The 72089-nt window shown below is 38.6% G+C and overlaps 2 protein-coding genes and 1 long non-coding RNA gene across 3 annotated transcripts; all 3 read left to right on the top strand.

Moving 5' to 3' along the window:
• Positions 1-7945: 7945 nt before the first annotated feature.
• LOC132107032 (potassium channel subfamily K member 5-like) lies at positions 7946-14708 on the top strand. The gene is made up of 5 exons (XM_059513163.1): positions 7946-8271; positions 11429-11540; positions 12063-12229; positions 12321-12489; positions 13518-14708. Exons 1-5 carry the CDS (start codon positions 8086-8088, stop codon positions 14210-14212), a joined length of 1329 nt encoding a protein of 442 aa, XP_059369146.1. The 5' UTR covers positions 7946-8085; the 3' UTR covers positions 14213-14708.
• A 28874-nt stretch (positions 14709-43582) lies between these two features.
• LOC132107324 (uncharacterized) lies at positions 43583-47254 on the top strand. The gene is made up of 5 exons (XR_009424274.1): positions 43583-43616; positions 44644-44802; positions 44996-45073; positions 46833-46884; positions 46964-47254. It is a non-coding gene; the product is annotated as an uncharacterized LOC132107324 (long non-coding RNA).
• A 9972-nt stretch (positions 47255-57226) lies between these two features.
• On the top strand, positions 57227-62015 carry LOC132107029 (cytosolic 5'-nucleotidase 1A-like). The gene is made up of 6 exons (XM_059513159.1): positions 57227-57467; positions 57559-57726; positions 58491-58620; positions 58817-58939; positions 59118-59302; positions 61455-62015. The coding sequence occupies exons 1-6, from the start codon at positions 57345-57347 to the stop codon at positions 61818-61820; spliced, it is 1095 nt and encodes a 364-aa protein (XP_059369142.1). The 5' UTR covers positions 57227-57344; the 3' UTR covers positions 61821-62015.
• Positions 62016-72089: the final 10074 nt, after the last annotated feature.

Genomic DNA, 72089 nt, shown 5'->3' with positions numbered 1-72089 from the left:
TGGCAATACTACTATCCTAGTCATCATCGACAGGTTTTATAAGGCGGCCAGGTTTGTCCCCTTGACCAAGCTGCCTTCTGCTAAGGAAACAGCTGAGCTGGTTATTAACCACGTGTTCCGAGTCTTCGGCATTCCTCAAGATATGGTTTCCGATAGAGGCCCTCAGTTTGCTTCAAGGTTTTGGAGGGCCTTCTGCCAGCTCATAGGGGCCACTGCCAGTCTATCTTCAGGGTACCACCCGGAGTCCAACGGCCAAACCGAGAGGATGAATCAAGAGCTTGAAACTGCCCTCAGGTGTATGGCTTCCAACAATCCATCCACATGGTCGTCCTTCATTGTTTGGGCTGAGTATGCGCACAACACCTTGCGCTCCTCCTCCACGGGTATGTCTCCGCACGAGAGTCAGTTTGGCTATGCCCCTCCATTGTTTCCTGACCAAGAAACAGAAGTCGGAGTGCCTTCAGCCCGGAAGTTCATCAGACGCTGTCGGCTTGCGTGGAGGAAGACCCGTCTCAATCTGCTGCGTGCCTCACAGCGGTATCAACAACAAGCCAACAGACGTCGCCGTCCTGGCCCCAACTTGCGCCCCGGCCAGACAGTCTGGCTCTCCACAAGAAACTTACCTCTACGGGTGGAGTCACGCAAGCTGTCCCAGAAATACATCGGTCCCTTTAAGGTTGCCAGGAGAGTAAACCCAGTTACATATCGTCTGCACTTACCTAGATCCCTTAAGATTAATCCCACGTTTCACATCTCCTTATTAAAACCTGTTGTTTTTTCTCCCCTTGTCCCGGCAGGCAGACCTCCCCCTCCGCCCTGTGTCATCGGAGGCCAGCCGGCTTATACCGTCCACCGGATACTGGACTCCCGCCGGGTGCAGCGGTCCTGGCAGTATCTGGTGGACTGGGAAGGCTACGGTCCTGAGGAGCGCTCCTGGGTTCCTGCCAAAGACATACTGGACCCTGAGCTCATTCGACAGTTCAGGGCCCTCCACCCAGAGAAAGCTGGTAGGAACGTCAGGAGCCGTTCCTAGAGGGGGGATTCTGTCAGCATTTGGTCCGGATATTCCAGTTTTTTGCCACTAGAGGCCCCCATTGTGTTTTTTTTTTGTCAGACCCTTTTGTTTTTTTCTCTGTCTCTCGTTATCATTTGCACCTGTGCCTTGTTTCCTTTGCATATATATAAACCCTTAGTTCTTTGCTCTGTGTTTGAATGTTAACACCCAGCCTAAGCGAAGCTGTAAACCTTTGATGCTCCAGTTGGATTCTCTGTTTTGGTACGCTATTTTTTTTACTTGTTTTTTGGATTATCTTTTGAGACCTTTTGCTGTACCTACTACTTTGTGAATATACCTTTTTTCTGAGTGGATTACCTTTTTTTTTGGAATTACTTTTGACCATTGTGGATTTATATTTTTGCCTGAAGGACTTTTTATTGTTATTAAAACACCAGCTCAAGTACTGCTGTGTCTGCCTCATCTTCTGGGTTCTGCCAACAATTAGTGGCTCAGTTTGCTAAGAGACAGTTTCTCACACCGGAGACCCGAGTTCGAGACCGGGTCCTGACATTAAAGGCTGAAGAAAAGCATTTAAAAGCATAAGACCAAGAGTCTGGTGATGTCTATGGGTGGCAGACTCACTCCTGTGATTGCATGCAATGGATTTGCAACTAAATATTAGATTTTAATCTTTTACATCTGCCTTAAATTCAACTGTTCCAATACTTTTGCTCACATCAAATAGTGGGATGAACTCTAAAAGTGCTGTCCTTTTTATTTGTTAAAACATGTTTGTGTATAAAAACCTAATAATAAAATGTGACATTCTGTAGGTTTGTCGCATATTCATCTTTTAATCATATTTGCAAATGTCTTGACACCACAGTGGAGAAATCAATTTTATCTTTACTGTTCCAATACTTATGGAGGGCACTGTATATGGTAATGTATAATGTAATATATCGCATTATATTTTTCAGTATATTCACATAGATTTTTTGTTGCGCTATGTAAGAGACTACAAAAACAAAACCAGTCCAAAGCACTGCAACTTTTTTGAAATGGTAATAATGCAATCTGTACACTGGGATAAAAAAATATCATGACAGCATCAAAATAATACATATACAAATATATAATACAAAATAATACATTTCCTGACCAAAATTCCTGTGTACATGTGACAGACCTAAAACAAGTGAGTAGTATTTCCATTAAGGAACTGACAGAAAGAGTAATTTACTTCATAATGAGAATCAAAACAAGGCTATGATGCATTGATAGAAACCACAATACATTATGTTTCCTTTTCCACCTGTATGTCTTACTGTCCTCTTGTAAAGGACACTCTGTATAGCCGAAGTCCTTCTCAGGGTACAATCTGAGGTATACCACAGGAGATAAATCCTGACATTGCAACAGCCTTGAAAAGTACTTTGAAATTAGTCCAATGCAAGCTTCTTGTCTCAGAATGGAGGCATAGGTATTAGACAAAAAGTCAAAACTCAAAAGAATGCAAACTGAGAGGCAGGCTCCACTGATAAGATGGCTCATCAAAAAAGCTGAATCAGTTTTCTGAATGTCTAAGTGGTCTAAGGTGCCAGACTCAAGTAATTTCCAAATTTTCAGGACATGAGGTTTATGGAATTGATGGAGATGTGGGTTCAAATCCCAGTCTTGACAGTTAGCTTTTAGAGTGACTAGATAAGAATGTACATGTATGCAAATGTAAAACTTGCATGCGACACAGTACCACAGGGTAAGCTGATAGGACAGATCATCAAATAACCTGCATCAGGTGTCAGGATGGCCAAGTGGTTTACCTCTGAAGGTGCCAGACCCAAGGGATTTCAGGCTTTCAGGACATGAGGTTCCTGGTTTCTGAATGGAGAACTTAGGTGAAATCCCACTACTGGCAATTTAGAGTGACTAGACAAGAATTGAAAGCTCAAAGAATGTAAATGCATTAAGTGCTCTCATTGCCATTCCATACTGAAGGCTTCACTGATTGGACTCATCAACATGTTAGGCACCAGACTCAATGTGTTGCAGCCTTCTCAGGTAATAGGCATTCTGGTCTCCGAATGGAGGCATGAGTCAAATCCCACTTGTGATAAAAAGGTTTTCAAGTAATCAAACAAAATGCTAAACTTTTAAAAAAGTAAATTCATTAAGTGCTATAATTTTCATTCTACTAAAAGCACGTTCTGTCATATAAACAAAATAAAAAATAATTAAGTTGCATCATTGCTTTACAAATTGCATGAAATGTTGACTTCATCATTTAATTTACAGACTAAGAAAAAACATTTACTTTTTTTCTTTTACTTTTTTACATTTAAATACTTAGATAATAAAATTAAATGTGGCTCATGTTTCAAATAAATCAAGTAAATTTGCCAATGTACAGTACTTTGACTTTAATTAAGAAAAAAGAAACATAGTGCCCATACTTTAACTTCATTTCATTGTACTTTTTACACTCATTTTACCAACTGAAGCTGTTTCCAATCAATGCAAACACTTTGCTATTCAAAGGCGTATATACAGTATAAATTACATGTGACAGTCAAGTGCTTTGCCCAAAGAGGGGAAAAAATCCAGTGACTCAGTTATAAGATCAAGTTAATAAATCACCCTCTCTGAGGAAGCAATCAGCCACTTTTAAATTATTAGCCCAAATATTTAACCACTGAGTTAACTCATTAACCATAAAATTGAATCCAAATGTGCAGGGTTTTGTTTATGAGCTAGATCCATACTGATATCATGACTGTGCATTTCTTTTATGTTGCTTAAACAGAAGAACACAGTGCTAGTTATGCCAAGGTCATGAGTTTGATTCCCAGGAATTGCATGAAGTGCAAAAGATATACTTTGAATTCAATGCATGTTGCATTGGATAAAGTTTCTGTAAAATGCATAAATATAAGTTTCACTCTCATTGTTTGCAGCTGCTTACCTATATTATTCAACTGCATCAAACGCAGCCAAGCTATATGGACAGAGACTGCAGTTCCTTTATGTAACTGAGCTGGTGGTGTTGCCAAGCGACAAGTTGAATGCAGGTTTTGCTAATGGTTGCATTAGTGTTTAATTATTTTATTCATGCTAAGAATCAAATGAGCTAGCATGAAGAAAACACATTTCCCTTTCCTCTACATCTTGCTTTTCCTTTATCTTCAACCTTCCTTTTTATCTTATTCAAGTTTTTTTTATCTACTTGGGCCTGCTCTTATGCCCACTCACATATCCGGCCTCTTGTGCTCTTTGTGGGTTAATTAGTTCTCTTTCACATATAATATGTCCTTCAATAAGACATAAATTAATGCAGAACAGCATATATGGATGGCTGTATAAACCATTAACACGTTCACAAAAATGTTGCAAGATGTGCATAATTCTTTTGGCTCATAGTTTTATATTTTACAAAAACTCCCTGTCTTACGTGTAATGCATCTCAGTCTGAAGCTAAGGTAGTCTAAATCTCTAACAGGCTATTGAGCAAGAAAATGTCATCTGAGCTGATAATGCTGAGCCTTGGAGAATATCCTTGAGTGACATTCACTCCTACACAACTGCGTTAGTGTGGTCGAGCAGATGCTGTTCCCTGTTAAACACACACGTAAAAACATACACACACATACATAAACACGCCCAAGTGCTCACAGATGCAGGCCGAGGTCTCTGTGTTTAGTCTAAGAATGCTCTGTGCTTTTGCTCATAAGCTCCAGCATGGCTTTAATATGGAACATAAACCCAAGCATGACTACATGCTAATTATGGTTAAAAAGTATATATGTTTGTCAGATTCAGTTAGTCATAACATTGCATTGCATGATTTAGGTCAATCCATTAGCATGTTTTAACCATATAGGCTATGTAGAAATGCAATATTTACCTTATTTTTTCTAGTTTCATTTACTGCATCTTTTATTTTTCCCTCTCCTCTTTTCAGCCAGGTCGAGATGCAGATTTCCAAAAGCCCTTTTATCGCCACTGTCAATGCAGTCACATTGAACTGCATTGGATAATCGAGCAAGTGATGCCCAGTGAGAGTCTGGAGCAGACCAGTGAACCTACAACAGCTCACAGAGAAAGCCTCAAAAGAAATATACAGGTAAAATGCAACATATTATTATTTTTTAATAGAATTACACATGAAAAAACTCAAAAGTAAAGTGTAAATGTTTTGGTTAATAAATAATGGCATTAATCAATAACAAATTATTACAGCATACAGAAAATACTTGTCCTGAAAAACAAAATCAAAATCTTCATTAGATGGTTTCTGCCTGAAGGCGTGTTATACAGCTATATAGCAAACTATAATGATATTGATATGTATTGCATTCATATTGCATATTTTTGTGTGAATTCAATATAAGACTATGTTTGTGTTCAACTTGCACTGAGATACAGCGCTTGTGACAACTTCCAAGTGTGACAACTAGCCCTCTCCATTCTCTCTCTCTCTCTCTCTCTTATTATATTGTTTCATTTTTAGCTCACTCCAGATGAAGAAGAGAAGATAAGACAGAGGAGAGAGCGCAACAAAATGGCTTAGTTCATGCTTACCATTATCACTTATTGACCTTCTTCAGGAGGTGAATAATAGGGCTGCACTGCCAGTTTTATTTTCATATTGTGTTTAGGGTGGTGCACCTTTCTGATACATCTAGTTTGTCCAGTTTTAACTTGAGACTTCCGTAATTGTACATAAAGTCTGTTAAGATTGACATATGATGAATGAAGTACTAACAACACATAAATTAAGATTTACATATAGTTTAAATTGGGAAATCGAAACAAAAATTCCACTGGACAGTCACACTCTAAAAAAAACTAAAGTTGTTTTTTGGCATCAGTGTTTCCATGAGCCTTCAAAGGAATAATTCATCCAAAAATGAAAATGAGCATTTACTCACCAGCAGGTCATCCAAGATGTAGATGAGTTTGTTTTTTCATCAGCACAGATTTGGGGAAATTTAGCATAGCATCACTTGCTCACTGATGGATCCTGTGTAGTGAATGGGTGCCGTCAGAATGAAAGTTCTTTAAGGAACCTAAAATGGATCTTCCATGTTATTGCTATGAAAACCTCCTTTTGCTCCCTTTCTTTTAAAGAATGCAGTACACTCTGCTTCGGGGAATCTGTTACGTAATTACCAGCAGCACATGCTAATGGCATCCAGCTGTGAATTTGTTTTCAGGAGACTGAGCGTCTGCACATGGAGCGGGTCGCGCTGCAGAGGCAGGTGAGCTGCCTGCAACAGGAGAAAGAGCAGCTGAAAATACTTCTGGCATCCCATGCATCCATCTGCACACTGGCACAGGACAAACCTGTCCTTTATGTCAGGAAAGGCCCTGCCATCCAAAGTTTCCCTCACAATAAAACAGGAACCTCTGGATGACGTAAGTGTGTCTGGACATTTGGTGCTCCAGCAGACAGAGAATAATTCTGAATTAAATTCAATGAAGACGATGAAGCATCCTATGAAAAATATTATTAACAAAATAATGCTTCTGTGGCACTCCTGTGAAAGTGTGTAACTAAGTGAACTTGTGGGGATAAATAATAAATAAATAAATACAAAGCAATTCATTTATTCATTTAAATAAATAAATAAACACACTGAAATATTTTTTTGCACACTGAAATAAAAGGAGGATATTTTGATATCTGCAGTGCTCAGGAATGCACGAAGAGCCCCCCTTCCCCATCCCGTTACAACAGGAGAAGGATTTCCACTCCGCTGTTGGCACGAGTTCCTGTTTGGGATTTGGAAATCCGACTTTCATATCACAGAGGCCTTTGCATTTGCTATTTAAAGGTCACAGGATATTGTAAAATAGCTTTCTTCAGGTGTGAAATAGGAAAATATTGTGTTAGGTGTCCGGCGTTCACACAGAAGAAACCTTGACACACATTTCCTTTTAAAAACAGATATCTTGTTCAATCAGTAAGATGGATATCTACCTCTATAGTATTTCACTTGGTAAGAAGGAAGAAGAGAACTTCAGTATGAAATGTGTCTTGTAAAGTTTATTGCAATTAGATTTGTAAGATTATTAAATTGAATTTAGAAGCAATATAACAGAAATTATAAAGAAAAAAAGCCCTGACTGAAACTACCACACATCTCTCATCCTTTATCAAGACAAAAGTTAAAGAAATGTAAAAAATGTAAACACACCGATTCCAAAGAAATTGGAGCTTTGCCAAAGTTAGAAATGCAGGAAAGGCATTTCATTAGATAACAAAACAAAAAGTTACATTAATGTATACACACACACACACACACACACACACACACACACACGCACGCACACACACACTCACACACACACACACACACACACACACACACACACACATAGGTCTGGGGGTGGGACCAGTGCGTTAAATAAATTTTTAAACAATATAATATATATATAAATTCAATGATTATATATATATATATATATATATATTAATTGATTAATTGGATACAAGATAAAAGTTTTTGTTTGCATAATATATGTGTGTTCTGTGTATATTTATTATATACACACATATACATCCTATTTGAAAACAATATATATATATATATATATATATATATATATATATATATATATATATATATATATATATATATATATTAATTAATTTTAGGTGTGTACTCTGCAAGTGCACATGTGTGAACTTGTGGGGAACCAACGTAATACTTCCATTAAAAACACCTTAAAAGTAAACACAGAAAAATGACTAAGAAGAGTGGGTATAAGTTATGAGAAAAGATCTCTGTCTTCTAATGTAATAAAAGTGTGTTGCTTCACTGAGTTGTTCCTTCAAAACTAAAATGCAGTTTAAAATCTATTAAACCAAAGAAAAGTAGACAAAAATCGTAGCCTCTAGCAAAACCACTCAGTTTAGAGCCAGACACGGCATTCCTCGCGTTCACACCTAAGCCAGGCGTGGCTCCGGATTCCACTTCCTTCTCACCCGCATCATTGAGTTTAACACATCACCAGAAACTTGGTACACTTTAGCAGTGGTTGTTACTTGATGTAACTGAACACAGAGAAGGATCTACTTCAGTATTATGGCAGATAAAGGATCTTTTCTGACCTCAATCATCATTTTCTACTTGTCCATCGGAGCCGCGATATTTCAGATCCTCGAGGAGCCGCATTTAAAAGCAGCTCTGGACGATTATAAAAACCACACTGACCATTTATTACAGAAATATCCCTGCTTAAAAAAGGATGATTTGGACCTGATAATTGAGGTAGGCTTCATTGATTCCTTATTTGGTGTTTAGAAAATAAGGTACAGCAGCTCTTGGGAAAAGTTTTCAAGTGTTTTCCAAGTGTTTCGCCTAACTATCAGTTATTAAATAGCCTACATATACCGCTGCTATAGTGTTTCTCACACACAGGTGACTAATAAGAAGTTTTCGTCTGAATTGAATGTAAGTTTAGAACATTTTAAACAAGTATACCTAGTTTGTTACAGTTTCACGCATTTGCGCGTGAACCAAACAAAGCGAAACATTGTCCTAAACGAGTCAGATCTCTTGAGGTGACGGGAGTTGGCCAACCTAAAACAGGACTGAGGCTCGATTGTAACCAGTTTGTGGACTTTTCCCCCGTGGGCAATAAAAGTTGCAAAGTCATTCTTAGGACTGTGCTTTTGATAGTCATAAACTACATCGTGGACTCGTTCAAACGCGACTGTACCACGAGAAAACGCGCTCACACGTGCTTAATGCGTCGAACATGAAAACAAAGCAACTGGCTGTTTGGTAGGCTACTGTTTTCAAAGATTAAAGTTCTAGATCTAATCTTAGCACTTCCCCATACAGAAATCACCCGAAAAGTTTTAAAACCACACAAAACATGCATTTAAACTATCTGATTCATTTGACTCTATTCAATGCAGATAATTTTAAAGATTAATCAACAAACCAGTTCTTTTACACATTTAACTGCTTCATGATGTATCATCATCTTAATTGAAATAGGTTTTAAGTTTGAAATATTATCTCGTATTGTAACCACAGATGTTTACTATATACACACAAAGATGTGTGAGCATTTGTAATTTGTCACTATGAACATATTGCAAATACTGTAACTCATCTGTCTGAAAATATCAACTATAGCATTAATTCAGTCATTATTGAAGAACATTTTACAATCAGCACCAGTAATGCAGGATACAGTAAATGGCATTGTGCTCATTAGTGCCTTTACTTGTTTTAAAACTCTTGCAATGTCATTTCCAGTAGGCTATTGATACTGACAGTAGCTATGCCATGAATGGTGTCACAGCCTTTAAACAGTAACACTTGGGATTCATGTTATTGTGTAAATCAGCTTTTTTTTTTGGTATTCCATGTGTTTTCTTTGACACTGTATGGTATACTAACATGACAACTGTACTACTGCAACTTTCAAAATCTATTGTTTCAAACTAAGTTCAAACTATTGATTTTTTTTAACATATTAAAAATTAAATATTTTTCCCCATATTGTTAATTATGCCACATTTAACCTGACTGACATGAATTGTAAAAAAAAAAAAAAAAAAAGGACCTGTAAAAGCCCCCATACTTATGTTTACTAAGCATGATGTAAAATCATGTGGCAAAGAAAACCTGTTTCTCTGGTTTTCAAGCAACAACTTAGTGTTGGTGTACGCTAAATACTGATATTTACAGGTGCATCTCAATACATTAGAATGTTGTGGAAAAGTTCATTTATTTCAGTAGGAATTCAACTCAAACTGTGAAGCTTGTGTATTAAATAAATTCAGTGCACACAGACTGAAGTAGTTTAAGTCTTTGGTTCTTTAAACTGTGATTATTTTGGCTCATATTTAACAAAAACCCACAAATTCACTCTCAACAAATTAGAATATGGTGAAATGCCATTCAGCTAATCAAATAAAAACACCTGCAAATGTTTCCTGAGCCTTCAAAATGGTCTCTCAGTTTGGTTCACTAGGCTACACAATTATGGGGAAGACTGCTGATCTGACAGTTGTCCAGAAGACAATCATTGACACCCTTCACAAGGAGAGTAAGACACAAACATTCATTGCCAAAGAAGCTGGCTGTTCACAGAGTGCTGTATACAAGCATGTTAACAGAGAGTTGAGTAGAAAGAAAAGTGTGGAAGAAAAAGATGCACAACCAACCAAGAGAACCACAGCCTTATGAGGATTGTCAAGTAAAATCAATTCAAGTATTTGAGTGAACTTTACAAAGAATGGACTGAGGCTGGGGTCAAGGCATCAAGCGCCAACACACACACACGGATGTGTCAAGGAATTAACGTCAGAGGCGTATTACCTGGGATAAGGTGAAGAAGAACTGGACTGTTGCCCAGTGATCCAAAGTCCTCTTTTCAGATGAGAGCAAGTTTTGTATTTCATTTGGAAACCAAGGTCCTAGAGTCTGGAGGAAGGGTGGAGAAGCTCATAGCCCAAGTTGCTTGAAGTCCAGTGTTAAGTGTCCACAATCTGTGATGATTTGGGGTGCAATGTCATCTGCTGGTGTTGGTTCATTGTGTTTTTTTGAAAACCAAAGTCACTGGACACGTTTACCAAGAAATTTTGGAGCACTTCATTCTTCCTTCTGCTGACCAGCTTTTTTAAAATGCTGATTTCATTTTCCAGCAGGATTTGCCAAAATATACTGCCAAAAGCTCCAAAAGTTGGTTGAATGACCATGGTGTTGGTGTGCTTGAAACTCACCAGACCTGAAGCCCATAGAGTATCTATGAAGTATTGTCAAGTGGAAAATACAAAACAATGCAGATGAGCTGAAGGTCACTTTCAAAGAAACCTGGGCTTCCAGACCACCTCAGCAGTGCCACAAACTGATCACCTCCATGCCATGCCGAACTGAGGCAGTAATTAAAGCAAAAGGAGCCCATACCAAGTATTGAGTACATGTACAGTAAATGAACATACTTTCCAGAAGCCCAAAAATTCACTAAAAATGCTCTCATGAAGTATTCTAATTTGTTGAGATTGGTGGGTTTTTGTTAAATGTGAGCAAAAATCATCACAATTAAAAGAACCAAAGACTTAAACTACTTCAGTCTGTGTGCATTGAATTTATTTAATACACAAGTTTCACAATTTGAGTTGAATTACTGAAATATAATATTCCACAACATTCTAATTTATTAAGATGCACCTATACATGAACAAGCAGAAAGATAGTGTTTCTGTTGTTATTTAAAGACATGTAACTTCATATATATTTGCTTATTTTAAAGTCTTTCTCAAAGATGTAATTATTTCATCCTTTGTTTACATGCATTGTTTACGTCTCTTTTCACTGCATGCTTTGTTTAAATATGCACATTTGGCATTTGTATATATTGTTAAATAACATTTAATAGTTCATATTTTGTTTTATGTTTCAACATCAGATTGTGGCTGCGGCGGCTGGAAAAGGTGTGACTGTAACGGGAGAAAAAAAAATCAACAATTGGAGTTGGGAGAACGCAGTTATTTTTGCTGCCACAGTCATCACTACTATAGGTAGATGGAATGTTTTGCTTAGAAATATTTAAAGTTTCTATGTCTTTATTATAAAAATAAGCCAGCTGACACATATAATCATAATATTTGATCTTCAGTGCTGAAATGTGCGCAAAATCGAAATCAACCTTCCATCATGTTTATTATTTTGTGACAATGTTAAGAGTACAATAATTCTCAAAAATAACAACTTTAAAGAGCAAATATTTATTTTATTTTATTTTTACTCTTTTATTTTACTTTATATATATATATATATCATAACATTTATCAATAGAAGACTCGATGGAATGCCTCCTGTATTTAGAAATAACAGTGGTTCACAGAGCAGTTGGTGTCCTATTTATAGAAGCACGTTTTATTATTATTGAAAAGGTTATTCTCCCTTTTTAGACCTGTTTACATGCAATTCTTAGAAAAACTAAACAAAAAAAACAATTGCAATGGGTTTATGGCTATATATCACCATTTGGACTTTTTGAAATTGAGACTTTACACATCCTTGTCTACTCGATGGTTCAGGTTATGGCAATGTTGCACCGAAGACATCTGGAGGCCGATTATTCTGTATCCTGTATGGGCTCTGTGGCATTCCTCTTTGCCTCACCTGGATAAGTGAATTGGGTACATTTTTTGGTGGCAGGGCAAAGCGCCTGAGTCAGGTGCTCCTCCACAGAAGGTTCACTGTGGTAAGAACATCATTAAAAAAAAACCCTTCACTTTTCAAAGAGACAAACAATGTTAATAACACCCATATTCATGTTTTCTCTTTCACTACAGAAAAAAGTACAGTTCACCTGCACAGTTGTGTTCCTTTTATGGGGTTTCCTGGTTCACTTGATCTTCCCAGCCTTTGTATTCAGTCACTTTGAGGACTGGACTTACTTAGAAGGCCTGTACTTCTCTTTTACCACCTTGACGACTGTTGGTTTTGGTGACTATGTAGCAGGTAACTAAACAATAGCAAATCGATTTTAACATTTTTGTGCAGAAGAATATGTGAGTAATGGAGTGCAGGGTTTATACTAAACTGTGGTCCGGGAACCGCAAAGAGATTGTAAAAATAAAAAGTGCTTTGTGTTCTGAGGAAAATTTGGCAAATAAAAAAAAAATTGCTAAATGTATTTTAATGCATTTAACAAAGACATATGTTTTATCACCACTGCCTAACTAGTACGACACATTTTTTTTATCTATAAAGTTGCATAGGAACAACATTTTAAAATTATTTTAATTATTATTAATTTGTTTATTCTCTTTATTATTAATGTTATATTACATTACCTTGAATTATATGCATGTCTGTACTTTCTGCACTAAAAGCTCTTGTCACCGAGACAAATTACTTGTGTTTGTAAACACACTTGGCAATAAAGCGCTTTCTGATTCTAATTAATTTTTTTATGTAAATACATTTTAAAAATGATTCTTGAATATTTTGATATTGGCTTGAAAAGGGTACACTGCTACATCTTTATTTCAGTTATAGTTATTTTAGTACTTCAAGTTCAATGACAACAATAATCTTGCTTTGGAAACGATCTGAAATCTTAATTTATTTTATTTTATTTCAGTTAACAATTTTTGTAATGGTTTTAGTTAACTATAATACTGCACTTACTATTTTACATAGTACAACATTCTGTGTACTAGAAAATAGCTGAGTGAGTATTCTTTAAATTTGGTGGTCCTTGGTATTATATAGTCAAAAGAAAAAAAACCTACACCTTGAGCACACTGGAGAGAAGGCATACATTGCAAATAGAGAGTTTATCTTGTTGCTAAATCTAGCTTGATGCATCTTTCTGTCCGCTGTACAAGTGAACCAACTTATGATGCATCATTTCCTGTGATTGTGATTCTGTATTAACATATAATGCTTAAAAACAGCTTCTGTGCCATGTAAAAGTAGCTTTAGCAAATTAAACTGTTGGCTTATGTCGAATAAAGGAAATTCACTTTGTTTTTTCCATATAGGTGTGAACCCAGATAAAGATTACCCAACTCTCTACAAATTCTTAGTGCAGTTATGGATCTGCCTGGGTCTTGCATGGTTGTCACTTTTCTTCAGCTGGAATGTGCATATGGTGGTCAAGGCTCATAAAGTCCTGAAGAAAAGAAGGCTGAGACGCCACAGGCTGTCCATCGATGATGTACTGGTAACAAAAGAAGTAAAGAAAGCCCCAAAGCCAACACCTCTCTCTGGCGTTATTGACATCTTTGAGTTCATGTCTGAGAAGGTCGAAGACTACAGCGACATCATCCAAGCCATCGGAACAGGTAAGAGAAGGAAGAAAAAGCAGCAGGAGGAAGAACTGACACGGTCCAAGAGCTGTAGTGACCTATTGCATGGTCTGGTCATCCCACTCGATCACTCTCCTCGTCTGAAACGCCGCTTCAGCGTCAGCGTGAACATGTGCACGGTCATGTCTGGAGAGTCTACAGATGGCCTCAACAACAACCAAGAGGAACAGACACTTCTGAAAGAGCACCAAGGAGACACTAAAAACAAGAGAGAAGAGGAGCCTGGATGTTGTGCGGGGGACTCCAGAAGATCAGACCCATCAATCTTTCAAAGCCCTACCCTTACCACCAGCAACGGAGGATCAAGATTCCCAGTGTCCAAAGTATCAGAAGACCATTTGTCAAAGAGGAGAAAAAGCATTAGCTGACAAAGTCTGATCTTCTAGATCTAAAACCAAAAATGACTTAAAAATTCAGCACTGCTTTAAATCGTGATTTTTCAGATGAGAAGGACACTATGGCTGAGGTGACACAAAGAGGACCATGTGAAGAAATCCAAAGACATTTCAGGACCAAAGAATGTTGCTCTGATATGCGGATGGGAGCTTTCTCTACCTAAATCAAGCTGCTAAAGTGTTCACTGGTTTCCGCAGTATTGAAAGACATGTAGGTATTACACAGGGTTGTGCAGCCAGTCTGTGACCAAGATAAGGATGTGAGGGTTAGCAGAGGAAATGAAACCGATTTCCTTCACAGACATTGGAAAGTTTGAGTGTGTTACTGTGGTTTCAACCAAGGTTTTTTTTTTTTCTCTGGATTTATTCTCAGAATGACAGCTAGGAGAAATCTTGAGATGTTTGGAATGGAATACTAGCTATGAATGCTAACTGTGCCATACGAACTGATTAACGCACTATTTTTAAAGTCGTCTTCTTGGATACAACTTAAGCTCCAGCAAAGGAGTTGGAATAATAATGACTGTTTTCAAAAAGGTTTCCCAAACATTACCCTGGGGTTGATCAGATAACCAGATTGTCCTTTCCCAAACTCACGCTATTGGTTGAGCCGATATCGCTGTGTCACAATGCTGAAACAACCAGAGCAATGTTTTGATACCATCAGTGTTTTACACCATGTTCAATTTAATATTCAGTTGATAGTGTGTGTACATGTGTCTATATCCATATATAGCTGGAATGCAAGGTAATTTAACATTTAAAATAACATGCATTACCTTTAACCCTCAATTTCCACCAGATGCGTAATGGCTGCGTTACGGCTCCGTCACGGCTGCGGAGTCAATAGGTTTCCATTAAAGTCAATGAGTGTATTTCCACTGAATGCGTTACAGCTGCGTTCCGACTCCGGCGATCCGCAGCCCTCCGGACCAGATACGCAGAGCTTCTATTTTTGCCGGATGCCGGAGCGCTCCACAGCACTACAGGGCAGAGTACGCAGGACAGGAAGTCGAGTGACAAAACAGAACAGCCAGAAACAAAATAAAAGATCCGTTTAATTTTCAAAATAAAATACACCGCGCTCATATTTCCCTACACTACACCTTGAAAACGTCATAATGGGCGGAGACAGGCTTGTTGAAGTTTTAACCCCGTTGACACGATGGATGAAGAAATGAAAAGAGAAAAGAAAAGAGTTCTATCCTATACTCCTTCGGATGGAAAACTGTTCCTGGTTTGGTAGTTCTGTTTATAGAAACTACATATCGCGCGATCACACCAGAATTCGCGAGATTACAATGGGCATCGTGACGTCAGTCATGACCGCAGCCGTTACGCAACAAATACGGACCTGGTGGGTATTGACGGATGACGGAACACGGAGCTGTCACGCAGCGGAGCCGTTACGCATCTGGTGGAAATTGGGGGTAAGTTGTACTGAGCCTGGAACATCCCTTTGAAAACAGATTGTGAAACAGTATGAAATTATTGCTGTAATGTTGACACATTACCTATTTTATCTAGAAATCAGTGAGTTTTAACCCAGTTGTTGTATATGAGATAATTTTTTTATTTTTGGCACAAAAATCAGCTGATTTTGGCAGCTTGACCAAATGACCATTTAGAAAAGAGTTGATAGTGTTTCCAGTTTATTTCCAGTCAAACTGGAAATTAATGGTTAAGTTGCGGAAAACATTGCATTGTAGGACTCCATGTCCTACATACTGCTTTTTGTTCTGAAGATTTTGACAAATGTCGAGGGTGCAACATGCCAAAGAGTAATATTGTAGATTAAATTTTGAGCATATCTTCTGTCTTGAATGCTGTAACAGTTCTGTGACTGTTCTTAGGTTCAACTTGCACTTGGGAAGCATTTTAAGCATTGTCCTGCTGAGGAAGCACTTACTCAGGCTTCCATAAAATTGCCTCCTTTTGAAAGATTTGTGGAGGATGTGTTATTGGACATAACTTGATCTCATCACCTGATTGATAGATTTTGCTGAAGAATTTTTCTCTTTTTTTATCATTTGTATATATGTTTTTGTACTAGGTTTTGTTTTCAATGCCACTTTTGGTAATACTTTTTGTTTTTCTCAGAATGACTCTATCTGCTGTTGCTAAACCACATCCGGTCTGTTGGCAGAAGTGGTGAAATTAAACATGTCTGAGCAAACGAGTCCTTCTTAGTTTAGTTCAAATTGAGATTTTGAGATATTTCTAAAAACACACATTCTCCATAATTTATGAAAGCATACATTTAAATCATTATTATTATCAGTTTTTCCAAGCTACCATAGTGACACTCATAACATTAGTAATAATTGTTTAAATGTTTGTAAATTTATATTTTATTAACTGTATAATCTCCACAGTGTTGGGGGTAACGCATTACAAATCACACGAGTTACTTAATCACTTTTTTCAAGTAACTAGTCAAGTAATGCACTACTTTTTAATTTACAAGAAAATATCTGAGTTACTTTTTCAAAAAAGTAACCCTAGTTACTTGTTTTCCCATTTATTGACTGACAAGTCTCCTGTCTCCATATTGGGAGAAATCAGAAGTACCTAGGCGTTGTGTGCACTGTGTGAACATGATTTTAGACTAAATGTGAATGTGCATGAATTCATTCCACTCACAATTTTTTTTTGTATTCATCAAAATGAATTAAAACACTGAAATGCAACTCAGAATATGATGCAAACCTGTAATAATTAAATATGTTAAATAACACACATGTATCTAATCCCATTTTATTAACTAATGTCTTTGCTGCTGACCATTGATGATCCAGTTCAACCATACGAAAAATGACTTTAGATAAAGTTACTTTTTTAGGGAGTAACGTGATATTGTAATGCATTACTTTTAAAAGTAACTTTCCCCCAGCACTGAGTGTCCAAAGATTAAAAATGAACCTGAATCGGCATTAACACATGCAAAATGCAGCATTTGCTTACACAAGTTAAAATAGTCAAATTTACATCAGTTACATTTAGAGCTGTAATTAGATAAGTCTTCAACAGCCCTTACTGTTTGTACATTTAAATATTAGTATTTTTACAACATTGCTGGTGTGATATTGTCCCTTATATCCTTTCATTAAACAAAATTATGTTTATGGTTTTGCGCTTTGGTCCAATATTTATTCTCAATGTTTCTCTTGATGCTTTAGCGGTTACCATGCAGTGCATATTTGTATTTGCATATTTGCAAGTCGAGTACAAAGGCTAAACCTCAAGTAAGAAATTGAATGCTGCCAATAATACAATACAGTACAGTTTCTGTTATGCTTTGATTTGAATAAACATCTGGTATAGATGGCAGTGCCAATGGCTGTAGATGCGGCCACATTTAACTTTAAAGGGAAAGTTCGCCCAAAACTGAAATGAAAATTCTGTCATTATTTACTCCCTCTCATGTTGTTCTAAACCTGCAAGACCTTCATTCATCTCCAGAACACAAATTAAGATTACAAGGCCCAGAAAGGTATTAAGGACATTGTTAAAATAGTCCATGTGACTATAGTGGTTCAACCGTTATTTTACGGAGCTACAAGAGTAACTATGTGCACAAAGAGATGAAAAATAGCGACTTTATTAAACAATTTTTTCTTTTCTGTGTCAGACTTCGACAAGCGTTCATGGCAGTACCACAACACAAGTGTGATGCTGCTGTAGTTTATAAGTAAAAGTTATTTATTTATTTTTTAGCACAAAAGGTATTCTCATAGGTGGAACCACTTAAGACACATTTTAACGATGAATACTTTAACGGTGTCCTTACTAGGTTTCTTGGTCTTGAATGTGGTAGCTGCATTTCCATAGTTGCATTTCCATAGCTGCATGGGGAAGTCGTTGCCTAATGGTTAGAGAGTCGGACTCGCAATCAAAGGGTTGTGAGTTCAAGTCTCGGGCCGGCAGGAATTGTGGGTGGGGGGAGTGCATGTACAGTGCTCTCTCCACCCTCAATACCACGACTTAGGTGGTAAGGAGCAAGACATCGAACCCCCAACTGCTCCCCGGGCGCCACAGCATAAATGGCTGCCCACTGCTCTGGGTGTGTGTTCACAGTGTGTGTGTGTGTTCACTGCTCTGTGTGTGTGCACTTCGGGTGGGTTAAATGCAGAGCACGAATTCTGAGTATGGGTCACCAAACTTGGCTGAATGTCACGTCACTTGTCACTCATTTATAGAGGTCTGAAAGCCTGTTCTGTAGTGTTCTGAAGATACCTGAAGAAACCTGTAAGGTTTTACAGGTTTGGAATGACACGAGGGTGAGTAATTAATGACAGAATTCAAATTTTTGGGTGAACTATCCCTTTAAGGAGGAATTCCACAGGGGCAAAATGCTGTCATCTTAGTAATAATCGATACAATCTTGCCCACTTGATCCTATTCCATCTCATCTCCTTCAAGCCATTTCTCCTGCAGTTGTACCTGCACTCACTCACATCAACAACACATCCCTCCACACTGGTGTTTTTCCCTCATCATTTAGACAGGCACATATAACTCCACTACTTAAAAAACCCAACCTCAATCCTTCTCTTTTAGAGAACTACAGACCAGTTTCACTTCTTCCTTTCATTGCAAAAACACTTGAAGGAGCTGTGTTCAACCAAGTCTCTACATTTCTCAAACACAACAACCTCCTTGACAGCAACCAATCTGGCTTCAGAAGTGGACATTCAACTGAGACTGCCTTGCTCTCAGTTGTTAAAGCTCTAAGACTGGTAAGAGCAGAATCCAAATCTTAAGTACTTATCCTGCTTGATCTGTCTGCTGCTTTTGACACGGTTAACCACCAGATCCTCCTATCAACCCTACTGGCAAAAGGCATCTCAGGAACCACACTTCAATGGTTTGAGTCTTACCTATCAGATAGATCCTTCAAAGTATATTGGAGAGGTGAGGTGTCCAAGTCACAACATCTAACTCCTGGGGTGCCTCAGGGCTCAGTTCTTGGACCACTTCTCTGTCTACATGGCATCATTAGGTTCTGTCATAGAGGAAACATGGCTTTTCATACCACTGCTATGCTGATGACACTCAACTCTACCTCTCATTCCGTCCTGATGATCCGACGGTAGCTATTCGCATCTCAGCTTGTCTAACAGACATTTCTTCCTGGATGATGGACCATCACCTCCAACTCAACCTTGCCAAGACAGAACTGCTTGTGATTCCAGCAAACCCATCGTTTCATCACAATTTCACCATCAAGTTTGGCACATCAACCATAACTCCTTCAAAAACAGCTAGAAGCCTTGGAGTTATGATTGATGATCAGCTAACTTTCTCAGACCACATTGCTAAAACTGTCCGATCCTGCAGATTTGCTTTATTCAACATCAAGAAGATCAAGCCCTTTCTTTCGGAACATGATGCACAGCTCCTTGTTCAAGCTCTTGTTCTGTCCAGGCTGGACTATTGCAATTCCCTCTTGGCAGGTCTTCCAGCCAATTCTATCAAACCTTTACAATTAATTCAAAACGCGGCAGCAAGATTAATTTTTAATGAGCCAAAAAGAATACATGTCACACCTCTGTTAATCAATTTGCACTGGCTTCCAATAGCTGCTCGTATAAAATTCAAGACATTGATGTTTGCCTACAAAACTACCACTGGCTCTGCACCCATTTACCTAAATTTGTTACTTCAGACTTATGTGCCCTCTAGAAGCTTGCGTTCTGCAAGTGAACGTCGCTTGATTGTGCCATCCCAAAGAAGCACAAAGTCACTTTTACGGACTTTTAAATTAAATGTTCCCTCCTGGTGGAATGACCTCCCCAACTCAATCTGGGCAGCTGAGTCCTTAGCCATCTTCAAGAATCGGCTTAAAACACATCTCTTCCATCTTTATTTGGCCCTTTAACTTTAACACTCACTATTCTAATTCTATTCTTTAAAAAAATCTAATTACCTTTCTAATCTTTTTATATTTTATTTTCTTTTCATTAATTATGCAATTGTATGTGTGTGTGTGTGTGTGTGTGTGTATGTGTAAAGACCTGTGTATGTGTAACACTAGCTTGCTCTATTCTTTTTTTTATTTTATCTGTTTTCTTTGTATTATATTATTTAAAATCCCATGCTAGGTGTACTGTGTTAACCTAACTGAGACTTGTTATAGCACTTATATATCATTGCTCTTTTTGTTGTTTTTGATTGCTTCCACTGTCCTCATCTGTAAGTCGCTTTGGATAAAAGCCTCTTCTAAATGAATAAATGTAAATGTACAATCGGGAATTGTGTGAAAATTTCCCCAAGTTCTTGAAATTTTAAAAGACAAATTTGCAGCAATGACCAATATAAATTTCCATGTTTCGGAAGTAACTGCTGAGTAAGTTGCTTCATGCATCGCTACACTTTTGATGATGAAAAATTGACCTAATTTGCCCAAAACATTTTGCAGAAGTTTTGCAAACATGCACTCACTATAGAAATAGTTCACTCAAAAATAACTCTCCTGTCATCATTTATTCACCTCATGTCATTCTAAACCGCCTATGACTTTTCTTTCTTCCATGGAACACAAAACATGAACACTTTTCAATATAAATACTAAATAATATAGTAAATATTACACTCACTGGGGCACTGATGTTACAGTTTTATCAACACACTGCTCCCCTGAGATTGAACTGCTCTCCGTTAAAGGGTTAGTTTGCCCAATTTGCAAAATTATGTCATTAATAACTTACCCTCATGTTGTTCCAAACCCGTAAGACCTCCTTTTATTTTTGGCACACAGTTTAAGATATTTTAGATTTAGTCCGAGAGCTCTTAGTCCCTCCTTTGAAGCTGTGTGTACGGTATACTGTCCATTTCCAGAAAGGTAAGAAAAACATCATCAAAGTAGTCCATGTGACATCAGAGGGTCAGTTAGAATTTTTTGAAGCATCGAAAATACATTTTGGTCCAAAAATATCAATAACTACGACTTTATTAAGCATTGTCTTCTCTTCCGTGTCTGTTGTAAAGACAGTTCAAAACAAAGCAGTTTGTCTTATCCGGATCGCGAACAAATCATTTGATGTAACCGGATCTTTTTGAAACGGTTCACCAAATCGAACTGAATCGTTTTAAACGGTTCGCGTCTCCAATACGCATTTATCCGCAAATGACTTAAGCTGTTAACTTTTTTAATGTGGCTGACACTCCCTCTGAGTTCAAACAAACCAATATCCCGGAGTAATTCATTTACTCAAACAGTACACTGACCGAACTGCTGTGAAGAGAGAACTGAAGATGAACACCGAGCCGAGCCAGATAATGACTCGTTCACGAGTCAAGAACTGGTTGCATCGGCATTGTCTGTAGACGAATAAAGATGAATAAAGTTGTTGATTTTGCTATTTTTGTACCAAAATGTATTTTCGATGCTTCAAAAAATTCTAACTGACCCTCTGATGTCACATGGACTACTTTGATGATGTTTTTCTTACCTTTCTGGACATGGACCGTATACTGTACACACAGTTTCAATGGAGGGACTGAGAGCTCTCGGACTAAATCTAAAATATCTTAAACTGTGTTCCGAAGATGAATGGAGATCTTACTGGTTTGGAACGACATGAGGGTGAGACATTAATGACATAATTTTCATTTTTGGGTGAACTAACGCTTTAAAGTGCACCCCTTCTACCTCCCGCGGGAGTTTAATTCAATCATTCTTACAGTGGTCTACATCCCGCCTCACGTGGACAAAACTAAAACATTGGACGAACAGTACAGCACCATAAACGGATTAGAAATTGACTCTGCTTTTGTTGTTGTTGGGGATTTTAACAGGGTGAATATGAGGAAAGTTCTTCCCAAATTCTACCAGCACATAAATTTCCCCACACGAGGTTATCAGACATTAGATCACTGCTATTCAACACTAAAGGACAGTTACAAACCCCTCCCCCAACCAGCATTTGGCAAAGGTGACCACATTAGCATACTGCTGTTACCAGCCTACAGAAAATGGCTCAAACAGGAAAAACCGGTTACTAAAACAGTCTACAAATGGAGCGAAGAGAACATCTCCACACTTCAGGACTGCTTTGGATCAAAAGACTGGCAGATGTTTCAAGATGCAGCAGGAGACAACATACAGGAATACACAGACTCTGTGATAGGCTACATTAACAAATGCCCAGAGGATGTTGTTCCATCCATTAATGTTAAATCATTTCCAAACCAGAAACCATGGGTCAATGGTGAGGTGCGGGCCAAATTAAGAGCACGGACTGCTGCCTTCAACTCTGGTGATTTAACTGCTTATAAGAAGTCCAAGTATGACCTTCAAAGATCCATCAAATCAGCCAAAAGAGACTTTAGGGACAGAGTGGAGTCAGAATATCATGGCTCTGCATTCATTAAGAATGATTGCCATTAGTATTATTACACAATAATTTTTTTTGTAGTAGGATAAACCTACCGTATGTTTAATTTTCATAAAGGTAAATATGTAATAAAAAACATTATTTAACTGAGTGCATAAATGAACATGAGTAATCTTACCTGATGCTGATATTACAATACACTGTAAAAAATAATTCTGTGGCTTAGTAAATATTACAGAAATTTGTAACTTTATTAACTTAATAAAATCTTTGAATATCGTGTACTTGATTGTTTGAGTTAAACATACCAAAATAGAGTAAAAATCCAACAGTTCATTTTATCTAAAATTTACAGATATATTTAAGTTGTTTTCAATAAAATTATTTAGTATTTGACTAACCAATAATTTCTTTATAATATACTTAATATATTTGTGAAATTTCTATCAAAATATTTGAGAATGTTGAATTAAACTGATCTGTTTCAAGAAACAAAAATATTACTTAATTCAAATCAATATTATAAATATATTTAACACACTCTTAAAATTTGAGTAAGTTTACTCAATTAAAACAATGCACCCCTCCCCCACCCTCTGACGTGACGACAACTCGACGGTTGGTTGAGTCAGTGAGCGCAGGCAGTTTGAACTCTCCAGTCTCCAGACAACAGCTCTCTTCTCAGCGTCGCAGATTTGGTGCATTTCCTCTGTGAAATTCAGGTTTGTGTATGTTTTATTTGATCTATAAAATCTTTACTGTGCTTTAAATCATATTTAATGCAAAACAACATACAGAGGCGTAATTCGACACCTAAACTATAGTCGCGCCTGTCTTTTTGCATGATTGAAACGCTTTGCATAAACACATGACTTCATTCCTAATGATAATAAATATAATTATTATCATTTGGATGATAAAATGTCCTCAGAACTGTCACTGTTTGTTTATTGGCAGGTTATGTCAGTCACTCGCAGTATCTATTGGCTGTGAGTGAAACGCAGGACGGCGGTATGAAGTTCAAAGTTCACCCGCAGAGGCGAGTCCGTCTCCTGCACGAGGACCAGCGCTGATCCGGTGGATATTGGGTTGATTTGATTACACTTGAATTAGGCTACCTGAATTTTTAAATATTTAATTTTTACTTATAAAATGTTTGTTAAATGAGTTTAAATGTAGGCAATATTGTATACAGTTTAAAATGTACTGTATTGCTGTACTCATTGACAATAAAGGCCAATGTCATGTATACTGGTGGTTGTGTGGAGTACAAAGGTTTAGAGAAAATAAAAAGTTATTACTTATTAATAAAAACAGTTAATATTACTCATAAATATTATTTTTAAATGTTTAAATGTTCAATTATTTCTACTCAATTTTATTTGTTAATGTTACCAGATGCAGTTACTCAGATTTACTTAATTTTTTTACTTGCATTTACTCAATTCATACAGTATATTTCATTGATTTCACAGCTTTAAAATTTACTCAATTTTTTTGAGTGTAAAAATGTTTCACCAATAAAATTGAGTAAATAATAGTTAAACTTTTTACAGTGTAGCCGGTATTAACAGTTTACGTGATCTTGCTCTTGATTTTATTATTTGTATTTTTTTTTTATTATTTCTTTGCCGGTAAGCAAATATATCAAACATGCGCGCAGTAAGAGCATCTATGGTAATTCACGTTGGCCAAAAACACAAGGAAACGCGTTGTTGTAATAAAATATCACCGGCAATCACAGACATTCGCATTCGGACGGGATTAGTTTTCTCAGAGGATCACTGAGTTTGCTGAAAAACAGTAGCTAATTTGCTCTGGAATTATCACAGAGGTTGTGTGAGAAAAACACAGACGTGGCAGACTCGGACGGGATTAAAATCACCAAGTACGTCTGTGAAACACATATTTCTCTAACGACCCCCTGTGAAACTAGTTCCGTCCGAATAGGGCTTTTGTCTGCCTCTTTACAAGATGAGCTCAATACATTCTATGCTCGTTTTGAGGCATACAATACATTTCCTGCTGTGAAAATACCTGCTGACACTGACACCTGCCCCCTGGATCTAACCACACACAAAGTGAGTAAGGCCTTCAAGAGAGTCAACGGCCGCAAAGCTCCAGGTCCAGATGGCATACACGGATGTGTCGTGAGGGCCTGTACTGACCAGTTAGCAGATGTCTTCACCAACATCTTCAACCTCTCCTTGAGACTTACAGTGATCCCCACATGCTTCAAGCAAACCACTATCATCCCTGTTCCCCAAAAAAAAAAAAACTGTCTCCTGCCTGAACGACTACCGCCCTGTAGCACTGACATCAGTCATCATGAAGTGCTTCGAACGGCTAGTCAAATCCCACATCTGCTCCTCTCTGCCTGACACCTTGGACCCATTACAATTTGCTTACCGTTCTAACAGATCCACTGATGAGGCCATTGCAATGGCCATACACTCTGCACTAGAACACTTGGAGGGAAGAGACACCTATGTGCGGATGCTGTTTGTTGATTACAGCTCTGCATTTAACACCATCATCCCTACCAAACTTATAGCCAAACTGAAAAATCTGGGTCTTAACAGTCACTTATGTAACTGGGTCCTGGACTTCCTGACCGGAAGACCCCAGGTGGTCAGAATTGGCAATCACACATCCTCCTCACTTATAATCAGCACTGGTGCCCCACAGGGATGTGTACTCAGTCCTCTCTTGTACTCCCTGTTCACTTATAACTGCTCTGCTAAGCATAGCTCCAACATCATCATCAAATTTGCTGACGATACTACTATCCTAGGACTCATCACTAATGGCGATGAGACATCCTACAGAGATGGTGTATCAGCACGGTGTGCTGATAACAATCTCTCTCTAAACGTCAGCAAGACCAAGGAGATGATTATGGACTACAGGGAGTCACAGAGAGAGGGTCACGTTCCCCTTCATATCAACGGAGAGATAGTAGAGACAGTTAAGAGCTACAAGTTCCTTGGCATTCACATCTCTGAGGATCTTTCCTGGAGCCTTCACTCAGAGACCATAGTGAGAACAGCCTGTCAGCGTCTCTACTTCCTGCGGAGACTGAAGAGGTTTGGCATCTCCTCTAACATCATGTCAAACTTCTACCGCTGCACTACTGAGAGCATTCTGACCAGCTGTATCACTGTATGGTACGGCAACTGCTCTTCTTTGGACCGCAAAGCTCTTCAGCGAGTGCTGAGAACAGCAGAGCTCATCATTGGACATAAACTCCCAGCCTTACAGGACATCTATCAGACTCGCTGCTTGGAAAGGCTCGCAGCATCATCAAGGACCGCACTCATCCTGCTCATCAACTGTTTGCCACACTGCCATCTGGTAGACGTTTCCGATCCATCCGATCACTGACAACCAGACTGAAGAACGGCTTCTATCTTCAAGCCATCAGACTACTTAACAATCAGCTGTCCTCCATCTAAAAAAAACAAACTAAAAACCCCGGAATACATGCTGCTCTTATGTTTACTTTCATTTATGTTTACTTTCATTGTACTTGCACTGCCACTTTTTTTTATATTCCTTCATGTTACTCTGTTACACTCTATAATGACTTTTGGACATTGCTCTACTCAGGAATACATCTGAATGTGTGCTGCTCTTAACTTTATTTATTGCATCTGCACTGCCACTTTAACTTTCCTCCATGTAGCTCTACGTCACTCTACAATGACATTTCAGACACCGTTCTACCCCAGTAATCATAATATTACCTCAGGACTTCTAATGTACACTATAACTCTAAACGCTGATTGCCTTTATTGTACCTGTTACTTCCACTTATGGGCATTTAATGCTCTGTCCATGTCTTTCTGTCTATGGGCACTGTAGTCACTCAAGAACCTCAGTGCTCTCCATGTACGACTATGTCTTATGTCTCGTTATTGTCACTGTATGTCTGAGCCTCGTCACAAGCATCTCAATGCCCAGTTTTCCCCAGTGTTAACTATGCAAATGACAAATAAATGCCTCTTGACTTAAATGAGAGCTGTCAAACTTCCAAAATGACAAGTTGCCAGTCTTTTGAAGCCATACGATAGATGATGTTTCATGTAAAAAGCAAGTAATATAGGCTCGGAGCAACATGAAGGAATAAATTTGGACAGAACTTTCAATTTTGTGTGAACAAGTCCCTTAATATGTACTCATATTGTCTCACTAAACTTTCAGATGACAACAAACTGCATTGCATTGTTATCCTGCACCCCTAAGAATTGAGGAGGGTGTGTCACTAGCAGACCTGCTGTCCCTCTGACTCTTCCAACACAAATGTCTCTTTGTAGGTTGGGTTGGCCATGGCATACGAAGGTCTTACATTTGGACATCTCTTTCCCTTTGGAGTCCAGCATTGTAAGCTTCACGTAAGTGTCTGATGGAAAGGGAAGGGAAACAGAGAATTAACAACCCCTGGTGGTGGTGATGGTTAGCTTATGCACCAAGTCAAACACATGGGCTATGTTCAGAAAGAAATAGTATATTACTACTTATTGAATAACATGCAGTATATGCTGGATTCTACTTTTTGACAGTGAAACAGTTATTCTATGAAAACCATTACAGTAGTATGCCATATCATCACATGACCTCACAATGTTTATCATGTGATCACATCAATTTTGGGTTAAGGCTAGATGGTATACAGATTCATCTACGGGGCCTGCACATTATTGTAGCATTATTGTAAGGGGTAGGTTAAGGGCTGAGTAGGTGCAGATGTTAATAAAACAATCTAATAGGTAGAAAACTTAATTTGTTAACTTCTGGTTTTAGTCGTTTCACTTCTAGCCACAATCTTAATTGTAATGCTGTGCACAGTATACATACTCTATACTGGAGCAATAGTAAAAGTAGCATGATAGTACTGTATATAACTCCAAACATAGCCATGGAGATAATGGATAATTATTGGACAAATCAGAGCACACTGGCAATCGGCACCATCACATTATCGAGTCACCATAAAAACCAAACAAAAAACACGTCTTGAGAGTACAAAAGCATTCACTGCGCGATGAAGCCTGTAAGAATACAGTTAGAAGGCACTTATAATTCAAGCAATAAAAGAATAACATACCCATGTATGAGTTTTTATGTTTTTATATTCATTGCACAAGCAATGTACTTTTCTGAATAATAGCGCAAGTGTGCAAGCACAAGTATAATTTTATACAACAGTGCATAGCAACACTGTGTTTCGCTCCTTGAATGAATCTGATTTTGATCGAATCGTTCAAAAGCCAGTGAGCCAGTGATTCAACAGTCCATTAAGATGGACTCACTTGATTTGTTTCTAATTGAATCAGCCTTTTGAAATAATTGTTTGATTTGAATGATTCAATAAATCTTGTTGCCACCTACTGGCAGTTTTATTGTCATCATTATTTATCCATGACAGGCCTAAACCAGACAAGGTGCCATCACTACCAGCACAAAAACACATTTTGCAAAATATTGATTCAAATTCCTTCATTTCAGGCACCAGAGTTAATTTAATAAGGCAAATTTGTCATTAAATAAATCCTTTTTTAAAATCACACAAATTGTGTAATCATTATGCAAAATTAGCTACAGGAACACCCCAACAACCTGGTGAACCTGCAAGCACTGTCCTAGAAGAAGCAAAGGTTGGCCCACTAGATAGTGGATGCCATTGCCTTGGCGTACCAATTCCAAGGCCTCTCTGGCAGACATCTATAGAGATGTGGGCTGGGTGACACTGAAAACCTTCATGAGATTTTACAGTCTCCGCTTTGAGAGTTTATCGTGTGTTGGGTAACAGGTAAGTGGTGGGAAGAGCTGGCCAGTGTCAGCTCTTGCTGAGCTATTTATCCTCACCCAGGGATGTGAACGCTTTTTCTTCCTCCAGTAAATTTCCGGGTCTCCAGTCAGCCCCTGTACTGGGTAAGTTGTCCATAAGTTGTAAGTTGGCTTGACTCCCATTGGGTGTATGTGTATTCTTCAACTGTGAGGTTTCCTCTTGGTGAACCTGTGTCTTCCCTTTGACAGATCATTCTGTCAGTCTCTGCTGGCAGTCGTTTCATCCCTACTCTCAGGTAGGATCTGCCTTAGAGCCCATTCCATATGTAATACTGCCCCAGGCCTGGGTAAGTCCATATCAGTGTATCCACATGATACCACCCTACGGATAGGATATAGCCTCCATAGCGCCATTCTTTGGAAGCCTCGCTTCCCCATGGATACTGCTAAGCTGTAAGGAAAGACTTAAAGCAATCATTCATTGAAGGTCGAAATCCCTTCTGTTAAGAAATTTCTGTGGTCAAAGGAACAGTGGCTTGGCTATCACCCTGCAGATATTTTCACCCTGCAGACAAATTCACCCTCAGCAAATTTGCGCTTGGGCAGTGGGAAGGTTACGACCCTTGCGTAGCATTTGTCTGGCATGCGGCTGCTTGTCGACATTTGCAATGCCATAGGGTTGTGAAGGAGTTCAGGTTGTGGCGCTTTCCATGGACCCCTAATGTCGTCGTGAACGACAGACAGGGAATGTATCGGTTACATACTCAACCCTCATTCCTTGATGGATGGAAAAGAGACATTATGTCCCCTTGCCACAACCTCGAACCATCTCTGGTTGCCAGAGACAAGTTCTCGGCTCCTCAGCATAAAACCTGATGAGTGGATGCACCTGTCGCCTATTTATACCCGTATGCATGGGGAGTGGCTCAGGTATGAAAAATCCACTAGCCAAATTTGATTGTCGTTTTCTGTTAATCAGAGAGGATTTGGGCTCCCAAGTAAGACCCCTAATGTCATCATGGACATAATGAGGGATACGTACGTAACAGAGACATTTCGAGATCTACTATGATATTTTATCTCCAAAGATCAAGCAATATGGTTCCACAGGATACGACACCCACTGAAGTAGCCTGGCTTTCAGTGTCTTCAATTACAGGCAAACTAAAAGCCAACCTACCAGATGTGGCCAAAATGAGCCACACTCCAGCCTAAGAATTCTTGAACTGTCCTCCTTGCTCCTCATAATTAAAACCATCAGTGATATGACTCATTCACTTGACAATTAAATAAAATGTTAATAATCAACTGAAAATATTAGTTTGCAATGGTTTAAAAAGAGGACACTAGTGAATCAAAATCTAAATTGACTGGAATGGGTAAAAAAGAGAAATGGATGACAGATGTCTTGTTTATCAGTTTGGCGTTGCATACGTTGACTCAGAAAATAAAAAAATAGAATTTGTGAAATATAAGCGATGTAAAAGACTAAACATGTAAAGCTAAACATTAATGTTACCATAGTAAACATGGTAAATCAAACCAGGATAAATCAGACGTCAGCTTCTTATTCTCTATCAAATTGTGTATTTATTTAGTAGCTAGGCCTAACATATTTAATCTGTCCAAGTCTTGTCTCGAGTTTAACATGCTATAAAAATATAATAATGGTTTTTGTTCAGGAGCTTTTATAAAACTAGAGAGTGTCTGCACTGCGGATCATTTCAGAAAGCTAACAGCTATAACACCAGCATTAAAAACTTTTTAAAATAAGTTGCTCAAAACTCACTTTCAGTCAGCAGCGAGTGTTTGAAATAACGCGATTCGATGTGGATTATAGGGGTGGGCGGTACACCGGTGTCATAGTCATCACCGGTGTGACATTGCGCCACGACATGGATTTTCTAATACCGTCAATACCGTAATAAATCAATTATGTTCCTTGAACGGCTGCATTTACATCAATAATATCTAATTCTAAATAATAGGGCTGACTTCTAATAGTCGAGGATTCGACGATTCGATTCAGAGAGGTCTGATTAGACTATGAACCTCATAGTCGAATACATGGGCTTCAGTTTGGTTTGAAATGTGCTGGGGACAGAGACGCATTCGCATTTTCAGAAGGGCTGGGTACATTTTTATTTATTTTTTCGCTTTCGCGCAGGTCATGTTTTGAAAGACGATGTCCTGTAGCTTACTAATGTAAATAAATAAAAATGTATTCAAAAATCTGCTTCACATTTTCAGCAGGGCTGCGGAGCGGCTCTGGGTTGACTCCACACGGTTCTCATGTGCGTTAAAAAGCTTTACGTGGTTTAATGTAAACAACGATTACCAAATTTCCCTCTCATATTGCTCCTCATAACCACTGAAAATGGTAAAAAAAAAAATCGAACCCGGAGTCCTCATAACCACTGAAAATGGTAAAAAAAAAAAAATCGTACGTTATCTGATATTAAGCGTTTCTGCTTCACATTTTCAGCAGGGCTGCGGAGCGGCTGTGAGTTGACTCCACGCGGTTCTCATGTGCGAGTTGACTCCACGCGGTTCTCATGTGCTTTAAAAAGCTTTACGTGGTTTAATGTACCTAAACAACGATCACCAAATTTCTCTCTCATATTGCTCCTCATGTTTATGAAATATTATGATATATGTGTGATATATGTGTTTTAGCGCTTTTGTTTGAAATGGAAAAAATCTAGCTGCTATCTAAAAAAAAAGAAAAAAAAAAGGTTCGACTATCAGTCGACTATGGCAAAATCTAACAAATCAGATTCGACTATGAAAATCCTTAGTCGAAAACAGCCCTACTAAATAATAAGGCATTAAATTTTCTTCAAACGTTCAGTTGTGGTCTGAATACCTGTCCTTATACTATATATCTTGTCGTAAATAAAAAAGTAAAACACATTCGTATCAGCCTTGCACGTGGTAGGTAAAAGCGGAGTGGCCATTAAACGACTGGTGAAACATCGTGAAGAAAGGTCGGGCCTGTAGCCTATATACTATTTGAAAAGAGATGAGTGAAGTGTCAGAACCAGACGGAGAGACCGAGGCCACTGTAGAGGTAACTCTCGTTCCAAAAAGAGGAGGAACCTCCGTTATTTGGAACTGGTTCGGTTTTAAATCATCCGACACGGAGCAAACTTCAGTAATATGCAAGGTTTGCCGCCGTGTTGTGACAGCAAGAGGTGGAAACACAAGCAACCTGTTTCATCATTTAAAAAACACGCACGCCCGTGAATATGAAGAGGCAATCCGGGCCAAAACGAGCGCAAGTGGGACCAGCAGCACCAGCGGAGCACGTCCCAAGACTACACAGCTTTCACTGAAGGCATCGTTTACTGCTGCTACACCTTACGACAAGAGTTGTAAGAAATGGAAAGATATTACCAGGGCAATTGCGCTATATATCGCAAAGGACATGGTGCCCATTCAAACCATAGAGAGAGATGGCTTCAGACATGTGGTTCACACCCTGGACTCAAGATACGAGCTGCCTGGTCGGAAATTTTTTAGCCATAAGTGTCTGCCAGAGCTGTACACGGAGGTACGGGACAGAGTCATGAACGAAATTCGCCACCTTGAAGCCTACTCGGCCACTACTGATTTATGGTCCAGCCGAACTACTGAGCCATACATTAGCCTCACCATCCACTTCATTGACGATGACTGGAAGTTGCGCAGCAGATGCCTACAGACCGCCTTCTTCCCCGAAGACCACACCGGAGCAATAATTGCGTTAGGACTGAAGGATGCACTTTCCGCCTGGGGCTTGGATGAAGCGTGTTTGGTGTGCATGACGACTGACAGCGGTGCAAACATGGTGCGCGCTCTGGAAATCAATAAATGGACGAGACTCGCATGTTTTGGACACAGACTGCACAACGCTATTGGTAAGTTACACTTTCTAAACCTAACATTTTATATTCAGAAAATTTGTGAAGTCCTTTTCTGTTTGTATTAAAAAAAGAAAACAAAAACAAATTTAAGGCCACCACATTAGTATTTTATTTTTCATTGTTAGTATTGTTTAGCCGTGATTCCTCTGGGGACCGGATCAGAAAGTAAAAAAAAAAAACATAAATATAAAATTCAATTATCATCAGATTATATGAAAAATATTATTAAAAATATGTACAATATAAATGTATTTAAAATGAAAAAGCTGTACTATTTGTGCAGGAATGTGCAAAATATTGACCAACATACATACAACATGGCCTATTAGATTTGTAATAGCCTAATGTTCAGTGTGTCCATACAATAAATACTTAAGCTGCTCTACAGTTAATGGTTTATTACGTTTTTCAACTATGATAACCTACTTTTCCCACTTATGCTAATATTTTTATCCGTTCTTTTTACTTCCCAGAGAGGAGTGTCCAACATGATGCTCGAGTTGCACGGGCCACAGGTATGTGCAAAAAAGTGGTCAGCACATTCTCCTACAGCTGGAAAAAGAAGAATGCCCTGACCAGTGCACAGAGAGAGCTGAACCTGCCCCCCCACAAGCTGATCACAGAATCCCCAACAAGGTGGGGGTCCCGTGTCAAAATGATGGAAAGGGTGTTGGAGCAGGAGAAGGCCATCACTCAAGTCCTGGCGGCAGACCAAAAGTCACGCCACCTTCTACCCACCTGGCAAGACATTGATGTGTTGGAGGCCATAACCAAAGCACTGAAGCCTCTGCAAGATTTTACAGATGCCCTGTCAGGAGAGGAGTATGTTAGTGTCTCCTATGTTAAGCCAGTCCTCCATCTACTCAATACAAACATTTTGAAGCCAGAAGAAGACAAAGCAGGACTGTGCGAGGACATCAAATAGAGGGTCTTGGATTATTTGAATGAAAAATACAAAGATCCTGCCACTGATGAGCTGCTCAACATGGCAACATTCCTGGACCCACGGTTCAAGACCACCTACATGTCACCTGATAAGTTGGAGGAAGTGAGGAGCAGAGTAGCTACAGAAACCAAAGCACTGGAGGAGAAGACAGCCACAGATGCCTCTTCCACAGAGGACCAAAGCGAGAGGGAAACTAGCACTGTACAACTGAAAAAGCCCAAACACAGCCTGGGCAGTTTCTTCAAAAAGTGTAGCAGTGCACCACCAAAGCAGCAGGGCATTGACATGGAGCTAGATGGCTACCTGCTGATGGTGACGGCTGACAGTGACTCTGATCCACTGGAGTGGTGGCGTCTCCAATGTTCCCACTTCCCGCGCATTAGCCGTCTGGCAAAAAAATACTTATGCATCCCAGCCACAAGCTCACCCTCCGAGCGTGCATTCAGCACAGGGGGCAATATTGTAACAAGCTCCAGGGCATCACTGAAGCCAGAAAATGTTGACAGGTTGGTGTTCCTGGCAAAGAACTTGAATGTCTAGTTTCATTAGAGTTCAGATGAAGAGAGAGTTAGTTTTTGAGAAAAGTACACATTATTACACTGTTCTTGTGTTATTACACTGCTAATTTTTGTTTTGTTGTACACTGTTAAGTAAGATCTTTAGGTTTTTTGCAAAATAAATGTTGAGAATGCATAATACTCTCCCATGTGTCTTTTTGATAAGGATACCTACCATTTACTTATTATATTATAAAAATATTAACTTTATTCACATACTAAAGAGAGACAGGACAGGCTACTCCTCCCAAAATGTACCAAAAAAAAGTTATACCGTGATATTATACCGTCACCGTTCAAAAGATGAAAAATACCATGATATTAATTTTAGGTCATATCGCCCACCCCTAGTGGATTATAATCACTAAAGAAGGCAGAAATATTTTAAGCGATGTAAAAGACTATGCACGCTAAACGTGTTACCATAGTAAACATGGTAAATATGACCGCTTGAAGAAATCAGACGTCAGCTTCTTATTCTCTATCACAATCGTGTATTTATTTAGTAACTTATATTATCTTTCATAAGTCTCGTCTCGAGAGTTTAGCTCACCGTTGCCTATCATAAAAAATATAATGTTTTTGTTTGGGAGCTTTTATAAAAATACAGATATTATCATTCATTATAAATGTGATGTATATAGGCTACTGTGGCTACAGATGAACAGAAACAGACTCTACTGAATAAGCAGGCTATTTTCATAAGCGTTTAAAATAAATAAAATAGAAATAAGTGTATTTCTGCACTCAAAAAAATGGATTTGTGGCACTGTTCGTTTTGCACAGATATGTTTTGTTAAAACAACACAAGTATATTTAGTTTTCCGCAAAAACACAATTGTATTGTGCTTAATCAACTTAAAATGTTTCATTTTCAATTTTACTTAATTATCAATCTTTAAACTAACACAAAGTGTTTAATTTTGTAATTAAAAAAAAAACAGAAGTGACGATTTCCAACGCATTTGGTGACGGTGCGAAGGAGAGCAAGAGGTACCAGTCAGGTAAGAAAATCTAAAGTTTTTCTTGTGTTAAGTCAAAGTCTTTAATTTCTCTTAGAGTTTCTGTTTTGGGATGCTTTTGTTTTGCATTCTAGTATTGTGTAATCGGTTTACTGCACCATTAATAGATGATTTTGAGCGGTTGGGAGATGTGAACGCATGACTCTCTGTAAGGTATTGACTTGAGTATATATATATATATACTTGGGCTGAAACAATTAGTCGACATTATCGACAACGTCGACGATGAAAAAAATTGTCGGCAAATGTTTTTGAGTAACGTTAGTTGTTTGATCTCGTATGCCTAATGTGAAAGCCTCCAATAATGCAGTTTGACCAGTGTGGCGCTATAGCGCAAGATTGTAATACACTCTCCTGATTCAATTCAAAAGAAGAAGATAGCACTTCAGTTGAGACACCCTTCGCTGCAGACTGTAGCGCATGCGCTTGTAATTTGCATTGCGTGATGACGTTAGTTGTTTTCGGGTCGTACGTGCATTAAAATGATGCGCATACTTAAAAGAAAACTCTAATAAAATGTTAAAGTATTAAAGAACATTAAGGTGTAAAAAAGACGGGAAAACAACCATGTTTAATCTGAGGTAAAATTATATGGAATTAAAGTTTGTTCTGTAATATCTGTGTAGTATCTTACAATATATTAACATTCTGTTGCACTTTACTTCACTGTGTATATTGTAATATTATACTTTAATGGCACCTTATAGTTCTTATTGAGCTAGTCAAAATTAAAACAGATAAAGTACAGTCGTCGGCTCTAATAGAGCAGATGGTAAAACGTGTGTTGTTCACAATTTGATGCAATCGATCCGGGTCCGAATCTGCCTTTTTTCCCTACCTTTTCAAATTTCAAATCACATCAGAAAAACATTTATTTTAAATAAAAACGAAGGAAATAATCAAACAGTTTTGAGGGAGGGCTTCATTGTCCTAATATGCTGGCATCCATTTAATAATTTGAATTAAAATTATAATTTACACTCATTATTGCATACTGTTTTATAATGTACTACAATAATGAGGTGCAAATAATTGCCACTATTTGCAATAAGTAATATAAATAGCAGAAAATCCTGCTATTTTAACATAGTATAAATAGAATCTATAGCTATTTGCTCTAAGTGTAAACCACTGCCTTTCTTATTTTAATCTTTCTTTTGCTATGGTTCTTGTTTATCTATTTTTTAACTATAAATCTGGACATTTTTCTTTTGCTTTGGCAATTCTGCATGTGAAACATTTAAGCCAGTGAAGTAGTTTTAAGCTCAGTTGACTACATACAGTATATTTTCAGTGTCTGCATCCCATTTTATGCAAGGTGCCTCCAAAAAAACCAAACTGATGACAGTGATCTTTTTTTATTTATTTCAAAGAACAAAACAGAAAATATAATTGTATATACAAATATAGATTAAGACTATAGACATGACACGAAAAAAAAATCTGAAATTCACCTCCATCACTGATAAAACAATAAGTCAAGCAGTAGCCCTCAGTAGCCCTCAAATTCTTTGAATGGATAAAACCCACACAGGACTCTCCTCCTGCAATTCCTCGCACACAGGTGGACAGTCTTTAAATATCTCACTGCACCGGAGGCACTGGGTCAGAGAACATGACGCCCGGGAACTCAGGTTGTATTGTTCATTCAATGCACTCCAGTTCACGACACCTAATTTACATAAAATAACAAACAATACTAAAGCAAAATTAAATCATTTTGAAGAAAGGCAGAAGAGCCATACTGTCAGAAACCAATCAGCAGACTCTGCATCACGATCCACACAACGTTCAATCTCCCCAGAATTCTAATCACCCACACCTGTTCACAATCAGTAACCTCATCAACCAGCTCCATAAAACACTCACACTCACTGCAGTCTAGCGTCAAGCCTCCAACAGGAACTAACCGTATTTCCTCTGTCATCCGTCTATTAGAGAAAACCTGTTGAATACTCTGTTCACTGAAAATACTCACCTGTGTATCACTAACCTCTGACTCTGTCTGTAATCCTCAGAAGAGCTGCTGTTGATCACCGATGTCCTAGCTTCCAGCACTCATCCAAGGCTCATTGATACCTCGGTTTCTCCCGCTGAACCCTCACCTTATCCTGTAAGAAATAAGGCCAGTGTTATCATTCTGGGATTGGATTCACGGAATACATGATTTCAAGAATGTGCATTACCCTGTTGTGGATCCCGCATCTTATGTTCACTTAAATCCTCTCGTCTGGAAAAGACAATTCACATTCACTGATCTGAAGAGGAATACTCACCCGTGGTGGATTCTGATACCCTTTGTTGAACTATTCTGAAAGATAATTTGAGTCCCTAACCCGTTGAGTGAAAAATTACCCGCTGTGGATCCCGAATGCCTATGTTTTGTTGCTCCGGGTTTTTTCCCCGGAATCCCTTACACCTGCTATCCTAAAATTCAATAAAGTTGTGTTATTTAACATCACCTCGATCTCTGAGTCCATCGTATCCTGACAGAAGGCTTGACCAACTAAACTCCAAATCGATGGTATGGATATAACACAGCCAACACCCGCCGCTATTCCCATACAATCTGCAAGCAATACTACCGCTTCAGCAACATCAGCTCCCGGTACTTCCGCAAACACTGCTCCCACGCTGGTGTGCTTGGCTAACTCCGCCTCCCTACTAGCGCCATTCTCCGGCCGGGCGGAGGACTGCAATGGATTCCTGTTGCAGTGTTCACTTGCTCTTGAAATACAAGCTCAGACGTACTCCACTGATCGATCAAAGATCTCGTTCATAATTCAACATCTATCTGGATCAGCATTAAGATGGGCAGAGTCACTGTGGATGCAACAAACAGAAGTTACTACATCATTGCAGAGTTTTGTCAATCATTTCAAGGAGGTGTTTGGACAACCCATCAGTGATTCCTCCATTAGTGACAAATTGTTGCAGCTCCGCCAGGATAACAAATCTGTTTCAGAATATTCCATCGAATTCCGGACACTAGCCTCTGCAAGTGGTTGGAATGAAAAGGCCCTCATCTCTGTGTTTCGTCGAGGTTTAAATCCTGCTCTCCGCCTACAACTCGCCATTTATGATGATAATCTAGGGCTAGAAAAATTCATACAACAAACCCTGCGCATTCATCAAAGATCACAGAGTTGTTATCACGATTCCCGATTACCCAATACACATTTCAATCGACCTCCATCTGACTCCACTTCTGAGAGTTCACCCGAAAAGATGCAGGTCAATGCTCATAGAATCTCCCTGGCTGAACGTACCCGAAGAAGAGAACTGAAGTTATGTCTGTACTGCGGGACAGCAGGTCACTTTCTCAAAGCATGTCCTACTCGTCCGCCTCGACTGATGGTGAGTTCAGTGCAAACTTTAATTCCAGTTTCAACTCCTCTCACTATTCCAGTAATTCTGAAATTCCACAATCTCCAAGTCTCCGCAGCTGCCATCATTGATTCCGGGTCAGCAGGGAACTTCGTATCAGGGAAGCTCTGTAAGAGACTCAAACTCAAGAGGATCAACATTCCAAAACCATACTCCATCCACGCTGTAACTGGCGAATTTATCAACCAGGGGTACGTTACCACTCAGACACCACCTATCACTTTGTATACTGATAACACTCACCAAGAAAGTTTCGAACCATTTATCCTGGAAAACAGTCAGATTGAGGTTATTTTAGGACGGCCATGGTTAATCCGTCATCAACCTGATATCAACTGGCAGACTGGCAAAATCAATAGATGGGGCTGTCAGTGTCTCCTTTCAGAAGAACCTCACTCCGTTCAGGCCAACTCCCAATCACCAAAAATCATTAGTTTGAGTTCCACTTCTATTGAAAGTCCCACAGAAAATGTATCTGTCACTTTTCCCCACTGTTACTCCTCGTTCTCCGACGTTTTCAATCCAGTTGCGGCCTCCAAGTTACCCCCACATCGACCCTGGGATTGCGCAATTAATCTGATTCCCGGAGAATCTGTCCCAAAGGGTCGCATCTATTCCCTGTCAATTCCTGAGCAAGAAGCCATGCGAGCATACATTGAAGAAGCCTTACAACAAGGTTATATCCGCCCTTCCACTTCCCCCGCAGCGGCTAGCTTCTTCTTCGTATCCAAGAAGGATGGAGGTCTAAGACCCCGTATTGATTACAGAGCTTTAAATAAGGTCACCACAAAGTTCAGTTATCCATTACCACTCATTCCCTCAGCCCTGGAGCAACTCAGAGAAGCCAAAATTTTCACCAAGCTGGATCTCCGAAGTGCCTATAATCAAGTTAGGATTCGAGAAGGGGATGAGTGGAAGACGGCATTCATCACTCCTGCAGGACACTATGAATACCTCGCCATGCCTTATGGCCTTGTAAACGCTCCTTCGGTCTTCCAGAGCTTCATGGACGAGGTATTCCTAGACTTCCTGGGGCACTTTATGTTGGTGTATATTGATGATATCTTAGTTTTCTCCAAAAATCCAGTAGAACATCAACATCATGTCTCCTCAATACTCCAAAGACTCCGTGAATTCAATCTGTTTTTAAAGGCTGAAAAGTGCACTTTCCATCAATCTCAGGTTGAATTCTTGGGCTACCAAATTAGTGAAAGAGGTGTGGAAATGGATAATAGGAAGACTGATGCCATCATGTCCTGGCCCACTCCAACTTCGATCAAAGAGCTCCAGAAATTTCTCGGCTTCGCTAATTTCTACCGAAGATTCATTCACGGTTACAGCATGTTAACAGCTCCTTTAACCTCTTTGCTTAAAGGTAAACCCAAGACCCTTCTATGGACCCCAGAGGCTGACCGTACCTTTCACTCACTCAAGACTGCATTCACCACTGCTCCCCTGCTTAAGCACCCAGACCCTGAAAAGGCGTTTATCGTTGAAGTCGATGCCTCTACCTCAGGTGTAGGGGCTGTCTTATCTCAATACTCTGAGAGCTCCTCCAAGCCCTTACCCTGTGCCTTCCTTTCAAAGAAGTTGTCCACTGCTGAAAGCAACTACGACATAGGTAATCGCGAACTCTTGGCAGTGAAACTTGCCTTGGAAGAGTGGAGGCACTGGTTGGAAGGAGCTAAGCACCCGTTCATAGTCTTCACTGGCCATAAGAACCTCCAGTACCTAAAAGAAGCAAAACGACTTAATCCACGGCAAGCCAGATGGGCATTATTCTTCACTCGTTTCCATTTTAGAATTTCTTATCGTCCGGGCTCCAAGAATATCAGAGCAGATGCTCTTTCTCGTATCCATGCCCCTGAAGATCCGATCGCAGAACCAGAGACCATTCTACCAGAACAGATATTCGTCAACCCCATCCAATGGGACATCAATGAACAGTTACTTGAGCTATCTCAACAGCATCCTGGACCTCCAGAATGCCCTCCAGGAAAGATTTATGTGCCTCAAGAATTCCGCAATTCCTTAATTTCTTCGGCCCATTCATCAGTTGGCACAGGGCATCCAGGGGTACACAAGACATGCTCCACGCTCCAACTCCGGTATTGGTGGCCAAACATGCAACAAGATATCACAACCTTTATCCAGGGATGTATTCTATGTGCCATGTCCAAGGTCCCAAGAAACCTTCCAGCCGGTAAACTGGCCCCACTCCCTGTTCCAAATCGACCCTGGTCCCATATCGGGGTTGACTTTGTCACCGATCTCCCAAACTCAGCCGGGAATACCTGTATCCTCGTTGCCATCGACCGGTTCTCAAAGGCTTGCAAATTAATCCCACTCAAGAATCTTCCTACGGCCTTTGTCACAGCACAGTTATTAATGGAACACGTCTTCCGAAACTTTGGAATACCAGAAGACATTGTGTCCGATAGAGGTCCCCAATTTATCTCTCGGGTTTGGAGAGCATTCTTCAACCTAATGAATGTGACGGTAAGCCTCTCATCTGGTTATCATCCACAAACTAATGGACAAACTGAAAGGAAGATCCAGGATGTAAGCCGGTTTTTGCGTACATTCTGCCACTCCAATCAACACATCTGGAGTCACTACTTGATTTGGGCAGAGTACGCACAAAACTCTCTCAGACAGTCATCCACTCAACTCACACCTTTCCAATGTGTACTGGGCTATCAACCTCCTTTGTTCCCATGGTCTGGGGAACCATCTGAAGTACCTGCAGTCAATGAATGGTTTAGGGAGAGTGAAAATGTTTGGAATCAAGCCCATCAGCACCTACAACAAGCAGTTAATCGTCAACAACATTTTGCAGATGCTCATCGACGCCAAACTCCCGTTTACCAACCTGGACAATTGGTATGGCTTTCTACCAAAGATATGCGACTCCGACAACCCTGCCGTAAACTTAGCCCAAAATACATCGGACCGTTCCCCATTGTCAAGCAGATCAATCCGGTCACATATCAGCTTCAACTCCCCGCTCAGTATCGGATCCACCCTACCTTCCATGTTTCCCTTCTCAAACCTCATTACCCACCTGTACCTGGCTCCCCAGCAGAATTGGCTCCCGGAGACGATCCTCCTATTCCACCTATAGAACCGGATCCCATCTATACGGTTAAAGAAGTGATGGACTCTCGACGTCGAAATGGTCAATTGGAGTATTTGATCGACTGGGAGGGATATGGACCGGAAGAGAGATGTTGGAAACCTCGAAAAGATATCCTCGATCCTACTTTGCTTCTCGAATTCCATGCTCAGCATCCTGACAAACCGGCACCTCGACCCAGAGGCAGACCCCCAAGACATCGAGGTCTAAGGTCCGCTGGCGCGGACTCTAGAGGGGGGGTAATGTCAGAAACCAATCAGCAGACTCTGCATCACGATCCACACAATGTTCAATCTCCCCAGAATTCTAATCACCCACACCTGTTCACAATCAGTAACCTCATCAACCAGCTCCATAAAACACTCACACTCACTGCAGTCTAGCGTCAAGCCTCCAACAGGAACTAACCGTATTTCCTCTGTCATCCGTCTATTAGAGAAAACCTGTTGAATACTCTGTTCACTGAAAATACTCACCTGTGTATCACTAACCTCTGACTCTGTCTGTAATCCTCAGAAGAGCTGCTGTTGATCACCGATGTCCTAGCTTCCAGCACTCATCCAAGGCTCATTGATACCTCGGTTTCTCCCGCTGAACCCTCACCTTATCCTGTAAGAAATAAGGCCAGTGTTATCATTCTGGGATTGGATTCACGGAATACATGATTTCAAGAATGTGCATTACCCTGTTGTGGATCCCGCATCTTATGTTCACTTAAATCCTCTCGTCTGGAAAAGACAATTCACATTCACTGATCTGAAGAGGAATACTCACCCGTGGTGGATTCTGATACCCTTTGTTGAACTATTCTGAAAGATAATTTGAGTCCCTAACCCGTTGAGTGAAATATTACAGGCTGTGGATCCCGAATGCCTATGTTTTGTTGCTCCGGGTTTTTTCCCCGAATCCCTTACACCTGCTATCCTAAAATTCAATAAAGTTGTGTTATTTAACATCACCTCGATCTCTGAGTCCATCGTATCCTGACACATACAAGGAAAATATTTTAAATGTATTTTTAAATATATTATAGCATGGTGTTAGAAAAAGTGTTATTTGCTTTGTCTGTAAACTACCTAAGAGATTAAATTATAACCAGCATTAACATCAACTAAATTAATAAAGTTTGTCAAGTCAAAATTTAGGTTGGCTTGGCTTAAGAAAGCATGGCCTGAAAGTTTGAAGTTTTTTTCAATTTGAAAATTTTACAGTTGAGGGCTATACAGTCTGTCAGAGAAAGAAAAACAGATAATTACAGTACTCTAGCCACATGAAGTGGGTCTCTTCTCTGAATTTCTTCTCACTGACAATGTCCCCAAAAAGTCATATTAAGACATATGAAGGTCAGTTTATTGCTTATTGTAATTAACTTTACAATAAGGTGTCATTGGTAAACACTAGTTAATGTATTAATTAACATGAACTAACAATGAACAATACATGTGTTACAGTATCTATTAATCTTTGATAATGTAAATGAAAAAGATTACAAATATGATTTTTTTTTTTTTTGCAATGCATGCAACTATCAACCCTTACGAAAGGAAAATATATTTACCAATATATTTCTTAAAATATATTGTAATATATTATTTTCCCTTTTTATTTTCTAATATATTATATATTTGAATACATTGAATAATATATTGATGATACATATATCATATAATATATTGCAAAATATACAAATGATTGCCGCTTTCAATATATTGCAATATATTGGAAAAATAAATATTAAATCCCATATATAAGAATATATGCCTAATATATTACATGATATTTTCCAATATACTGCAATATATTTTTGTTTCATAAGGGAATGGCTTTACTAACATTAATAAAGTCTTTCTGCTCTATTTTAAGACATCTTTAATGGTTCATTTTAGGCGAAATAAGACTTTGAAAGACCAGCATTCGAATACTATATCATAAAACATGTCATAAGTGTTTGAAATCGCACACATTTGCAATGACACTCTCTATGATTATGACCAAAGCATTCTTACAATTAAAAGCAATTTAAACGCAAATTTTTAAGAAAACAAAAGTAATATCTCATATCCACCATACCTTACGAACATCCGGAAGTGAATGAACCTGGATATGCGCATTAATGACAGTCAGTACGGCGCGTACGGCGCACAATCGTATTTACGGTAAATACATATACGTTACTGCGCATGCGCGGTAAACACACGTCACGTACATACGTGACGTCGCCGCGCTACAGGCTGCAGCGAGGAGTACTTGCTTCAGTTTGAGCAAACCGAGCCGATCCGAACCTTGGATGAATATGTAAATATACTGCACGCCTTGCTCTCAATAACTGCATAAACACAACAAAAACTGACCGCGATGTAAAAGCAGCTCTTAAGAACATATTTGATTACAGCGATGTGGATGTTTGCACGAACTCTGAGGTTCTCCAGCCACTCCAGTAAAGAAATGTCCTGTCACGTTTATTTATATAACAGTCCTTATGCAATATATAGCTTTTCAATATTAAACATGAAAATACAGAGTCAGTGTCGCTAGAATTATAACTTGATTTCCTGTTATAAAGCAGCTCTCCAGTGTGGATCTAGCTAATCATACATTTATTTTATAATTGTGGGAAATATTTCATTAAAGTTTTAGTTCTGCGCTAGATCAAACCAAACTGTTTTAAATATCATAACCCAATAAGGTATTTTAAGAGAGATTGTATTTATTAGTAAAATGTTTATCCAAAAATAAAACGTCCTATCACTTACCTTTACTTTTATTATACATATGGCTTACAATACGAGATGTTAAGAGGCAGAATGATTTGTCATTCAGCTACTTCCTCCTATAGCTAATCAAATGGCGAATAGGAGTTTCTCTCTTTTCTCATTTTGTGTGCAAAATATATTTATTTGTATAAATTAATTGTATACTAGTAATACATAATGACTTTCAAAAGCGGAAGTAATTCCCTTTATTTGTTAGAATATGTATATTTTAACTAATTGCAAAAAGCTAAATAATAAATAAATGTCTAACCATGTAATGTGACCGAGTTTGGAGAGCCCTGGCTCAGCACAGTGGAAGTATTTGAAGCTTTGTTTATGAACATGGCGGTGTGGTCATACAATGACTTTAAACCGGACACTACTCTGAGCTATTCAAATTATACAAATGCTCCAGATATGTAATCAGGTTCACCATTTTGGAATGGTAAACATGACACTATTCATCACTCACACAAATAAATCACTTAATATTTTGATAATTGAATTGGTTTTTGCTGTTAAACCGTTGTATTTTTTTTTGTAACACATTGCACTTCATGTGTTTACAGATTTGTGCAGAATTTGAGACATACAGAATTACCATAGGCCCATTAGAATCAACAGTCTTTGCCAAACTGGATCCGCACTACAGAACTTATGAAGATGTTTGCATACTGAAGAAGAGACCTTGGACAAATACTGAAACCCTCTTGGTGCCCACTACACAGGTAAGAACAACTGCACTCAACACAACCTTGTATTAAAACATTATTCTCTCACTGGCCACTGGAAATTGACAAAAAAGACAGATAGATTAAGATTAGGTTTATTTATACAATAAATGCAAAATATGTGGTATTACTATAAACTGACAGATTATGAATGAATTTGCCTCCCAAAAACAATTCATTTTGATGCAAGGCAGGGGTGTCCAGACCTGCTCTAGGAAAGCCAGTGTTCTGTGGAGTTTAGCTCTAACTCACCTGCCTGGAACTTATAGTAATACTTTATTGTTTTAAAATTCCCAAGAACCTTGATTAGCTGGTTCAGGTGTGTTTATTAACTGGCTAGGTCACCCAAAAATAAACATGTCATTAATTACTAGGGCTGTCACTTTTAGTTCGAAAATCGATTGCACAATCGATCGGACCAACCAAAAAAAGTTTTGAAAATGAAAATAGGGAATCGGTTTTAACCAAATATGTACACTATTCATTTTAAAATAATTAAACAATTAAAAATATAGATGTAACAAAACTCACAAACAAGCAGAAAAAGAAAATAAAGAATTCCGAAAGTGCAGTATGCGTTGCGAAAGCTAGACAAAAAATACCAGCAATTTTACGCGCCTATAAGACCCAGTGACGTCGAAAGCGACCTCTTATGCTGCGTTCACACCAAACGCGAATAGAGCGTCTGGAGGTCTCGCGGCGCGGTAGACGCGAATTCGCCTCATTCGCGCTTCTAGTTACAGGAGATTCTGAGTTATGATATAGCAAGCTGACAGTGACCGGCTTCTGTGGTGGAGAATTGCGCAGCTGTACCTGAGTGTCCCTGGGACATCAGTGCGGTCGGAGCGCGTCTTCTCAACAGCTGGACATATAGTGAATAAAAAACGCTCTGCTCTGGACACATGGCCTGTTCTCAAGTCCATTTAAAGTTGAAGCCTGCACTGATGTTTTTCTTTTGTCATGGCAGCCGTCCCCTCTGCACATATATTTTTTGCTGTTTGTTATTCTGCACGAAACTTCATGCCAATAAATAAGAAATATTGCTGCCTTGTGCGTTTCCAGCACTCTCTTTACGTTCGTCTGTTATTTGACGTTGAAAAAGGAAACGTCTTTTTTTTTTTTGACATGGAAAATCGATTTTAAAATCGATTCAATGAACACTTATGTCTTAAAAATCGAAAATGATTTTTTTCACAAAAGTGACAGCCCTATTAATTACTTACCCTCATGTAGATGTAGTCTGAGCACGTGGACGCACTTCCGGAAAAATCGGCCGAAAAAAAGGCCAAAAACCAGCCGATTTACCAATCGCGTATTTTAAGCAAAAACCCTCTGGTTTCCGATTGATGGCGGGTCAATCGGTGCATCCCTAATATTTTTATGAAAATGCGAGAGATTTCTGAACCTCCATAAAGGCTGCAATGCAACTGAAATGTTCCCAGAGTCATAGTAAGGACATCAGTAAAACAGTTCATGTGACATCAATGCTTCAACCACACTTTTACAAAGCTACAAGAATACATTTTTGTGCAAAGAAAACAAAAATAGCGATTTTATTCAACAATTCTTCTCCAAATCACATATGCCGCCATTATGGAGAGTAACAAGAGGCATGAACATTGCTTTCTTCTGCGTGTAATCAAGGCTCAGTGCATGCGTGTTCTAGGTCAGCAGCACCATGCGCATGAATTATTTACGTGCTGTTGATAATGGTGGAAGATGCGATTTGGAGAAGAATTGTTGAATAAAGTCGCTGTTTTGGTTTTGTTTGCACAAAAAAAGTATTCTTGTAGCTTTGTAAAATTATGGTGGAACCACTGATGTCACGTGGACTGTTTTACTAATGTCTTTACTATGTTTCTGGGTCTGGGAACATTCCAGTTCTGTTGCTTACCGTGCAGGGTCCAGATGTGTGTACTATTTTCTGCTTGCCTGTATTTCCCATAAGGAGATGAATGACTGACTTTTTTTTCATGTAATTTTAGGGAAAAAAAACAAAGGCTAAATTTTGTTGTTTTCATCTTCAGACTAATGAAATTGAAGTATCCAAATGAAGACCCTAGCAGTATGGAGTATATGGTGAGTTCAAGGTTAATAAATGATTTGCTAAAGTTAATACACAAGAATTTGAGTTCTCCATCCTTTTAAATACTTCTAGGATACAGACGTTGGCAGCAATCAGGAGGTGATCCAGAAGACTCGTGGGAATCTATTTGAAGCTGCATCATTGAAGACAGTTCAGCAGAAGTTGGAGTTTTAAAGGATAAAGTTCTTCAGGACCTAGCAGTTTACAGTCTGCAAAACCATGTTGCTGGGACTGATATATGGACTGAACTTGAGCAACCCTCCTGAACTCAGGTACACATTTGGAGTACTGAAGAAGTAATTTCTGGAGCCAGTTCCTGTTCCTGGAATAAGGTTTGATTGGTTACCCATGAATGCCAATTAGAAAATGAGTAGTTTGATATTTCTGCTATTTTGTGTAATTTTTTTGTAATTCTGTTATGTGGTTTAAACTGTATTTACTGTAACTGTGTGTAATTATTTATTGCTTGTTTAACAAATACACTTTGATCATTTGTGACATCTTGTCTTTTGACTCATTACAAGACAAATCACACAAAAAATGCTTTGTTGAAGTGAGTAACGTTAAATAGAAAATATTTAGTTAAAGTAACTAGAACTAATTGTGTGGAACCACTGTCCATAATTGAAATGAGTAATTTGAAACAAACCTCCTTATGTTGATAGAGTGAAACAAAATTGGCTAGATTGTAATAAACCAAAACATGTTCAGTTAACTTAACCGGTTTAAGTTGAAGCAAAGTGAATAAATTGATTTGGTTGGACATTACTATTTCACATAGATTCTACCTCTTTCAGTTGTGTTGTCACAACACAAGGAGTTTGCATATATTCAACAAATTCCATTAATGTTATCAAAACACAATTTGGTTGTGTGGAACCACTGTCCATAATTGACTTAAGTAAGTTCCATCCATCCATCCATCTTCTTCCGCTTATCCGGGGCCGGGTCGCGGGGGCAGCAGTCTAAGCAGAGAACCCCAGACTTCCCTCTCCCTAGACACTTCCTCCAGCTCTTCTGGGGGGACACCGAGGCGTTCCCAGGCCAGCCGGGAGACATAGTCTCTCCAGTGTGTCCTAGGTCTTCCCCGGGGTCTCCTCCCAGTGGGACGCGCCCAGAACACCTTCCCGGGAAGGCGTCCAGGAGGCATCCGGAACAGATGCCCGAGCCACCTCAGCTGACCCCTCTCGATGTGGAGGAGCAGCGGCTCTACTCTGAGCTCCTCCCGGGTGACTGAGCTTCTCACCCTATCTCTAAGGGATCGCCCAGCCACCCTGCGGAGAAAGCTCATTTCGGCCGCCTGTATCCGGGATCTTGTCCTTTCGGTCATGACCCAAAGCTCATGACCATAGGTGAGAGTAGGAACGTAGATTGACCGGTAAATCGAGAGCTTCGCCTTGCGGCTCAGCTCTTTCTTCACCACGACAGACCGGTACATCGACCGCATTACTGCAGAAGCTGCACCGATCCGTCTGTCAATCTCCCGTTCCATCCTTCCCTCACTCGTGAACAAGACCCCAAGATACTTAAACTCCTCCACTTGAGGCAGGAACTCTCCACCAACCTGAAGTGGGCAAGCCACCCTTTTCCGACTGAGGACCATGGCCTCGGATTTGGAGGTGCTGATTCTCATCCCAGCCGCTTCACACTCGGCTTCAAACCGTCCCAGTGCATGCTGAAGGTCCTGGCTTGATGAGGCCATTACGACAACATCATCCGCAAAGAGCAGAGACGAAATCGTGTTGTCACCAAACCTGACCCCCTCCGGCCCCTGGCTGCGCCTAGAAATTCTGTCCATAAAAATCATGAACAGAACCGGCGACAAAGGGCAGCCCTGCCGGAGTCCAACACGCACCGGGAACAAGTCTGACTTACTGCTGGCAATACGAACCAAGCTCCTGCTCCGGTCGTACAGGGACCGGATAGCCCTTAGCAAAGGGCCCCGGACCCCATACTCCCGGAGCACCCTCCACAGGCCGCCGCGAGGGACACAGTCGAATGCCTTCTCCAAATCCACAAAGCACATGTGGACTGGTTGGGCAAACTCCCATGAACCCTCCAGCACCCTGTAGAGGGTATAGAGCTGGTCCAGTGTTCCACGGCCTGGACGAAAACCACACTGTTCCTCCTGAATCCGAGGTTCTACTATCGGCCGGATTCTCCTCTCCAGTACCCTGGCATAGACTTTCCCAGGGAGGCTGAGAAGTGTGATCCCCCTGTAGTTGGAACACACCCTCCGGTCCCCCTTCTTAAAAAGAGGGACCACCACCCCGGTCTGCCATCCCAGAGGCACCGTCCCCGACTGCCACGCGATGCTGCAGAGGCGTGTCAGCCAAGACAGCCCCACAACATCCAGAACCACAAAGTCGATCATCGACCTACGGCCTAGGGTGTCCTGGTGCCACGTGTACTGATGGACACCCTTATGCTTGAACATGGTGTTCGTTATGGACAAGCTGTAACTAGCAAAGAAGTCCAATAACTGAACACCGCTAGGGTTCAGATCAGGGGGGCCGTTCCTCCCAATCACGCCCCTCCAGGTGTCACTGTCGTTGCCCACGTGGGCGTTGAAGTCCCCCAGTAAAACGACGGAGTCCCCAGTCGGAGCACTTTCCAGCACCCCTCCCAGAGACTCCAAGAAGGCCGGGTACTCTGCACTGCCGTTCGGCCCGTAGGCACAAACGACAGTGAGAGACCTATCCCCGACCCGAAGGCGCAGGGAAGCGACCCTCTCGTTCACCGGGGTAAACTCCAACACATGGCAGCTGAGCTGGGGGGCTATAAGCAAACCCACACCAGCCCGCTGCCTCTCACCATGGGCAACTCGGTGAAGAGTCCATCCTCTCTCGAGGAGTGTGGTTCCAGAGCCCAAGCTGTGCGTAGAGGTGAGCCCGACTATCGCTAGTCGGAACCTCTCAACCTCACGCTCAATCTCGGGCTCCTTTCCCGCCTTCGACTGCCGCCCGATTGTCTAAGCACCGGCCCCTTACGGTCCCTCCTGTAGGTGGTGAGCCCACGGGAAGGCGGCCCCACGTCGCTCCTTCGGGCTGAGCCCGGCCGGACCCCGTGGGGAGAGGCCCGGCCACCAGGCGCTCGCATACGAGCCCCAACCCCGGGCCTGGCTCCAGGGTGGGGCCCCGGCTGCGCCATACCGGGCGACGTCACGGTCCTTAGATTTAGTCTTCTCATAAGGGGGTTCTGAACCGCTCTTAGTCTGACCCGTCGCCTAGGACCTGTTTGCCTTGGGAGACCCTACCAGGGGCATATAGCCCCGGACAACATAGCTCCTAGGGTCATTCGGGTACTCAAACCCCTCCACCACGTTAAGGTGGCAGTTCAAGGAGGGGTTAAACTTAAGTAAGTTTAAAGAGTAATTTTTTTGAGTGTGTGTGATTAATTTTGAGTCCTGATAAATTAATTCATTATGATCAATGTATCACTTATTCTATAGTAAAACATTGATGCTTTTGAATTTGAATATTTAACAAAGCATGCAAACAAACGGCCGCTTTTATCATGTTCGTGTGTGATCGCGCATGTTCCAGTGATTTATTTCTTAGTTTTCTGATAACTTCTCTTTGTTGGTGAAATGATGGGGTTGCATGACGTTGTTCTGAGAGGCGTGTAAAGGGCGTGTTTTAGTGACGTGCAGCAGAGCTTCAGGCTCGACTGTGGAAACCCTGCGCTATTCTGGCCTCGGTGCTACTGGCCCGAGGCTATTAGCCCCGTCCCGGCCTGTTTTAAGCCTTGGCTTGCACTGGCCCGACAGTGGAAATGCGGCTATTGAAGTTGGAAGTGGGACTTTTCTCAACTCTTATGCTCCCTCTCTGACCTTTTCTGGAATGCAGCATTACTATTGTGCTAATTGAGTTGATTATCTTAAAGTACTTCTCCCAAACTTTGTTAATATAAAATAATTAAAACCTCAAAGGCAGGGGTGTCTAAACCTGCTCTTGCTCTAAGATCAGAATTTGTCATATTTTGAATAGTTTTCTGTCAGGACCACTATCGTGACAACTGACAAGCTGCGCAAATCCACGTTCATTATCAGTGTGGATTTGCGCAGCTTATCAGTGAACAACGGCTCTGTGTATTAACCGCTGCTCTACGTGAAATCACACATAGTTACAGTAGGGGTGCGCGATAAATATCGTCCGATAATTAATGCGCATCTCATCAGTAAAGCCGGTTATCTAATCAGCGATAAATTCCATCAGGTGCGTGATTTCACATAGAGCAGCTGTTACTACACGGAGCCGTTGTTAACTGTCTAGTTGCGCAAATAAACGCTGATAATGAACGTGGATTTGCGCAGCTAGTAAATTAACAATGGCTCCGTGTAGTAACAGCTGCTCTATGTGAAATCATGCACCTGATGGAATTTAACGCTGATTAGAGAACCGGCTTTATTGACGACATGCGCATTAATTATGGGACGATATTTAACGCGCACCCCTAATTTACCACTGATTAGAGAACCGGCTTTTTTTTTTTACTGACAAGATGCTAATTAATTATTGTATCTGCTCACTAGGATTTGATACACAGCCAAACACATGTACACATTTATTTACCTTACAAACCTTTGTTAAAACCTCCAAAACATGGCAGCTCACTGCTTGGGCTCTCCACTGAAAGCTTGCTGCCGAGGAAAAAAAAAAACAGAGCGATCACGGCCATGAAGACAGCAATGCAGGACAGGACACCTAGCAGTTCAGGAGATACTAAAGGAAAAAAAAAAGAGAAACAAGAGAAAGAGAAAGCATAAAATTGGAGGACAAAAGCTGAGAAAGTGAAAGGTCAAGAGTTGAGAATTTGATCTACCTAGATAACAGACAAGCATTGTAGATGGTGATGGATGCTATCATGATTTCCTCTAGTAATGACAGGACAATAAACCTTGGTATCATGTCCTTAAGAGAAAAGTTCGTCTCAGTGTCAAACAAATCACACTGCCATTGTTGTATTACTTTCATGTTTTTATAAAAACATAAATAGGACTAAAGCCCTCCATTTATTGCATAAGATCGCTGAGAGCATTTTTAACTACTTTTAAGCCTTTACAACTACAAGTCACTAAGAAATTAAATGTGCAGTATACACAGTTATCACCGGAGTTATCACCGGAGTAACAGTTATGACCACCAATCAAGATGTTTCTAATTTGCATTATACAATTTTATATACATTTTAAAGATTTAGGTGAAACCTTAATTTAAAAAGTATAAAGCAGTGATCTAAACTTTTGTACCTGAAGTTAGATCGGTGCCAAATTTCCTTATTTTATTAATGAAAATATTTGAGCTAAATTACTTATTCAGTTTATGTCATAGCAAAAATACTATATTTTCAAAAATTGTCTCAGACTTTTGGACCCCTTCAAAGGCTATTAAGAAACTTTCACAGTAATAAGTTGTTCATATAGATGTTTCATCTATCTTTCATGTTTATTTTTCAAGTAGATACTAAGATATGTTTTGAATATAAACTTCAATGAACCTCATAGTAAAAACATGAGGGTAAAGCACAGACTTTCTCTAATTCTTCAACAAACCATGGAATTGGTGACAGTTTATTTAAATCTATGCATTACAATCAGAAAAAAAAAACTTTAAAAGCACTCAACTCTCCAGCAAATATTACCACAATCACCAGATGACAAGGAGTCCTTGGATATCTCCTAATCTCTTCTATAGTTTGTAGACATTTATATCTCATCTGCCCATGTTCCTTATTCATCATAGATCAGGTAGGCCATATTTAAAAGGTCTGCCTTCCATCTCCTGCAGTGAGTGAATCCAAGGCACCTGTCTTCAATCTATCTCTCCCAATGCTGAATAATTCACTAGTCTAAGGTAACTGGATGCCCTTTCACACTTTGTGCACACAAAACCACTGGACCTTCCATTGGAACCTACCCTACATTAACCTGAAACTGGATTGACTCGTATATAAGTGGCAAACACATGTCCACATGCTAACTGGACTATTGAGAGACAGGGATATTATGGCTAACAGATTATACAGAGTAATTTGGAAGATATGTTTCAAAGACACTGGAATTTACTTAAGACACGTTCACTAAGTAGTGCTCCCTTGAACCACCAAGTTTAGACTATATAGCACTAAATAGCATTTCTTCTATATCTTTTCACTACAGAAAATATCTTTCTACATGTACTTAACAATATACTTTTCAGATCTGAGTTACCCCATAATGTGACAATGCAAGCAAATGATAATGTGCTAATCCAAATGAACTCAAATCCCATAATGCAAAGCCGCTACGCTCAATTTCTGACATTTCACCCACAATCTTCCACTGCTGCCTACTGTTGTGTAACAAAATCTTCCCCTTTGCTCTGTGGCTGTGATGTAAGAGACAAAGACATGCTTATTTAAATATCAGCCACTAAGTTGTTTGTAGAAATTGTGTTGTTAGGTCCGCCTGCTTGGCTTTAGTAATTTAGTAATTAGTAATGGCCCTTGATTTTGTTCAGCAAACCTGATGGGTCATTCATAATTGATAGAAGTGTGGGACAAGGAAGGTGAGGGGGTACAAAAATATTTTTTCTATTACAAAGTATAAATTAGTAATACAATAAATATCCAGGAGCAATCGGTGCATGTTATCTGTGACGAGGAAGATGGTCTCACCTCTTCTAGCGCAGATGAGTTCATGAACACCAGAGCTCCGCCCCCACCTGAGGACAGAAAACAGCACTTGCAATCAAGAAAGTGCCTACTAACTCTCTTTGACTATTTGTCACTGACTTGACAATTCATGTATATTCGCACTGCAGGGACACATTTTAAAATAAGTAGTTGTTAAAATGTTGCCACTGACATTCAGATTAATGATGATGCATATCTCCCTTAGACACTTTCAGACAGAGCTTGATTTTGTACTGGTTGGCAGAGCACTAAATCTTTCTGGCGCAAACTCTTTCATTTTCTTTCCATTAATATTGTCACATACCATTCTTAAAGCAATAGTTTACCCAGAAAAGAATGACTGAATAAAAAAAAAAAGATAATTTACTTATCCTCAAGTTGTTCCAAACCTATATGAGTAAGTAATAATTTTGAAGAATGTCCTGGTCTATCTTTTCCATGCAATTAAAAAAATCTGTTTTGTGAATTGTATCAACTGATTCATAAAAAAGCCTACATTCGTCTAACAGATTGTTTCTTTACAAAAGAACAGAACTAAGAGAGCTAGAGCAGATGTCAAGGACTTAAGAACTTACATTTCAGTTTTTAATAATGAAAACTAAAGCTAAAAATCATTTTCATTAATTGAAATAAAGCTGAAAAAAAAAAAATTCTCATTTTGTGTTTCACTGGATATGGTCAGACAGGACAACGTGGGAGTTTTACTTTTGTAAAAACTTCTGTATTTCCACTTCTGGTTTTTATTTTTTATTACAAGTTAGGTGGAAGTGTCTTCAGATTTAAAAAAAAAAACTGTTTTCAGAAATTTATCTGATTATTTAAGCTACTGAGCTTCGTAAACAAACTAAATACAAAAAAGTATCATGCTATTGCCATGTTTTGAACAGGATAGATTGGTAGGCTAATCTTTTACTCGGAGTAGCATATCAATAATGTGATCAATGTTATTAACCTATCCAATATCCAACATCCTTCAGGTGTTATTAATAGAGATTTTTCTTGTTTGCTAATGTCAAAACTCACACCAGATGACAGTGTATCGGTGAGTAAGCCATCTTCATAGGACCACCTGGCCGGTCAAAGACATGAAAAACAGATGGAGATCTTGCTCTCATGCTGCTATAAAAACACTGACCATAACGTGACCACATAAGGACAGCTAAGGACTAGCTTAAACCAGTTCAAACCAGCAGCCTAACTTCAGAACATACATAACCAGCATATGCTGTTTTTTTTTTTTTTTTGAACAGGGGCATTGTTAGACTATAACTTTAATTAATTAATTAAATTATTATTGCATAATGGGAAGTCGTGGCCTAATGGTTAGAGAGTCGGACTCCCAATCGAAAGGTTGTGAGTTCGAGTCCTGGGCCGGCAGGAATTGTGGGTGGGGGGAGTGCATGTACAGTTCTCTCTCCACCCTCAATACCACGACTTAGGTGCCCTTGAGCAAGGCATCGAACCCCCAACTGCTCCCCGGGTGCCGCAGCATAAATGGCTGCCCACTGCTCCGTGTGTGTGTGTGTGTGTGTTCACTGCTCTGTGTGTGTGCACTTCGGATGGGTTAAATGCAGAGCACAAATTCTGAGTATGGGTCACCATACTTGGCTGAATGTCACTTTCTTTTTTTTTTCTTTTTTTTTCTTTTTTTTTTTTTTTTTAAAGCAGTCACCTGTCGCCTCCTACTGGTGTAACATGCATATAGGGTCTCTGACTACTAGCCTGGTCAGTGCCTGGATTGGAGAATTCCTGTGAAAACTAGGCTGATGCTGGAAGAGGTGCTAATGTCCCAGAATAGTGATGGGGACACTAAACTGTTAATAAGCACCATCCTTCGGATGAGACGTTAAACCAAGGTCCTGACTCTCTGTCGACATTAAAAACCCATGGCTCTTTTTGTAAAGAGTATGGGTATGACCCTGGTGTCCTGGTCAAATTCCCTCCACTGGCCCTTGTCAATCATGGCCTCCTAATAATCTCCACCTGTAGCTGGTGTGTGGTGAGTGGACTGGCGCCCTTGTACTGTGTATAAATAAAGCACTGATTGATGTGCAACAAAAGATGTTGATCCGGGAACATGTCTTACTTGGCAAAATCACACCGACCCTGCAGGACATGGGAGGCGCCAGCACGATAACTTGCTTCTTCTTTTTTTTTTTTTATATAATAGTGGAAGCTAAAATTTATGCCATCATTTCTGCTCATAAAGGTAAGAGTATATGGCATTTGGAGCTTCAAAGTCTACTTTTATTTGTCATGCACTCACAATATCAACAGAACCTTGTGCTTTTGTAAAATAAGAAAACAAACTTCGGATGTCTTTCTTTCTTCTCTGTCTTGAGCAGGAGAGCCTCATAATAATGAACCAAATCTCAGCGAATACGACATATATATATAATGCTTTAAATTACTCAAATCGAAAAATTATTCAAATCGAAAACAAAAACTCTTTCATTATATAATTCGCAAAGATGCATTTGTCTCTAAAGGCAGTACTTCGAATAAGGTGATGACAAGTCAGTTCTTCAGAAAATACTGGTTTATTTACAAATAATTTAAATATCCCCTCACTGTATTTTACCTTTGAACTTGTTTTTTATTTATTTTGTTTGTTTGTTTGTTTTCTTGCATTCAGTAGCAAATAGCCTACGGAAACATCTTAGTGCCACGTTGAAAAATAACTAAATAAATAAGATCACGTCATAATATTTTAAGAATAAAGTCAAACTTATGGTCATAAAATCATGTTATATTGCATTAAGTTAATGTGAAAATTCGCCCTTTAGACTACTCTGCAAAAAAATGTAAAATAAATAATAATAATGTAAAAAAATATTAATAATAATAAAAAAAGTTGGAGGCGTCCGTCATTCTTTACATAAAAAAAATGAAATAAAGTTTAGACTTTTTTTTTTACTCTGATTGATCTATTTCATGAGACATTAGTTTCTATTAAATTGTTCAGTTTTTTTCATGCATGCATTCAAATATTCACGTTTAATTTGTGCTGCAAATATTAAAGAGGAAAATATCATTGATTCATATGCCGCTTGAACTGAGGCGAATGATCGTTGCACATTTATTGATTGTATTTTATCATAAAATTGACAGAAGGCTGAGACTTTGCAGTAACAAGAACAAAGCTGTGATTATTGGGTGCCTTGCCTGCTACAAATAATGAATTGACTTTAAAAAACTTTAAATACAATTTCCAAGCATTTAGCAAAATTTTGTTAAACAGCTTGTGAATAGACACGATTCATGTAATGTTATTTACTTAAGAAAAATCAAAAATAGGGCCCAAATTAAGTTAACAGAGTTGAAGCCTATAACATTTTGTCATTACAGGAAATGCCCTGAGTGTCAAAAGACTAATAGCCTACAGATACATAACGTATATATATATATATATATATATATATATATATATATATATATATATATATATATATATATTTAAGTCTTTATTCTATTCTATTCTATTCTATTACACACCCAAACATTTGGTCACAGAAAAAAAACCGAAGCTTTAATAACAAGGACATTCAAATAAGCGACACGGTCTTGGAGATAAAACCCTCATGTTTACACTGAACAAAAATGACTAGCTGCAGATGTCAGACTGGTCTCTGTTGCGAATGAAAACACAAAAGTCCTGCGTCAAACGGAACGCCTCCTTCACATTTCCGCGATGTCTGACATCCAGCCCTGCCTCAGCATAGGAAGTCGAGCACGCGCACACTAACATTGACAGACCATTTACAGTTAATAAGATACAATGAGCGAAATAAAACAAACAGAAGTGGCTACAACTGACAAAAAGGAAGCTTTAGCAGAGGAAAAGGACTGGGCAGCTGCTAAGGCGCACTTTGAAAACTTAAAATCAACCAAACCGAGACCCGTAAGTTTTCATTGAAGTGTTCATACTGTAGGCTATACGATTAGCTGCAGCCGGTTTGACTGTCGTTGTTTTTGGACGTGTCTTTTAACAGCCCAAGCCGAAATATGCAGTTACTATCGCAGTTTCTTCCCGTACCTTGTTTGATATGGTGGCAGAAAGGAAGATATTTGAGGAAGAAGGACTGGAGAAGTATGTTCAACATCAGCAAGAGCACGAGAACGAGCCTCTGAAACAAGGACCCGCCTTTCCTTTCGTTAAAGTGAGAATAACATGATCCACACTAGCATCGTCCACAAATGAACACAGTAGACTTAGTTTAAATGTATTTATTTGTTCATTTTTGAAATACATTATAATGAATATATAATATATATAATGAAATATTACTATTTAAATTAATCTTTAGCACAGATAAATTCATACTAATTATTAAAATTTTGCTCTGACAAAAAAAAATGTAAAACTTAAACTGACATTCTAAATTTCTTTATAATTTAAAAAACCCGCATTATGACTGCAACATGCAAACTAGGACACAAGAGATCACAATAAACAAACCAGACCATAATATGTGCCAGCTTTATTGGAACTAAGTTGTGATTATGCAAACACCATGACATATCATGGTACTTTGGAACCAACTTTTTCCCACAGAAATGATTCAGAATTCCCATCACTAGAACACCGCAGTTATAAACAATGAAGCTGTCAATACTATCGACACAGAAATTATAATTGGAGCATTCTATATTTGCAATAGTATTATTCTGTAATACTGGAGGCTGCATTTCAGGAACACATTTCTATGTCCTACACAATTAAATAATCAGTTTTTATTATCTTTCCACCTTAACATAAAATAGTGGGAAAGGTCGTCCTAAACACGAAGGTCCAAGGTTTGTGGTGCCAATTGCTTTCAGTTATTGTAACTATTCAATGCAATTCATTATACTGCTCGATGTTGCTAGACACTATTTGCTTACTTATGAAAACAAGAGTTTCTTCCTTATAATATTCACACAGGCACTGATGACTGTAAATGAACGGCTGAGGAATCTCTATCCAGACAGTGAAGAGCTGTTTGACATTGTTCTCATGACCAATAATCACGCCCAAGTTGGGGTGCGACTCATGAACAGCATAAATCACTATGGTAGGTGTGTCATTTTCACTGCATTCTGGTCGAGATGTTACATCATAATTCTGAGCAACCCCTTGAAGTTTACAACTGAAGTGAAAGTTTATTGGCCAATTAAGCTGGCAGGCATTTGTCTTTGTGAAATACACCCAACATTTACCATAGCACACTGTACATCAAGGAAGTTTTACAAGAGATTCTTCCTTTACAGATTTGACGATAGAGCGATTTTGCATGACTGGAGGTCAGAGCCCAATTGGCTACCTCAAGGCCTACATGACTAACCTATATCTCTCCAAAGACTCCAAGAAAGTCCAGGAGGCCATTGAGGAGGGTAAAGTATTTAACCCTATTTAACCTTGTAAATTCACGGCATGTTTAGATTGCATTGCATTTAGATTGCATTAGTCAAGGAGTCACAGTACATTTAGAGTAATGATATTACTCCTCATACTTAAATATTTTGGCTTGGCAGTAAAGGGACTACTGTAATGATTCATTCACCATGACAGGAATAGCAGCAGCCATCATGTTTAAGCCTGATGTGGAATCTCAGCTGTCTGAGACTCAGCTGCGCGTGGCTTTCGATGGGGATGCTGTGCTCTTCTCTGACGAGTCTGAGATCATAGTGAAACAGCATGGCCTGGACACATTCTTTGAGCATGAAAAACAACATGAGAATAAACCACTAGCACAGGTATGTCAGGTATTTCTACTAGATGTGGATCACGCTATAAAGCTAATTTCAAAAAATGTACCATCAATGCAGATGATGCAGCTTTTGCATCTGCCATATTTTCTCACTGACACAGTTTTAACTTAAAATAAGTTCAGTTTCCAGCTAGTAATTAAATTTTTTTTATTTTATGGGCGTTCAGCTTGCAATTACAATCTTTCCAACATGACTTGAATGCATCAATTCAATAGTAACCTATAAAGGTTAATGAATATTTGGAATTATGTAAAAATTAAAATAAAGTGAACCCAGTGTGTTTTGCTTTTCCTAAAGACAGTTAATCATTGAGCCTTTGACTAGTCAGTTACTTCTAGTCAACTTTTGAAAATTAGCAGTCGTGCAAGCCCTTTATAGAAGATTCTTTACACACCATACAAGGGATTTTTGTTAATGGATTCAGGGACATGCTATTTATACAACACCACATGGTTCTCCATAGGGTCATTTTTAACATACTTGCGAGTCTTTATGCATCGAAAGATGACTTGTAATACAACTACAGGCAGTGATTTGCAGGCAAAAGTACCTCCTGAAACTAATAGCATAAAGGCAAGTACAATAACTATAGCAATAATGATAGAGAAAAGATTTTAAAAATCGTTCTAAATTTAAAAGACTCCACGCTACAACTATAACGATAATGGCACAGAGGAACAATATAATTGTAATCACTTTGAGAACAAATTTTTCCAGTTGATATACAATAAAAACATTGACAGACAATAAGAATCCATCCTGCTTTGACAAGCTTTTAAAGTTGCAGGCAACAAAACAAAAGCATATTTTATAACTATTATAGTTACTTTTATAGTTATCGTTCTTTGCGTCAACAGACCTTAAATGTCTTATGATCTAAAACAAAACAGATTGAGCTTTGGTGATAATAAAGCAAATATATAATTAGTACAATATTCATTTCTCACTACAAATTAAATAAAAATGGAAAAAGCTGTTCAAAAACATACACTTACAAACTGACCACTGACCGCAACTTTCAGATGACACTTTAAAGGCGTCATATGATGCTTTTTTAAAGATCATTATTATGTATTTGGTGTAATAGAATATGATGACAGTTTTACCATCAGTTCAAGCCTGAAAGGGGAACAGAGTCACATGACAGACACAGTGATTAAGCTCGTATGTGTTTGCACTACACAAGCCACGGTTAAGACAGATGATTGAACCCTGTGTCTCTCTCTCTCTCTCTCTCTCTCTCTCTCTCACACACACACACACACACACACACACACACTCTATCTCACAAACACGCGACGCATTAAAGCATTCAATAGCAAATACTTAAACTAATAACAAAACATACTTACAGCAGCTGATTCAGAAGCGTCAGATTATCATAGCAAAGTCAAAATAACCGCCTCTCTTAGGTTCACAAAATGGTCATCCATAAAATGCGTTGCTGTTCTGTTGTAAGTAATCTTAAAGATTCCTAAATGCATCTAGTTTAGGAAGGCCGAATAAAGTGCTTTTGCTTTTTCTCCTAGATACACACAGCATCTCCCTTACATGGCTGCTTCAACACTAACTGCGGTTACTGAAACCACACATTCTTTTTTTGCGTGAACATTTGGGCGACATTAGGCAAATATTTCCACATAGTGACATAGACATGTGGGGGCGTATTTGAATGAGCCGTTTTAGGGGGGCGTGTCAGAGTCTTAACTTTGATAAAGAATATCTCTTTGGATTTGTGACTTTAGTCTTTGCAACTTTACAGATCTTCTTCATGCACCAAGAGCTTGTAACACTCCAAAGAGAAAGGAAAAATTTAAAATCGCATCATATCACCCCTTTAATTTTTTTACCTCAGCTGTTTAATCAACTGCACAAGATAGTGGGATATCATAAGAAAATATCCTACATTCAAAATCGACTGATTAAAGTATTTTAGTAGACAGGATGTGACACAATCACTGTATTTGGACAAGCCTTGTGGGATTCCTACCTCCACATGCTGTCTGTGGAGGCAGCATTTTTCAACTTTTGAATGCAGACTCGGTCTTAAAATGGGCAGCCCTGGTTACTCCAGCATAAGCACTTGCTGATAATAGATCATCAGGCTGACACACTCCTCCCTCTTATTCATCTTCAGGGTCCCCTTAAGTGCTTTCTGGAGGCTCTAGGAAAGCTCCAGAAGAAATTTTACGCCAAAAATGAGCGACTGGACTGCCCTATCCGCACCTTTTTGGTGACAGCCAGAAGTGCAGCCAGCTCTGGGGTCCGTGTGCTTAAGACACTCAGAAGCTGGGGCCTGGAGATCGATGAGGCTTTGTTCCTTGCTGGGGCCCCTAAAGGGCCCCTGCTGCAGAAGATTCGCCCGCACATATTCTTTGACGACCAGATGTTCCACATTGAGGGGGCCAAGGAGATGGGCACTATTGCTGCCCACGTGCCATATGGGATAGGACAGAAATATAACAAAGGGAAGCTGATTGAACCAGAAAAGCAGCAGAAATAAGAGACCGTAATAATGTTACAGATCAGCCACAAAGGGAGTTCATTATATAGCTTATATTGTTTAGATGAAGACATCTTTCTCTTACTTAATAATGCAAACATGTCATAGAAACTGCTGTGTAGAAGTATGTTTTCTGAACATAGTTTTTCTCACACAAAAACTTTTCTAATGAATTTTTTTTATTAGCAATAATGCTGGAAAATTATTTTTCATTTATTGGACATATCGCAGGCTTATCGTTTAGTGATTTGATACATTTTTTACTTTTATCATTCGTAATATACAATAGATCTATCCATCTATATCTATCTATCTATCTATCTATCTATCTTATCTATCACATTTTTATAAGTCTTCATATATATAGATGCTATATTTATAAGGAATATTTTGAGGAGATTTGTTTTTATGGGGTTCATATAACAAGAAGATTTGCTTTATATATATATATATATATATATATATATATATATATATATATAGATTAATAGAAGGCTATTTTAAAACTACAAAATTAAACAAACACTGGAATCTTTTTACTCAATAGATTTTCATAATTTATATTATCTTGCTGTTCTAAATGCACTTATTTTTGAGATTCATTAAAGTGAGGCCTTCAGTATCATTATTAGAGTATTCTCTGCAATTCAGGACTATCATCAGCCCATTATGCTGCTTTGTGGTTGCAAAACATTTACTGTGGTGCTGTGTTCTCATCGATGTTCTTCAGGGTTGATTTGTTTTCCACACATTTTGCAAATGACAGTTACATAATGTGTTGATGTCTCTACTTGTATTAAAATGATCAGACACACTATTGATTGGTATTAAGGCTATGTTGCATGTCACTGAATTGCAGAATCATTTTGTTGTTACATGATGTCAACATAAGCTCTGCATGTAAATGCACTGCCATTTGTATGTTTACAAATGTGATTAGAGTTTCACTAAATGCTACATTGGTTTTGTTTTGGGTTGAGATAAAATTGAACTCAAGACTTGTAATTGAGATAGAAAAGTTTTTAGATGACAAAAAATGAGATGCTTTAAAAATGTTTCTGCTGCTCTTTTCCATACAATGATATAGCATATGGCGGCCAAAAAGAACTATAAATGTAGTCCATACAATTTTTGACATTAAGAAGTTTATTGTTGCTCTTAATTTAAAAGAACTGAATTAAATCAACATGTTATACTGTTGCTCCCTGATTAACCTTGGAGTTCTTCATTGTCCCTGTCCTGCACCAGCCTCTTGGGCACCCCGGGTTGGAGTAATATCAGGATTATGGACCTGGTTAGTGTGTGTTCCCTCCTCATGTGCCCATTTTTTGTTTTGTTCTCATTCTGTCTAATTAGTCATTCTAATCACCGGAGTTCCTCCCAATTATCTTATTATCCCATGTATTTAGTTCCAGTCTGTTGAGTCTGTGTTTTTTTAAGTCTAAACATGGAAGTGCTACGTGTGTGTCCTTCCTGTGTTCCCTGTTTTGGATAATTAAAGACTATTATTTGAGAATTCTCCTGCATCTCCACGTTCCTTGCTTCTCGCTCAAATACTGTAAAAAAAATTTGTTGAGTCAACTAAAAATATTTTGTTACCCCTTTGCCTAAAATGTTTTTGTTATCTTGACAAAATATTTCTTGTTGAAACAACTTCCCATTAGAGTGGAATTAGTCCAGGTAACAAATTTCTTTAAGTTGACTTGACTATTATTTACTAGTCCAGTCAACTAAATCATGTTGTGTCAACAGGGAATTATTATTATTATTTTTTAATACTTCGATCAATAATCGTAAACAAATGTTACCTCGCTGCCTTAAATTTTTACATAAGGATGACAAAACACTTTTTCTTTTTAATGTAATTTATTTAATGATAGAGACAACACTTTCATTCACATTTAAATTGAACAAGCAATTTGTTTGTCAACACATCAACTGATAATTGATACAAAGAATTATCACATGTCAATGTCAAATTAGCACATGTCAATTTGAAGGAAAATGTGTACATACTGTATAAGAATATGAGACGTGAAACAACATTTGTTTACATGAGAACATGCATATTCCAAGTCATGACATGATAAACTTTAATGTACATTCTAAAATGTAGTGAAAGGCTCAAAAGAACCGAAAGTTCCTTAAAAAAAAAAAAAACTACTTTATGAAAGAGTGCTGTGGAGCCGATGGACACCATGAACATTGAAAAGTGACATGACATACATTTGTGCTCTTCATTTAACCCATCCAAAGTGCACACACACACACAGCAGTGAACACATACCGTGAACACACACCCAGAGCAGTGGGCAGCCATTTATGCTGCAGCACCCGGGGAGCAGTTGGGGGTTCAGTGCCTTGCTCAAGGACACCTCATTTGTGGTATTGAGGATGGAGAGAGCGCTGTAGATTCACTCCCCCACATCTACAATTCCTGTCGCTGTAGCGAGCACATGGTGGGAGCAGCTGTTCTTCACAAGTTTTTGCAGAGCCTCAATGGTGTATTTCATGCGCTGGAGGTAGTGGATGTTCACTGCATACAGACCCATTAGGGGTCCAAACACCTTAGGGACATTGGAGATGACAGGATTTCCAAATGAGAGCAATGTTGGTTATTCCTTGGGAAGCACATCACATTGCTGCTCCTCAGTTACAATCAGAATGCCCTCTTCAATTTCTTTCTCTACATCCTTGATGTCACTGGATGGCTGGGAAAATACAAAATGTTACGTTACTTATTAATTTTATAACAAATGAACATACACTATTAAATTTGTGTGTTTAGTTAAAAGCACAGCTACCAATATATGCAAATTTATGGAATTACATTTGGTTCAATAATAGTGAACGAAACTTTATAAAACTGAACGTAACTTTTTCATAAACTATCAAAAATATGCCATTACAAAAGAAGAAAAACACAATGAAAATGAAACAAATTAACTCAGTCGCACAAATTTAACAGGCTCTTCAAATATGCTTCATTCTTTGTTAATGTTTTTCAAAGATTCAATTTCGCTTATCGTGGATTCTGAATGCATTGCCACAGATTTTCGTTTGGTGTTTTGCCACAAACCTCTCGTGGGGGCGGGCTTAACAGTGATGTACTCTGATTGGATAGTGAGCTTTTGATGGACAGGTACTCTCTGGAAAGCTCTCACGGTGATTTGTATTACTAAATATGTAAATAATATTTGACCTTTGATCGTCTCAGTCTGTAAAGATGAGCTCTTGTCCTTCAAGGCAGCCTGAAGTAAGCTTGTGTTACTGAATGACAATAATAACCCGCAACAAACTGTAGCACACTGTAACATGAAAAACTTGTATCGATGTTATTGGTTACTTCAGTAACACAAGCTTACTTCAAGCTGCCTTGAGGGACAAGCGGAGGAGGAAGACGATGCTGCTCCGTGTCTCTGTCTCCTGAGAGCTCATCTCCTGAGAAGATCGAAGGTCAAATATTATTTACATATTTAGTAATACAAGGCCTGACGTATTGCATACAAATCACCCCGCAAGCTTTTCTTTTTTTCTTTTTTATTAATGCAGAGAACACAAACATACAAAAGTATAAACATACATCACATAATATCAACCACAAAAAAACAACAATAAAGAATAAAACAGAACTAAAGAAAAGAGGGCCAAAATCTAAACAAAATTAAACAAGGAGATCAAAGGCAGAGCAAATCTAACAGTCCTTATAGCTTTCTTATTAGTAGATACTGAGATTACATTCAAATAGTTTTCCATTTCTTTTAGGAAAACAGAGAAAACAGGTTTACAGTTGGAGAATCTGCACTTGTGAATGTCAAATTTGTTTAGGAAAAAAATTTAATATAATAATAATATAATAATATTTTCATTTGTGGGGTCAAAGACATAATACCCAAATATAATGTTTTTCATATGTGTGAGAAGCCTGGCAAAATCTTACACTTGACAAACACACCAATATCATCCCAAAGATTCTGAGTGTAGTGACATGACCAAAATAAGTGTACAGTTTCTTCAGAACTCGAACAAAAAGAGCATGTAAGATCAATGTCAGATTTAAATCTTTGTATAAACTTCTTTACAGGGTAGAACCTGTGTATGAGTTTAAAATAAATGTCTTTCACTTTGTCTGTTTTACGGTAGAGACCAGATTTAATGCGAGAGCTTTCCAATATGCGCGCCACTGGGTGACGTCTGTACTTCCCGGTCAGAGATCACCTGTCCATCAAAAGCTCACTATCCAATTAGAGTAGATCACTGTTAACCCCGCCCCCATGAGAGGTTTGTGTCAAAACACCAAACGAAAAACAACTGGATTTTTCTCAAAAGTGACAGCCCTAGCTTGCACATATCATAGTCAGTGGAAGGGGGGAAAAAAGTGTTTATAATGTTTTAAATATGGATATTTTTCTTACAAAAATGCATCGATTTGCTACAGGAAGCCTTTATTCACCCCCCAGGGTCATGTGAGGCACATTTTATTGATGGATGGGTTCATTTTATTTGACTATTTTTGGACTGCTGAGAAAAAAAACCCAGCTGTCTCTTGCCATTAAATAACTTGGAAGAGCCAGGACAATTTTTAATTAACCTCAGATTGGATTCGTTTGAAAGAAGAAAATCATATACACATAGGATGCCTTGAGAATGAGTAAAACATGGCCTAATTTTATGTTTTGGGTGAACTAACCCTTTAAGCAAAGTTGATAATGGCCAATATGCCAGCACTGCTATGAGCCTGAACATTTTTCAGGATTCACAATAGCATTCAGTAAAATAATAAAGAATGGCGATGTCCATAAACAGGATTTCTGCTGGTTTTATGAAGATAAACACTTTATAAAGACCTATTAAGTACCAATTATAGAAAATTCAAGGAATAACACTGAAGGAAAAATGTCAAATTATGTTCTATACATTTTGAAGCTGTTTTCCAATGCAATTATCTACATTTTCGTAAAGGGTTCACCCAAAAAAGAAAAAGAAATAAAATTGTCCTCTACTAAACCTCAAGTTGTTTTATACCTGAATTAGTTTATTTCTGTGAGTCCCAGTCCCAGATCGTCTTACACAGTACACAACCCCACAACGTGTTACAACCCCAGATCACCAAGATTTCTTCTTCTGTTACCTGGACCACATCACTGCAGACTGATGGTGCTCAGTTTGGTCATCCACACCGTAATCCCAGCAGTCATGTCCTTGATGAGTTACTGCTCCGAGCCTGTGTGCTTTAATAAGAACAAAAGGAAGCATTAAAATGTGCCTTACAATCATAAAGCTTATAGACTCCAATAAATGTGGATTTATAAAGTAAATAAATTTACTTAAAACTTTGTCCAAACTCTACAGTGTGAATGTCATTTCCATTATGGCTGCATAGCATTTTGATGGATACCACTGCGAAAGGACTCGCTGCGGTCCATCCACAGGATTATTGAATTCTGCGCTGATCTTCTGTCATACCAAAATATCAGAAAGATGAAAAATACAGAAACATGTTAAAACACTGTAAAATAATAAACGTAAATATATAAATAAATCTTTACAGAGAAAGTCAAATGTACTGACAAGTTTGTTTTAAATACCGAAGACAAACTTTACCATCCAGACAATGCTTTTAAGATATTAAAATAATATTTAATGTTTCATTTTAATGTAATTTAATGTTCTTTCTTTGTGCTTCATTTGGGCAGGTTTGTTAGATATAAATATTATTTAGTGATCATTCTGAGGTCACTTAGCCCCCCACATGCTCCAAATTTGCCCCAAAGTCTTTTTTTGTGTGCTGGTTTGCACCAGTAGTATTTTGGTTTTTTACTGTCTTTTTTAACAATACAGTTGAAGTAATAGGTAGGTAAAATTCTAATGGCAAACCAAATCACATGAAATAGCGACAGTCACTTAATTGCTAGTAGCCGTATTCATTCACTTAGGCTAATTAATGTGATGATTGCCAATCATATATTGCCAAATGATTAAGCATTTTTTAATTAATGCAGTACAAATTTCTCACTAGAAATGACATTAAAAGTGGGGAAAGTTGGTAAAAAAAAATCCTTACATTTACACACAAACTGACCAACCACAACTCTCAGACAGGTTAGCACAACTGAATAGAATGCACAACACTGTGGGATACAGGCAGCCAAGGATGCTGCTGTCTTCAGAAATCAGACATGTATAGCCAACATAAATAAATCAATATATATATATATGTATATATATATATATATATATATATATATATATATATATATATATATATATATATATATATATATATATATATATATATATATATATATATATATATATATATATATATATATATAATTTTTAATCCAGAGGTAGTAGTGGATTTCTTGGTCAATAGTGTTATAACAATTTAGTTTCGTTTAGACTACTTTCATGTAATTGTAGCACTGGCCCCCAGGGTCTAATTTCCTGCAGATTTCTGCTCTAACTATATAGAGTTACTCAAACACAACCGAGCAAGCTAATCAAGGCATTTAGGATTGCTATAAAATTACTGGCAGGTGAAGTTTATCAAGATTGGAGCAAATGCTGCCTCCACATGTTATCAGAATTAACATAAAAACAATTTTATTTTCCTAGTTGCACTCTGAGACTATTTTGATACCTGAGTTTCCTAGCTGAGTGGGCCATAAACTTTAAACATGGCTGAGTGACTCGTATTTTTTTATTGGTTTTTGTTGTTGTTGTTTCCCACAAATTCTGCATTGTAGTCTTGTTCAAGTCTCGTATAGCATGTGAAGCAAGCATAAACTCTGCAGGAAAGTAGACCTTGAGGGCCAGAACTCAGAACCCCTGTAGCCTAATAAACACCTGCCTTAAAGGCACAAGTTGCACTTGAAGCGAGCAAAAGTCACTGAATATTCACCACACAATTCACACAGACTGACAGCAACAACTTTCTAGAAAGGCGGCTGCGCACTAACAGTGAAAAGTCTCAGTGTGTTAGGACTACATCAGCACTTTTGGAACAACGCTTTGCTTGATTCGGAACTAATATCCATTTTTAGAATGTTCTTGAACTTCTGTTTTGCTCTAGCTCTGTATTACATTTTTGTCAAATAGTGATTAGCTGGTGAAGTGGATGTACTTCTTGTAGAGTTACCGAAAGTTATCGTGATATCAAAACAAATGTCAGCAGACCGGGAAGATTTTAAAATAAGCAGTTCATTCATAAATCTGTCAAATCTGCTGTGGAAATACACAGGATATGGTAAAACAGAAGAAGAGCGCCTAGCTCAAAAGTGTCTATAACATTCTTCAGAACATCAATTTTTATGTTCTACTTAAGAAAGAAAGACAAGCAGGTAAGTAAATGCTGACAGGATTCTCATTGTCTGGGTCACTTTAAATAACTAACCTTTTAAATCAGCATTGCTTCAATAAAAATCCCTGTGCTAATCAGAAGAGGGCACTATGAGACTAAAGTATGTTTGTGCCATTAATCCAAAAGCCTTGATATCCCCATAGGCCACAAAATGTTTCTTCCAAGAGTACATTTAATGAAAAACCCTTTGTATTTAGTGAAACGTTTCATATCACAGTTGAAAAGGAAATTCCAAGCAGTGAATATAGCCAAAACTGAAGCAGAAGGGGCCAGTGTCCCTTCCCAGCCCCTTAAAGCATTTGTCCGTTCTCTTTCTGTTGGGCAACAGACTGCCTCTCTTTATGAGCTCTGCCTGTCCTCCAGTTTCCATGGATACTTCAGCACTGACTCCAGGAGAAGTGAGTGGGCTCAGTATGTTTGAGACATAATTAATGACAATAGATTACAGTCAGTGAGCGCCCTGAGCTCCCGCAAAAGAAGCTTAACCTCACACACACCATAATTAGTGTTCATGAAAGAGGACTAAACATAAAACATAAAGACTCTAAAGAGTTCTGTCTGAATTGCGCTATCCTTTCAGTCAGAGGTGATATTTCTGCGGCTGAGGTGACGTGTGTATGTGCCAGTTTGCACGTTCTGGGTATTGGGAGAAGTGTGGCTGCGACACGCGTGGGTGTAATAGCATTAGAAAGTCATGCTTGAGCGCTTGGATATTTCAGAGTGTAACTGAGACTGTATGTGATACATGAATTTTAGTTGGGTGTTATTGGTGATGTTGATACGGCGTATGGTGCGTTCAAAATGGTCACGCTTTTGACCATAAATCATCTTTGGTATTGCATCAGTTGTATATGATAGTGTTTGGATAAAAATACTTAAAATGACTTAAGTGATCCAGTTACCAAACCGGTTTGAATGTGAACGCTAAGTGGATCACACATAAATTAGTTTCACTTAAGTTCTTCTGTAAATTTTGTGGTGCTATATTGTACTATTTACTTTTATATAGCATTTCAATTCAATTCAAGTTTATTTGTATAGCACTTTTTACAATACAAATCGTTACAAAGCAACTTTACAGAAAATTATGTTTCTACAATATTTAGTAGTAGCTAGTAGTTTGTGCACGTTTGACAGGATTTTAGAAAAAATAAAAAATAATAATAATAATACAAGACGTAGTCAGCTAGACGATGAACTATCAATATTATTAATTAATAGTAATTATATGATGCAGTCACACATGTAGCAATAATTGTTAGTTCTGTTTGTTGATTCAAGGTTAGGATCATCTGGGGTCCTCTGAGGGTCAGCATCATCTCTTCTCAGGTGTTCTGGATCCAGACTGGAGCTTGTGTAAATCCTTTACATCCCGTGGCAAAACATAGAAACAAAATAGCATAAATATTTTGGAAATTTTTTAAGATCAGGTCTTTTAATGTTTTAAGATGTTAAATGTATTTAGATTTTGCAAGGATGGGGACATTCTAGAAGCTTCTGTAACATTCTAGAATAGTCTGTAATATTCTAGTGTTTTCTGGAACATTCCAGAACATCGTGGGACTAGTCATAAAAGCCAAAAATCATCCAGTGTACACTTCTGAATTTTAAGACTTTTAGTAACTGTTTATGCCAAACGGTTCTTAGCTAATTAATATTCATAATTTTGTATTACTTCATTTATAATTTTATTATGCATGCTATTTTATCATTTTTATGCATGAGTAAAAACAGCTTAAGTTGTCAAAAATGGTTTGTGTGTGTGAGCACTGTTCATGATACACAAAAAGTAATGTCAAATGTCAAACATCATAAATAAACATTAAAATAAAAGCAAAACACTTTTATAAAAAATTTGTTTCAAGGTGTTATAAGTGCTTCAACAAAAGATGACATGGAAGCATCTTAAAACCAATTTGAAATACCATTTCGGTGAGCCCTTGCATGTTGATTATGTTTACACTGTAAGCCAAACCCACAGATCGAGCACATTTGTGTTTTTCCCTCACATTTTCTGTAATGTAATATAATGAAATGCATTCAGGTCAGACCAACCCTCGTTTCGCCTGTGGGACTCCCAGAGCACAATGGTTTCCAGGTCAACAGGAACAAGAACCAGTGGTCAGTAAAACACCATGACAGCATGACTTTTACAGTGAAGCCTTTAAAAAGATTCATAAAAGCATGATTGACAGCTCTAGTTTCCAGCACTCGCTGGGTTCTTCTGAATTATGTTTACATCTGTCCCAGTACGACACATTGGCTATGCTGCCTCTTGGCATCTACAAAACAGCATGCCTAGTCCAATAAGGCCACTGCTCCCCTATGATCCAAAGCACAAGCCCCACCTCTCTGGGAAACCTTGTCGCCTGTCTGTCATGTTCCCACATTTTCTATTTAATTTGCTCGTGTAACACATTTCTAGGTAAAGGCAATGCTGAAAGGTATAGAGCTCCTGCGGGGGGCAATGATTTACTGTTTTAATTCCCACAACATTAGCTGTAATAAATCAGCCTGCGGTGTTTTCAAATGCAGCCATCTTACGATTGAGTCTTTGGATGATAAAAGAAGGATTAAAGGGAGCACTGAACATATAAGCAAGAACATTTTCTGCAGATCACACAATATGAGGCGAGATAAGCAGTGTGTTAGCAGAATAATCTTCTGGGACTCAGAAAAAAAATAATTAAATTTAGGGCTTTTTCATTATTTGAAGCATAAGATAAATTATTATTATTTTATTTTATTTTTGGACCTCTGTTTAATGCAAAATAATGAAATGTGTTTTTCACTGACAAATCAGCTATTTTATTTCAGTAAAAAGAATCAAATGTGCATTTTTGTAATTCTTTAATGTCTTCTAGTTATGTATTGAATAAAATGTTCAGTCAGAATTTAATCTATGT

Source organism: Carassius carassius, chromosome 27, assembly GCF_963082965.1.
Source record: "Carassius carassius chromosome 27, fCarCar2.1, whole genome shotgun sequence".
NCBI lineage: Eukaryota > Metazoa > Chordata > Actinopteri > Cypriniformes > Cyprinidae > Carassius > Carassius carassius.
Note: the sequence above shows the minus strand (reverse complement) of the source record. Positions and strands in the feature narration are given on the sequence as shown.

Bases quoted from the DNA above. Each gene is read 5' to 3' on its own strand.
- LOC132107032 (XM_059513163.1), top strand. From the start codon at position 8,086: ATGGCAGATAAAGGATCTTTTCTGACCTCAATCATCATTTTCTACTTG. The intron at 11,541-12,062 runs GTAGATGGAATG...TCGATGGTTCAG, and splicing joins CACAGTCATCACTACTATAG to GTTATGGCAATGTTGCACCG. The intron at 12,230-12,320 runs GTAAGAACATCA...CTTTCACTACAG, and splicing joins TCCACAGAAGGTTCACTGTG to AAAAAAGTACAGTTCACCTG.
- LOC132107029 (XM_059513159.1), top strand. From the start codon at position 57,345: ATGAGCGAAATAAAACAAACAGAAGTGGCTACAACTGACAAAAAGGAA. The intron at 57,727-58,490 runs GTGAGAATAACA...ATATTCACACAG, and splicing joins CCGCCTTTCCTTTCGTTAAA to GCACTGATGACTGTAAATGA. The intron at 58,621-58,816 runs GTAGGTGTGTCA...CTTCCTTTACAG, and splicing joins GAACAGCATAAATCACTATG to ATTTGACGATAGAGCGATTT.